The sequence below is a fragment of the Coloeus monedula genome, assembly GCF_965178545.1.
Source record: "Coloeus monedula genome assembly, chromosome: 6".
Classification (NCBI taxonomy): domain Eukaryota; kingdom Metazoa; phylum Chordata; class Aves; order Passeriformes; family Corvidae; genus Coloeus; species Coloeus monedula.
In genome coordinates this window covers 18,223,058-18,284,878 of record NC_138786.1, presented here as the reverse complement: position 1 = coordinate 18,284,878, position 61,821 = coordinate 18,223,058, and the positions used below count along the sequence as shown (strand labels likewise).

The following is a 61,821-nucleotide window of genomic DNA, read 5'->3' as shown; positions in this document are numbered from 1 at the left end:
AGGTTAGTTGAGGATGAGGGTGGCAAAAGTAGGAAATGCAGGTGGTCAGAGGCCTCAGATTTAGGATATAAGCAAAACCAGCAGTGCTGTGCTGCACGGAGTATTCCTGGGAAAAAGAGACTCTGGTTGCTGTCTAAAGCTGTCTGGTTACTCTCATACAAAGGGAGGAAATGGATACAGTAGCTTCCTACAGGACAGATCCCACTACCTGTTCTTGGAAGAGGACCCTGTCTGGATATGCATGTGTCCCTTCATGGAACACTAGACCTTAAGGACAGTCCCCTCTGAGGCTAGCAGCTCAGGCTACAAGGGAGAGATGAGTACCCCAGAGCTCTAACAAAGTAAGGCCATAGCAATGTGCCAATGCAGAAAGCAGAGGGAGTGAGGAGCAAAAACTAAAACTACTCTGCAAGCAGCCTGTGTGGCAGGAAAGGAAGAAGGGAAAAGAGAGAGCAGGCAGAAGCACCAGGATGTCTAGGACGGAACCTTACCAGGCTGTGAGGAGCTGAGCCATGTTGAGGACACAGTTGAGAAGGGAGAAGAAGCAGGAGATGGCAGCGTGCTGGTTTTGGCTGTGGTGGGTGCAGAGGACTCTGTTACAGGAGACTCCTTTGGAGCACTGGTGGTAGGGGAAGAGGGCTTGGGCCTCAGGGTTGTAGGTGTAGGCCTGGGGCTGGTGCCTGGAGCTGCTGTGGAGGGGACTGTGGAAGTGGTGGCAGTGGATGGCAGCCGGGTGCTGAGGAGGCTGCTGGGGGCAGGTGGAGAGCTGGGATGAGGAGATGCTGTTTCCAGAGGCACTTCTATGGAGACAGAGGTCTTGGAGGTGCTGCTAATGGAGGTGGTGGCCGTGGTCTTGTGTGTGGTCAGAGGTGGCACAATGTGGGGCACAGTGGACCGTTCATGGGTGAAGGTTGCTGGAAGAAAAGCACAGGTTAGTTGAGGATGAGGGTGGCAAAAGTAGGAAATGCAGGTGGTCAGAGGCCTCAGATTCAGGATATAAGCAAAACCAGCAGTGCTGTGCTGCACGGAGTATTTCTGGGAAAAAGGGAACACTTGTACTGTGGGTCCTGTCTACAAGCTGCTGTCTGGATTGTCTCCTAGAAAGGGAGGAAATGGATACAGTAGCTTCCTACAGGACAGATCCCACTGCCTGTTCTTGGAAGAGCACCCTGTCTGGATGTGCATGTCTCCCTTCAAGGAATAGGCAGAGCATTAAGGTCTGGCCAATCTGGGCCTGACAGGCTGGGCAGTGTGGGGGTGACAGAGCCCCAGGGCCATACCAAATGACAACCACATCACACTGCTGATGCAAAAAGAAGTGGGAATGGAGAGCAAATTTAAAGGAAATGTGCAAGCGGTCTGCACTGCTAGAAATGAGGAAGGGAAAAGAGAGAGCAGGGGGAAGCAGCAGGATGGATAAGAGAGATCCTTACCAGGCTGTGAGGAGCTGAGCCATGTTGAGGACACAGTTGAGAAGGGAGAAGAAGCAGGAGATGGCAGCGTGCTGGTTTTGGCTGTGGTGGGTGCAGAGGACTCTGTTACAGGAGACTCCTTTGGAGCACTGGTGGTAGGGGAAGAGGGCTTGGGCCTCAGGGTTGTAGGTGTAGGCCTGGGGCTGGTGCCTGGAGCTGCTGTGGAGGAGACTGTGGAAGTGGTGGCAGTGGATGGCAGCCGGGTGCTGAGGGGGCTGCTGGGGGCAGGTGGAGAGCTGGGATGTGGAGATGCTGTTTCCAGAGGCACTTCTGTGGAGACAGAGGTCTTGGAGGTGCTGCTGATGGAGGTGGTGGCCGTGGTCTTGTGTGTGGTCAGAGGTGGCCCAATGTGGGGCACAGTGGACTGTTCATGGGTGAATGCTGATGGAAGGAAAGCACAGGTCAGCTGAGGATGGGGGTCGGAGGGGAAAGCAAAGAAGGTTGGGACAAGCACCATACTGGGGGAATAAGCCCAACTAGAATTTCTGTACTGCACTGTGTATTTGCAGGAAATAGGGATGACTAGGACTGTGGGTCTTGTCCAAAAGCTTCTGCCTAGTTGCTCCCCTAAAAAGGCAGGAAGCAGAGAGGGTGCCTTCCTAGGGGCAAAATCTCTCTGCTTCTTCCTGGAACAAGGCCCTGTCTGAATGTCCAGGTCCTTCAAGGAATAGGCAATGTGTAAGGACTGCCCTACAAGACTGGAAGGCCAGTCTACATGGGAGAGACCTTTTGGGCATGGCCATACCAAGAAACAGCCATACTACTGTGCTGATGTGAAAAGAAATCGGAATGGAGAGCAAAACCTAAAACTGTATAAGTAACCTGCTCTGCTAGGAAAGAAGATGGGGAAAGGGAGAGCAGGGGGAAGCAGCAGGATGGATAAGAGATCCTTACCAGGCTGTGAGGAGCTGAGCCATGTTGAGGACACAGTTGAGAAGGGAGAAGAAGCAGGAGATGGCAGCGTGCTGGTTTTGGCTGTGGTGGGTGCAGAGGACTCTGTTACAGGAGACTCCTTTGGAGCACTGGTGGTAGGGGAAGAGGGCTTGGGCCTCAGGGTTGTAGGTGTAGGCCTGGGGCTGGTGCCTGGAGCTGCTGTGGAGGAGACTGTGGAAGTGGTGGCAGTGGATGGCAGCTGGGTGCTGAGGGGGCTGCTGGGGGCAGGTGGAGAGCTGGGATGAGGAGATGCTGTTTCCAGAGGCACTTCTGTGGAGACAGAGGTCCTGGAGGTGCTGCTGATGGAGGTGGTGGCCGTGGTCTTGTGTGTGGTCAGAGGTGGCCCAATGTGGGGCACAGTGGACTGTTCATGGGTGAAGGCTGCTGGGAGGAAAGCACACATTAGTTGTATGTTGTTGGCTAATGGGAAGTTGGGTAATACTGACTTCTGTTTTGGAGGCTTTGTGCTCGCCAGTCATGGGCCAGGATGGGAGGCATAGGTCCCACTAAATTGGGTTGATAGTGGGTTTTTTTTTTCAGTTAATAAAAGCATCCATTATGCTAAATACGTTCCATTCTGTCCTGCTTCTCTTTTGTACGTGCTTGCTGTTGACCGTTTTGAAGATTGACCTCTGGAACTTTATCTCATCTCCCTCTTCCTGGAACAGGTATCACTTGTTTACCAGTAGTTTAAAACTGGCTGGCTACAGAGTCTGCTGCAAGGGATCTATTCGAGAGCTGTGGCTACTGAAGAGATATGGATATATTGGCCAGGTATGACTCTTATCTCTTTCATGACCAGAGCACTCACCTGTTACTACTTTAGTAGTTGGTGTCTTAGCTCTGGTTGGCTCCCTTGCTACAAAGAAAGGGATGAGAGAAAAGAATGGTTGAGTCTTGGGAAGGATTCTTGGCAAAGCATGTTGTGGCATCTCCCCAAAGAAGGATCAACACTACGACAACTCTGGCATGTGGGTCTAATTGAGAGAACTTTAGCAGGGAGTTGGGTGGACACTTTCTTGCCCACCGGTCATTCTTGCACTCGGGGTCAGCACTGGTCAGTGAGGTCATATTTGTTGAACTGCACTTTTCATGGGTGTGCCAGCACCTGCGCTGCCTTTGGCTGGAGATGATGCCTTGGGTTATGCCTCTCACTCAAAACTGTCCTGAGCTGTGGAGATGTGTTTCCAGTTTCCCTGCCTTTTCTTCCCCCCTGCCCCACTGTGCATTCTCAGGGCAGCACTGTAAGAAGAGAGAGGTGTGTTAGGTTGTGTCTGATCGGTAGCTGTAGGGCAGGAACTCATGGGTGCCTGTACCCTGACAGAGGCCTGTGCCCCAGAGACAAGCTCTGAAGCTGCAGGGAGGAGGCTGCAGACATGGTCGCGTGTGGGTCAGTCCCAGGACCTGCCTGCGTCCCATGGCAGTGGCAGGGGGAATTAAGAATGAGTACCAAAACTGAGGCCTTTGTGGGACGTGCTGATTAGGAGAGAAGGGTGGGAGGTAGAAGAAGCAGGCAGAGCAGCAGGAAGGGCAGGAAGGAGCCTTACCAGGATATGATGTTCGCAGTTGGGTTGAGGAGAGAGAAGCAGCAGATGAGGCTAAGGTGACAGGCAAAGAGCTGGAGCTTGGAAATGTCCTTGTCAGTGGAACTCCTGGGCTGGTGGCAGGGCTGGTCTCTCTTGGGACAGAAGTGCTGCTGGTGGATGTGGCAGGAGTTGCCTGTGTCTGTGTGACAAGGTGCTGCACAGGCTGTGTCAACGTTGTTCTTATGTGGGTGACAACTGCAGAGAGAAAAGCACAAGTTGATTGAGGGTGGCAGGGCAAGAGGGGCAGGCAAAGGAGGCAGGCAATTCCCACGCAGAAGCCCCAGGGAATCACCCTAGGGCTTAGAAAGGCATAAGTAGACCCAACTGACTCTTGCTGGTTTGAAGCTGGCTAGGCACCAAGCCCCAGGAGATCTGTTATTTTTCATAAGGGGAAATAAAGATTATTGAGGAAAATGGGAAAAGAATAATGCTAAATAATAAAACCTCTCACTGTGGAGAGAAACCAAGCACCATTGTCTTAGCAGCTTGTCCATCAACTATGTTTCAACCTACTACACTTGACAGGAGGAAGAAGTGGGCCAGTGGCTCCCCCTCAAAAAATATGGAGCAAAAACTGCATCTGAAGGCTACCCTCTGACAATTTAACACTCCCTGTCTTTTTCTGAAGCTCCCAAGGAAAGAAGAGCCTTGTTGGACGCACGTGTTTCCCCTCTCAGGTATTCCAGACTGGGCAAGAGTGTCATCTGGAAAAGCTGGGGTAAAGTGAAGCAGAGTCTTAGGCCAAGGGCTTCTCTCTACTCTCTTTTACTCACCTTCTGGATAGTGCCGAGTTGTTGCTTGAGTTCCCTCACTCTCTGTGAAGTAAGAATGAATATTAGTAATGGCTGGAAGCTGGTAAGGTTCCTAGAGGAAGCTGTAATTGCTTGCACAAGAAGACCCAGACGTATGCACTCCAACAGTTCTTTGTGGGAGAGACCTGGATTTGGGAAAGAGTATACAGCTGCCCTCCCACTACAGTAGACTTCCCACCACACACTGTCCCAGCCTATGCTGTCAGTTGCTAACCTAGTAATTCATGCTGCCCCACAGCCTCAGAGGAGACCATCCTTGTATACTGAGTGTCAGACATTCAAAAAGGTTAAATTTTTTGGGGGGAGTATTTGTTACAATGGCTAGGGGAAATATATCTTCTGTGGTCTGTGAGTTTTCAAGAACCTGCTTTGCAGCATAGAGAGATTTTGTCTAAATTTGGAGGAAATGTTTGAAAAGAAATGTTAGCTTTAACATCATATTTGGATGTCAGATGCTTGCTCTGTTGGCAATACAAATTTCCATTTTAATCACATTTCTTATCCATGTCCTTTCCTGTCTATTTGCAATGTTAAGACCACTAGTAAGAATGTTTGAGTTTTTTATAAGGATTATATTGATATATGTCTTGAGCGATGGCTTCACCTAACAGATACAAAAAAGTGCTCTTTACCTGCTGTTGTTAGTTTGGGCTGGCTGAAAACTGTGGTTTGAGTAGGTATTGAGGAGGTTGCCATTTCCTTTTTGGTGGTGGTCTTGAAGGGTGATGAGGTGACCCCTACTTGTTCTGTCTCTGTTGAAGCAGCAGTTGATGAAGCAGCAGGTGATGAGGGAACAGACTTTGGTGTAGTGCCCATGGTTCTTTTCATTGAGGTAGTTATGGAAGGGGCAGTGATGGTTGTAGTCATGTTTGGTGTGGTAAAAATTGATGTTGTATGTTCTTTTGGAGTAAAGGTAAAAAATATAATGTAACCAATTCACAGAAAAATTAAACCCAGATAAATTATAAAAATATACTCATATTTTAGAGACAATTTTTCACCTTATTTCTTGAATATTTTCAGTATGACTGTTGTGTTCATGTTCTCATAAGCTTACCAAATATTTCTGTACTTATATTTGTTTTCTATTGCCTCATGTCTGTCTTTGTTCTCATTTCCTGTATTTTCCTGTATTAGATTTGTTTAATATAATTTTTCCTAAGAAGTTAGCTTTGTTGTGACTTTGGCTAAAGTCTATATGGGCTTTGTCCACTGGCTTTTATTGTGTTCCAAATCAGCCACGGTTGCAGCTTTCTGTAATATGTATTGAAAAGCTAAATAACATCATACTATAGACTTTCCTTGTCCCAGTGCACAAACCATGTCACAATGTCAGCTTTCGCATGTTTTGACTCCTTTGGGACCTATTTTTAACTCTGCTTTCCCTGACAGCCAAGGTCCAAGACAGTTTATTAGTTGAAGTGCATGTTGGTGTGAGGCTAAATGAGGCTCCACAAGCCATAGAATCAGAAAGTAGTATTTGTTGGCAGAGTCACCCTCCAGAGAGCAAGACTTTAGAAGCCTAGACAAAGCTGCTACACTGATACCTGTGTGACTGCTTTGGGGCTTGCTTACATGATTCGGAGTCAATAGATTGGGTGCTTCTTGAACTCCATAAATGAACCAGTGGAAAAGAGACTGAACCTGAGCTAACAAACCCAACTGGAGCTGGGCTGGCTCACTGCTTATAGAACTTCTAATTGCATTTCTCAGATGAATCACACAAGTGACTTTTGGTTGTGTTTTTAACCTAATACCTACCTACCTTTATCTTTTCATGCACTTTCGATCTACACTTCTGAACATGTCTAGTTTACAAACTCCTTTCTGGAAGCCTGCTTTGCCTGCTTCATGATTTGGAGTCTAATGCTTGGATGTTGTATGAATTTAAAATGCATTCCCAGGAGTGGTATCTCAAATATGTACAGAGGTATAGAGCAAGTTTATCATAATTTATTTTAGACAATAACACTAAAAACCTACCAGTTGTTGACTTTATTGTGACAAGAGGTTGTGAGGGTGAAGTTCTTGGAACTGTAATTTTTGCAGTTATTGTTGGATTTGTAGTCTCAGTTGCTACAGTTGTTGTGGAAGAAGTACTAGGTACTGTTGGTAGGGTGCTTGTGGTAGAGCTCCTTGTTACTTCAGGCTGCACTGTTGTTACTAAGAGAAAAAATCAAAACCAAAGGATAAGAAATAGTTCTCAATAATTTGATAATAGCATACCTATATAAATTGAAATTATTTTAAAGTAAAGACACTGTTTTTATAGCTATTATCAGTAGCTACTATTAAAACCCATTACCTTTTAGATTAAACCTTTAAAAGCAGTTGTCCATTGCTTCCTCTGCTATTATGTGCAGTGAATACATTAAACAGGTATTCTTGGAGATGCTTTATACCTATTTCTTCACTTTAAAGTGAATTTGGCACAAATACTTGTGCATATCAGCAGAGATGGAACACTATTCCATTCTGGAATACTATTTCCAATAGTATCCATAATTTTATTATTCACACAACTCACAGTGTAAAATTTTCCAATACCATCTGTCTTCAGGGAAATTAATGACATTTCTAACAAATTTAAGATCAGCATATATAGATTCCTTTCCTGTATCAGGTTATAGGGATTTGGTATAGTCAGCCACACATTTCCATCAAGACTTTCTTCAGTTGTTGAAATGTTTTATGGTCAGTCACTACTAAGACTGGGATAAAATATTTGTGGGATCTTTTTCATCATAGAATGGCTTGGGTTGGCAGAGACCATTAAAGATAATCAAGACTGCTCCCTCTGCAATGAGCAGGGATATCTTCAGCTAGATCAGGTTGCTCAAAGGCCTATCCAGCCTGACTTGAATGCTTCCAAGTAAGGGGATTCAACAGCCTCTCTGGGCAACATTTTCCAGTGTTTTACCACCCTCATCATAAACAATTTCTTCCTTATATCTAGTCTGAATCTACTCTCTTCTGCTTTAAAAGCATTTACCTTGTCTCATCAAAATAAGCCCTACTAAAAAGTCTGTTCCCATCTTTCTTATAAACCTCATTCAAGTATTGAAAGGCCACAATGAGGTCTCCATGGAGCCCTTTCCTCCCCAGGGTGAAGAACCCCAGATCTCAGCCTTTCATCACAGGAGAATTGTTCCAGCCCTCTGGTCATTTTGGTGACCCTCCTCTGTCTTTCTTGAACTGAGGACTACAGAGCTGGACACAGCATTCCCTGTGGGCTTTCATCAGAGTAGAGGGTACAGTTCCCTCCCTTGACCTGCTGGCCACGCAGCTTTTGATGCAGCCCAGGCTATTATGGTACCAGGGTATTTTTCATCATTTCATCTTATGCATGGGAAACTGCTAATGCTACTCTATTACACAGAAAAGGATATTACTGACCTTATAAACGCTTATCAGGACATAGTATCAGTGTGTAAGTACCAGTTTGGTCAACTGTGTACACTAACCTGGTGAAGATGGTTCAGGTGTGGTGGTAATGTTTGCTTGTCCTATTACATAAAGGCAAAACAGGTTAAATTTGTGAATAAAAGCATACTAAAATATCCCCAAAAAGGCAAATCTCAGATTGGAATTGTGTTAATTACTGAGGTATTCCTGAAAATGTTTAATGTTACATATTTCAGTGGTAAAATTCACATCGAAGGACTTAATTACAAAGAAATCCATACATGTCATTATAATAATGAACACTAGTAAGTTTTTGCTATCATTCTTATGACTTTTATGCTTAAAGACACCTCAGTTTTCAGGGATAGTAGAATATGGTTTCATATGTAAAGGAGATCACTAGCTGAGATCCTGGTTACACAAGTCAGAATTTTGTAATATGAGAAAAATTGTTCTTAAGGTTTTTTTTACATCTGCATGAAAATCCAAACTGTCCAGCTAGAGTCTATCCAAAACATTATTTTTCATGGTTTTAGTGGAAATAAACCATATGGTAATAAACCACCAGTTAATAAAAAAAAAAAAAAAATCTCTAAAAAGATATTTACTGAGTCCAGTAGCTACATCTGCTCTTCTTCTACACATTCTCTTTTTCTGTGAAATGTGTTGAATACCTCAGAGACTCACAGCTCTGCTGGGCCTGTGTCTCCCACAGATTAGAACACCAATACACTTTCAGGAAGACCCACCTTTTGAGAAGTACTCACATTTATAATGAACATAACTTCTCATGTTGCTAACAAAAACCAGTCAGGTTCATCCAGGTTCTGTATTATAGCACTGACTACCCTAATCCTACTTTTAATTATTTTTTTTTTTTATTCCTTTATTTTACAAGCAGTATAGCAATGGGATTATTTTGAAAGGAATTTATGTTTAGATGAGCACTCATTTATGGAGAGGTACTAGAAAAATATCTTCGTGAGTCTCTGCAGTATGTAGTATGGATTTCAAGTTACTGTGGAGAAAGAAATACTGCTTACCACATGGCATGCACCTTTCCTCCTCATGGTCAAAGTATTCATCATGAGAGCAGTTGTAACAACCTGAAGAAAGGAGAAGTTTGTTTTACATTTCTCAGAGAAAGGCAATTAATTTTTACTATTTATAATTGAATATATTATATTTCTGTTACTAAAAAATCATATCGATTGCAACACCATCTATTCAGGTAAGTACTTCTGACATCATTCTCAGAAGAAGGTTTTATCTATGTAGGAATTTATTTGGTTTCTCCAACTATATCGATTTGTTTAATAAAAATATTAATTGCTCTCTCCACAGGTTTTCTTTGCTAAGTACAGTGTTATCAGTTAATACCAATTTTGATTTGGTGCAAGTATTTCTCTTCCAGATAGGATGAGACTGACATAAAGCTAAATGTAGTACAGCTACTGAGTTGATTATGTATTTAAAACACTACTGGTAAAGGAAAGCTCAGCAAAATTTCTTCAAATATGACATCAATTAGATTACCATTATTCAACTGTGGTATGACATTTAAAAAAACCAACATTGAAAATAATTATTATGTTCCTGTTTCCTGGTTTAGGGTAGTAGAAGTTATTACCTTCAATATTGACATATTTGTAGTTTTGATTTGGACAGTTACAAGGCCTGTAGTGCCAGGTGCATTTGTCATCATTGTAGCCATGGGAGAAAGCATCATCAATTCCTGTTCTTGTATGAGAATTGTAATACTCACAATAGACAGCTAAAAAAGGGAAAAACAAGAGACAGGTCAGATTAGTTTCTTTCAAATTAATGGCATGCTATTTTCGAAGTACTAGAAGGAGGTCATAATAATTAACAGTTGGAATTAAAAAAAACTTCACTGAAGTGATTAACGTAAATTTATATTTTAACTCTAGGAAGTCAGTTTCTTTTTTGCAAATACAGTATGCAGGCATTTCCACAGCTTTTAATGCACTATATTGAAATGTGGAAACAAAACCATCAAAGATGACAACTCTAATATTGATTTATAGCATGTTGATCCTCTTTGTTTCCTCTATATGTGCTGTTCTGGAACACCTTGATGTCTTTTTCCTGTTTTACAGTGTTCCAGCCAACACAGCTGTCTTCATTCCCTTGACATCCACACAGAAGGTGATTTCATCATAGCTCAAATGAAACATTTTTTTACAATTTCATACTTTCTCTGCTGCCAAACTCACAGTGTATTATACAATGATAGCAGAAGAAACAGTCTGCTTTCTGTGACCACATTATTTTCTCTCTCATTACTCCATGGTAAAAAGAGTTAAACTGTTTTGGTTAATTAGCAGAAAAGTACAGATTTCAAAACCCAGCTGACCGAGGTCAACTCTTTGCCCACAGAGAAAATGCAAACTTTGAGGTGGTTATTAATAAGTTATCTATGTTTCCATATGAATATGCTGACAATAAAAATCTCTTAAACCTGTTTAAGGAGCGCTTAAAGGAACTTACGACAGAACTCAGGGGTCCTCCAGTCAATGCAGACGCCTTTTTCCAAGCACACCATGGCATAGACTGCGATGGCGTCACACATGCACTGACAGTCCCCTCCAATGTCACACCCACAGGAGTCTCGGACACAGGCCTCATAGTAGGGCATCCGATTCACCTGCAGGGCAAAAGGAACGGATTCATTTCCAAGATGATTTTGTGCCTATTATACTCTAGGTGTATGCATAACCACTGCAACATTATCCACATTTCTCACTGGTTTTCACCACCTGAAAATGCATGGATCAGTATCAGGCATTACCAACAGACTGACTAATTCCTGATTCTTAAGTCTTCATTCGTTTTTCACTCTTGTAGTTTTAACTAATCAGTTAATACCATACCTAGTTTTTGTATTTATTTGCTGGTGAAGAGCAAGTTAAAAAAAAAAAATTAATATAAATGTGAGCCACAGAAAATTTTAAATGTATTTTATTGAAACATTTTGACGAACAGTAAACCACCTGGAGTGTGAACATTTGGAAGAATAGAGATTATGCCTATAAATAAGAAGAAGAGCAAATAAATTCTTACCTTATTGTGACAGGCAGAAAAAACGTGGCTGTTGATGATGGAACATGTCTTTTCTGCCCATGCTTTACGGTAAGGGTTCTTGCTACAGGGGTCCACTACAAAGTACACATCCCCACAGAGAGGATTCTCTTTCCAAGAGTTGACAAATTCCAACTCGTTTGATGCCACATACTTGCTTCGAGTTTCAAAGTCATCCTTCATGTTGCCATTATAGTTCCCACACAAACCACAGATCGTTTCCTAGATTCAATGAAAGCACCAGTATCAGTTCAGCAAGTTGCAATTCTCACCTTTCCTTTTGATTACTGATGATTTCCTGTGCTTTAGGAGTGAATGTCATCTACAAATACTCTCTTGTACATTCTTAGTGTCTTGTGCATGGGTTTCTCCTCTAAACTGTATAAACTGTTGTCATTTAGATCAAATTCAAACATGCAGTTGCATAAATTACAAACACTTAGCTCAAAAATTTCCTGAATTTAGTACAGAAATCCCTTAAAAGTCAGCCTCTTGTGAAGGTCTCTGCTGTTTTGGAAATAATGATAAAAATGAATTGCTAGTAGCATTTCTGGAAAACCTTTGCCATCATAGAGATTTAAGGCAACTGTGATCAAATGTGCAGTTCAATCTGAATTGAAGGACACTTTACTGAGGAAGTTATTCTGCAATACCTGTGTTTCTCTGGAGATCTTGATGAAGAAGTTCATATGCTTATTCCAAATAAGGGTCATGTTGTATCTTCCTGGGATAATAACATCAAACATCAGGTGAAGGGCGTTCTTTTTCACTTTGTACTGTACACCAGGATTTTCCCCAGAAATAGCGAAGGTTTCATCTCTCAGTATGATTGTCAGATTCTGGAAGAAAATTTATGTGAAAGTTATAACTTACCAAGTTTCAGTATTTTCCTTGCTGAAGTTCAGATGCTGTGATACTACAGCAGGAAATCAGTATCTTTTGACTGAGCAATTCACTGCAGAGTAAGCTTCAAAATTTCCTGGCTTTGACACAGGCAAGAGTCTTGGAGAACAAAACACGAGAATTAAAAAAACTCAAGCAAACAACTATGGCATTTCCTACTAAAACCAAGGCTCTAGTTTTAGGACATAATTTCACTTAGAAGACCATCTCTTCTAAGATACAGCCAAAGCTTCAAAAAATTAAGAAAACCTGGTCTTAAAATCTATTCAGCTGGATAATGGCAGAAAGAAGAGCTTACCCCAAGGTAAATGCTGATGGATCTGGAGCATGTAACTCCTGATTTCCCACAGATGACATTCTCAGTAACAATTTTGAAAGAGGAAACAGGTCTGTTAACACTGCAGCCATCCTAAAAAAAACCCAAAACAAACAAGAAGCACAAAAGCCCAGTAGACTCTCTGCCTGAAGTCTTCCAAGTTAAAACATAAAACTATAAGAAAATACAGGATGCTTAAAATGTCATGACTAATTCTGTTTGTTTTGGGAGGTGATGACCTCTGCTTTGCTGGTCAAACTGACATAACTTCCCTAAAAGTCATATTTGTTTAGTACAGAATACAATGACTATTTAAATATATTATTAAAAAATCTAAAATTGGTTATAATTGCATGAAAAGTATGGTTTTTTAGAAGTAAAATATTTTTATTCTAAGTGTTGAAATAAACGTAATATATAGAAACTCAGTAAGGGGTTATAAAAATTCAAAATGCTGTATTGTTTATTGATGGATCCTAGCATATTTTCATTAGTCATTTAAATCCAGCTATTTCTTGATGCTGAGATGCTGCTGAAATAACCAGGAAGAAGTGGGTTACCATAGCTAATATGTATTCACAGTTGCCATCAAACACAAAACGCTGTCCATCAAAGGTGGTGATGTGGCCCTCTCCATACAGATTACAGGTGGAGGAACACCTTGTTTTCTGAACACATTTCCATTTGCCTTTCATGCAAGTGCTGGGAGTGAGAAGAGAAATCACACTCAGATTTCAAAGAAATGCCATCTTAACCTAGTTCTTTTTATATACATCCACTTTTATTGATAACATGTTCTATTAATTAACTAATGTACACTGAGACCAAGTAACAGTTAATATAAGAACCTCATTAAAATTTGTGGACTGCTTAGAAAATGAATTCATAATAAAGAAGAAACCTTAAATAATTTTTGTGCTTTTTTTCATGAAAGAAATAGTATATAAAACCCATTTACTTTTTGCTCTTAATGAGATCAGAAGTCATTGTTCTGTGTAGTTTGGGGAGTGGTGGTATTTTTTTAATAATAGATTAGTAACTGGAAAGGGAATAAAGTACTTTGAGAATGCTGCTAAACAGATGGGAATCGTTTTGGGGGTGGCTGTTTTTGTCTACAGAAAAGAAGAAAGATTGTGCCCGCATCTTTATTTAAGTAGAGTTGTTAATAATACTTGACTTTATATAATTTACAGTCACGGGCCCTACTGGCTGCCTTTATTCCTGAATATACATAAGACAGAAATTATCCTTGAAGCTGGTACAATGACTCTTATCTACACATATATTGTCAAATCCTTGCACTCTGTCATGGTATTTCTTCTTTACAGCTGTTGCCATTTCCTACTCTCCTGTCAGTTAAACACTTCTTTTTATGTGGTTGTACACTCTAGTGAAACAGAGGATCTGCAATGAACAACTCCGTGATTCTTACCAGATCTCACATTCAGTCTGGATTTGTTCACCTCTTCCATAAGCAAGGCCGCCATATTCACACGGACACTCCTCAGCTGGCACACACCCACCATCAAGATTTTCATAGAGGCCATCAGCACAGACACAGCCTGACTCACACTTTGTGGGTATCTGGGAAAGGTCAACAGATTGCAAAACAAAAAGAAAAGAATGTGAGATACATTTTATCCTAGATGTGAATGGTGTCAGGAGCGAACCTGTGCTAAGTTCTGTTTTGGCTTGATTTTAGTTTTGTGATGTTCCTTGTACTAACATGCTGTCAATTGAACTAATTTCACTGAAGCTGTAACATATACTTGTGGTGTGAGATACTAAACATACCTGAAGACTGAAAAATTTATCTTCCAATCACTACCAGTCTTCCAGAAAGAGCACAACAGAATATTCTTCATATCAAGGAAGAATATCTTATGCTTCATATCTTATTGCAATTGTTCCAATTAGTCTGTTTCCTTAATATAGGCAAACCCTATCAAGACAGCCCAGATGTTCACCTAGCCCAGGTCTCCTGCATTCTGTGATCAACAGCAGCAGAGAGTTGAGCAAAAATAGAACAGGAAGCATAAACCCTTGTATTTCCATTGACATGGAGTCACAGCTTATGGAGTACCTGAGCCAGACATGATAGCCATGTAGTTAAGAATCCTTAATGGATTTTTATTCTATTTGTTTAATAGAATTTAATTCATGTAATTAATTTCTTTAATCACTTCTTAAATATATGTACAAATTGTGCGTGCACAGCCTGATATTTAACTGTATCATGTTAGATAAAATAATTCCTTTAATTACACTAGAAGGAATGTCGTCTAGTTCTAAGTAACAACTAGAACATTCCACCTCTCTCAAAAGGATAAATATCACAAAGCTGTGAAACTCACACATTCAATTCCAGTAGCCAGCATCTGACAGGTAGGGGCACATGCAGCTCCATACTTGTTTTCTAAACTGTCAGAACATGATATGTATTTCTTAGGAGCTTTGCAGCTTTCTAGAAAAAAGGAAGAAAAATGAACATTGAAGAGAAATTAACATAGAAGAGAACAGTGAAGTAGTAATTTTACAACACAGAGGACAAAAAAAAGTTTCTAAGTAAACAATATCAGACCCATACCTGCAGGATTTTGAGGTTTGCCTGTGCAACTTAGCCTCCCATTAACACAATAGCTAGGGAGGAAAAAAAAAAAAAATCAATGAAAATCTCTTCTGAGAAAGAAATTTTGATGTTTTGCAAAATTGTTTGATTAGAAATGTTTCGCTCATGTTACTACCTCCTTCCCATCCTCTGAAGTGGAATATGAGTCAATTTATCTCTTCACTTTTTGTATTATACAGTAACATCAGACTGGAAAGTGAATAGTAGGCTATTATCACTATTACCACTAGTAGGCAATTGTCACTGTGAGGATGGCCTACCAAGTCATTCCAGAAGTTTGTATATAGCTAAATGCTGTTGACAAAGTCTCCCAGTAGGAATAATCAGATCTTAACTATTATTTTCTATTTTTCTCTGTAACATTTTCAAGCTTAAGGTAAGTCAAATGCTTTCTGTTCAGTTAAGAGTATTTGTAGTCTAGAAAAGGGTAAAAAAAAAGTCTTGAAAAATAAACTTAAGCTATTAAAAATAAAGGAGACTATACTGGTTTGGGCTGGAATGGAGTTAATTTTCTTTGTAGCAGCTCAGTGGTGTTATGTTTTGGATTTGTGACCAGGACAGTGTTGATAACACAATGTTGTTTTAGCTGGTGCTGAACAGTGTCCCAGCATTCTTGCTCCTCATGTTGTCCTGGCAGGGAGGAGGCTGAGAGTGTGAAAGCTGGGATGGGACACAGCCAGGACAGCTGACCCCACTGACCAAAGAGAGATTCCATACTATACCACATCAAGCTCAGCAGTAAAAGCTCAGGTAAAGAAGAAAGAAGGAGGGATGTTCAGAGTTACAGCACTTGTCTTCCCAACAAACCATTATGCATGGCAAATTCATGCTTTCCTGGAAATGTCTGAATGGCTGCCTACTGACGGGAAGTTCTGAATCAGTTCCTTACTTAGCTTTGATTGTGCATGCTGCTTTGCTTATTAAATAAGCTTTTTGCTTATTATGAGTAAAGAAATTTAGTAAACTGTCTGTATCTCTACCCATAAAGCTTCTTGCTGCTGTCCTTCTGATTCTCTTCCAGATCCAGCTGGAGTAAGTGGCTGCGTGGTGCTTGCCTGCTTACTGCAGTTAACCCTCGACAGACACAGGAAGACCCCTCACCTCTGTTTTCAATTTGTTCACCTTTAAACTTGACACACTTACCAGGTGATCCCACCAGTTATTGTTGACTGGTCAGGCAGAATGTACTTCCTGTCTTCTAAGTAGCAAGGACAATGAGATTTACGAACACACTCACTCTTGTGGTTCAGGTACGTTCCTTTAGGACACTGGCAGCCTTCAACAGGAATATCAGTTGGATGGCATTCCAGGGCTCGATTGGAGAGTGACAAGCATGTCCTGTCACATGCCTGAGTGTTGTAGCTAAATGTTTGATTGCCAGTACAAGTAATAGCTATAAAACAAGACAAGAGTGTATGTTAAACTTCATTTACTGGTCCTCTTCCTTGTGAAAGATAATGTTCTTGTGCTCATAATGTACTGCTTCTTTTGTGTCAACAGCTTCAATGCTTAAAGCTTCCCATTGCTTCTCTTCCTGTGGATGTGGAGCTCTAGCAAAACATATTGCAGACCAAGGCTTAACACCAAACTATGCAGGTGTTTGGAGGTTTCATGCAGGTAAAATATCTTACTGCTTCTTTGTGTATCTTGGAATTTAATAATGCAAAGGGAAGCTTAGCAGAAATATCAGTGTATTTTTGAGTAACTGTGAAACCTGTGCCTATGTCTGAATTGCAAAATAGTAAGATAAAATCTGCAGTCAGTTTTCCCTAGTTCTTTCTCTTTTTACAGGATAGCTATTTTTCTGTCTGTTCTGTACATTACTTATCAAGTCCTGGAAGCATCCACATGCTCACCTTAAAGCATATGAATAATGTTTTTCATATAGTCTTGAAATAACAATCCTGTTCTGACAGACACCAGAAGGGTAGACAAAAGTTGGATATTTGTTACCCACTTTCTGCTCTTCTTTCTGATCACTATTTCCTCATTCCTCATCTGATGGCAGACCAGTTAGAGTTGGTTCAGGTACTTACTGCAATTGTCCATACTGCTTCTCCAGTTCTCAAGGACTAAGCCCATGGAACTGCACACTCGTGCATACGATCCCAGAGCAGAACAAATATAGGGAAAGGTCTCTTCATAATTACAGGCCTGGTAGACACATCTCTGAAACCCAACACATGGCGAGTACTTTGTTACTGGGGAACAGACATTTAAAAGTGCTAAACCCTAGGGGTATTTAAAAAAAACATGTGGACGTGACTTTTAGGGATGTGATTTAGCAGTGGATGTGGCATTGTTATATTTATGGTTGGACTTAATGATCTCAAAGATGTTTTCCAACCAATATTATTCTATGCTGAATTGCAGAACTAAGTCATACAAGATACATATTATTGCATAACTAAAACTGATGGAAAATATCTGAGTAACTGCACTGCTGATGTAAATAAAATATACTTAGTACCTAAAAAATGCCTTTGTTTATTCGCTGCTTCTCATTTTTATTTTTCAAAATGTTCTGTGTAGATTGGCAAATATATTGAGCTCAATTATGCACATGGTAAAATCAATACTTTGCACAGTTAAAGTTGTTGTCATGGACAACTGCAGCATGAGCAAAAATATTTTCTGATTCACAGGGATGGTACTGGTGCCTGTGACCAAAGACACTTTCAGTGTGGTGGAGACATTATTTTTCAAAACCACACCTGTTCCTAAGCTTCTCAGCATTGCTGATTCAATGCGTGGGACACCGTATATGAGTCCAATCCAGTTTATATTTGGACTCCCTCTGTACAACATCCATCATAACTTCCTACCTTGTAGAAAGGAATAGGGTTCACCACAGCATGGCATTTCTCGAACACTGTACCCTTCTTGGTAAGAATGGAGCAGTGAGTCTCAGCAGATATTTCTAATGAAAGTAAATAATAAACATTAAAAAGGGAAAGTTAGGGGGAAAATTTCAAAAAGAAATGTTTAAAATATTTGATATTTTAGGTGAACTTTTGGCAATGATGCATTGAAGAATAGGACAACTTCCTAGCTTGTTAGTTTTTAGACTCTATTCTTGTACCAGCAGTTCAGTAGAGCTTTTTTTTTTCTTTTTCACTATTTTTTTTTTTTAAGGCCAATAGCAATAGAGACTTGGGAAGGCAAAGCCTGGATTTCAGTCACGGTACTGCTGAGCAAGCCTAAGACAACCGTGGACATTGCAGTTTCACTAGACAAATCACCAAACCCCTCTCATTCATCATCTCAATCCCAGATCTCTAGAATGAGACCTGATGAGCTTTCACTTGATATGTATTCTAGAAAACAGAAAAGTCTTTTTGGTGACAATTTGCGATGCTCAATCCTCTCAGTCTCTGCTTCTGTCCAGCTCTCTTATTTCCCTGGTAGGGGCTTATGAAAGTGTCAGACAAAGCCAGCTGGAGAATTCATTTACCACAGCATCATCTACTTACTGTTTAGTTGGCTCAAAGCACAAGGGTCTGTCTCTCTCTCTAAGGCAGGATGGCAATTTCCTGCCCTCCAGGAATCTACAAACAGGGAGGCTGTCCCTTCAGTGATATCCATGCTGGTCATGAAGTCATCTGTAGTGTCTCCATTGTAATTGCCACACAAACCTGATAACATCAGAAATGCAAGGGATGGCTGAAAATTTAAAAATGTGTGCACAATGCCTATGTTTCACTCTATAACAGTGAGAAAATTGATTCAAAAGCTCTACATGGAGTGTCAATGAATACTCGGGTCAAGCAGCCAGAGAATCTTGATTATGTACACATTCAGTCACTGAGTCTCTGCCTCCTCAAGTAAAGAGTGTCAGCTTCTATTCAATGACAAATTCATAAAGAGGTTGTTGTCTTGTTTTTAGAAAAAAGTAGTTTTAAACAATTTAAAAGAGAAAGACCATGAAACACTTTTGCAGTTGCACGTTTTCTTATCTATATTAAATGCATAATATCAAAGAATATGCATTTAAGCTTTCGTAAAAGCTAAAGCCTCTCTGTAATTCCCCATAACCAGAATGCAAAATATGCCTGTGTGGCTAATGTTGCTGTTCAATAAACATAAACATCTCCATCTGGTGATTACCAGCTGAGAAGCTCTTAGATTCTTAGGCTCATTGTATTTACAGTGGTCGTGCACTACATTCAAAGAACCGTGTGCTCCAAGATGCAGAGACCACAGAGACTTATTTGTTGCTCCTTCATTGTGTAGTAAAGCACATACTGAAAAAGGCACACATGAACAGAACAGAATTGTATTATGCATGAAAAATGTGACCCATCTCATTTCTTCAATTTGTTTTTAAGTTATTAGCAGAAAACCAATTCTTAGCACATCAGTTTTCCATGCATGATCTGTTGGGTTTTTTTGAGAAAAAAATTTATTTCCTAAAAGATGAATACTAATTTCAAATACAAACTTTCAAAATTATACTCCCTACATTTTCTCCTTTGCATGGGGACTAGATTACTTACCTAGTGTTCTGCCTTTGAATTGTGATCCAACTTTCACATAGGCCTGGAACACAGGTGATGTTTGAACTGCAAGTTCCAGCCCGAAGTTTGTATGCATTTGAACATACATGGAGGACTGTCTGAAAACAGTGATGTCTCCTGAAGGAACAAGCATGTTTAAAAATAGAGATGTTGGTGATACTGCAAGGTAACAATTTTAACACATATATAAGTGTTCTAGCACTCTGTCTACAACTCTTCTCCCACACACAACTCTCCACAGAGGAACAGATGCAGCAGGAAAGACTGTAACCTTCCTCTAAAACTCCTGGTATTAGCAATTGAGAAATTGCAAAAGATGCTGGGTTGTGTAAAACAGACATTTAATTTAATTTGGATATAACCTATATTCCCTTTTTTTACCTGATCTGTAAGGCAGCCGCTTAAGTTCATCATCATCAGTAAGGAGATCATTCTGAGAAATCACAATTTTGTCCTGTAAGAAGAGGACATGGAACCAGGAGTAATTATATTTACAGATTGTATTTATATGTTGAGCAACTATATTGTTAATGATCTATGTAAAAGAAAAAAATTAATTCAAGCATTTTCTCACGTTATAACACGCTGCTTTTAGTTTTCACTTTGAAAATACCTTCCTGAGTCGATGTAACAACTGAGGTCTTTACTGTGTATGCATGAGCAGAAACATATCTTCAGTATTTATCACCCATAACTTTCAAGTTCAGGCTACTAGAAATTACTTTGAACACTTATTTTGTGAATATAGTGATGAAATGCTGGATGGAACCTGTGGAGGGAATACCTACTTTTGTAGATTGGTAAATTATAGCACTAAGTGATGTCTCAGAATGAGAATAACCAGTCTTTTCATAAACAGCCATTAGGGTTCCATTGTGTGGCAGGCTGGAACTCTGGAGGGAAACAGGAAAGAGAAGTAAAAAGAGAAGCCTATGTCAGTATAACAATGATTTGTAGAATAAATGTGTATCTTATGAATATTTGAATACTCAGCTTGTGTTCCAATAGGAAACCAAAGACAGACTAAAATATATGTATTTGTTATTTTCTGTTTCTAGACTGCAGGAAATTACCTTCATAAGAACATAAGTGCAAACCCCATGGAATCTATATGGCCTTGAATCAAACGTGGTAACAAAGGAGCCTCCTTCCAGTGAACACCTTCCAGGGCAGGGCAAGTCTTTGCAGTTCCACTGACCCATCACACATTTACTGCAGAAACCAAAAAATTCTGTGTAAGGTTATTCTTTTCTTCACGCTCTAAAAACTCAGCTACTTCCTAGTAATGGAATATGTCATTTTTTTCACTTCTCTCCTTGTGCTTTCTATGCTTTGATTTTCTTTGTCTATGTATATCAGTTGAAGTTGCTCATCTTAATTCCAAGTTGCAGAACTCTTGTATGGATTGTCAGTAAACTTTCCTGAATTATGAAAGGTGCTGCCCTTCAAAAGTTTAGGCAGAATTTTCCAGTTTTTTGGTGAAGGTACTCTTCATTCTCTCATGGAAGTACCTGTTGGTACTCACCAGGTCCTACAAGCTGCTTTCATTGTCTCACCAGGAGCATATGTTTTCCCATTCAGTGTACATGGACACTGGCTAATGTGAACACATGTCCGATTCTTCGAGATATCATCAAGAACAGTTCCTGCCAAAGAAGATAAACAAAATATTTTTCCTCATCCTCACTTAGCATTACAGTTATTATGGCTTGAATGCTTTCTGAAATTAGCTTGAGAATGCTATTCTTGCATAGCCAGTGCCCATACTTGGAGATGTAACATGCAGGAAATTTTCTCCTAATTAAATAAAACTGAGTCTTCCAAGTGACAAAGGCTTTTGGCTACTTTGTCATATGAAAGTGCAGCCAATTGTCCTATTTTGACATGCAAATGATTGTAATAATCACAATTTCTGTAGCAAGTTCATCTTGAACTATTTTAAAGGCAGTTTACAAAATGCCCGTAATATTGCAGAAATCCTCTGAGGGAGGCATGCTACCTCTTCCTGGTGCCTGATCAATGTATATTTTAATGAAGAACTTTAAGCAGATGGCATATCATTATCCCATCACAAATCATGGTCTTGTGAGGAAAATGTTTTCATAGCTCTGTTCTTGCAAAGAGTGACCAACCATCTTTGGAGGACCGTGATTACTCAAGACTCCAGTTACATTATGTTACCTGAGAAAGCAGTACAATGCCTTGAAATGCACAGCTAGTTCATTATTAAGCAGTCTATTCCACTTGACTGGGTATGTGCAAAAAACATTCGTGTGATCCATTAAGGATATGATGAAATGATACCTTCTGGACAAAAGCAACCATAGGTACAGTGACTGGAACAGCTGTACTCTGGGTTGGAACAGGTTTTAATACATGGAGAACCACATTCCTCATAGATTTGGTTCGAAGAACATTTTCCCACAGCTGCAACAAACAGTGGGAGTGTTAAGATTTTTAAAGTGTAAACACAGAAGAATGTTTCATCTGCTACCTAGCAAGGAAAAGACCTTCTGATTTCTGACACTAACATTCTTTTACCCTGCCTCAATACTCATTTCATCATCTGAGTATTCACAGTTACCATCATATTCACTCTGGCTTTTTTTCATTTTTCATGCTGTACTTAGTGGAAACATTTTTCAGAAGCTTGAAGAATGGCAAACAGGCCATACTGCAGCCTAATGAAGTACCACAAATCATATTTTCTGTAGTACTTCAAGGTTTTACTTCTAATCAGTCATTGTAAATAAAAAGGCCGAGCATCTGAAAAAGGACTACTGAAAATCATCTGTGAATAAAAGGAGCGATGGCAATTGTTAGCAAAAAGGTTCAAAGACCTCAGGGGCTCTTTAAAAGTGCTCTCTCTTCACTTGATAATTTGCTAGATACAATAATAAGAAAACGGTGCTATGAGCAAACAGCCTCCTGCTAGAAGTGTGAAAAATTAAAGTTTTCACTTGGTGGATGTTTCTGTTTTATTGTCACTGATCTAGACATAGGACCTATGTTTTGAGCTTTCTTCTCCTTTGAGGTTTCCCTGCTCTCCTTCTTACAACTTTACCAAAGACCACTGTTTTCTGTAGAAAATTGTTTGATTAAAGACAGTAGGAACTTCTTTTTATCAGTTGTTTTATATCCCAGTTATTTATCATTATCCCTCTATTTAAGACATAGAAAAGTTAAGCACAGCCTCTCATGAATAAAGCATTTGAACTTACAGCAGAAGTTTTCAGTTCTCCAGTTGAACACCATTTGGTGGGACATAGCACATTGCCTGGAATACTCAGACAGTGTAGAGCAAGTGCAGTTGTTTTGTCCTGGCTCACTGCAGTCCTGCATATTGAGCTGGCAACGAATGACAAACCCATCTTTTGGTACACTGCAGGTTGGTGACACCAAATTAAGTAGCTGAGAGCAGATTATGGCCTAAATAAAAAGAGGAAGAAAATTGTTCCTAGTGGTGTTTCCTTCATATGAAAACCACAATGGAATAACATTGCTAGTTACGATTTTCTTGTTGGTTTGTTTGTTTTTCCCCCTACAGTTTAATAATTGTATTTGACTTAAAATGTGTGAGAAATTCACTGGTAGAAGGGTATATAAATCCATTGTACAATAGGAGGAACTTGATACGTTGAAATAATTCTGCTTCTTATTATGTTGAAAATTAAGTCACTTTCTATGCCATCGACCCCCCTAAAAATGGCTGAGAACATTATACACAGGAAATGTGTTGTCTCATGGAAATTCAGTTCCAGGACAAACATCCCAGATGTGAAGATCACAAAATTCATTCCTCTTTGAGCACACACTTGGTGCATTTCTCTTGCCTGCATGTTTGTGTTGCCTATCATGCTGCCTACTGCAGTATAAGGTCTCAGAGGTTCTCAGGCACACTGATTTTCTTTTCATTTAGAACTGTAAATGCTAACAATTGACAGTGGTTGTCCCTGTTATCAGTGCTGTTATCTGGCAATATGTTTTAGGCATTGTGAATATCTTCAAGTCTGTACAGTTTATAGTATCAGCTGTTAGAAAAAAAGTTCTTAATGCTTCACTGTTTCCATCAATTTCCTGTGATGACCTGGATGGAATTCCAGAAAGCTGTGAGCTAAATGCTGGTTGATTTTTATGAGTGATTTAAATCTAGCCTTAAAACGCCTGGGGGCTTTCATTAAAATGTATTTTAATGCAAAGAACTCCTTTTCTTTCTCATATCATGCTATACAAATGTTGACTTTACCTGTTTTCATGGAAGACAGTTTTATGAAACCACTGCCTCTCTGTTGTTGATTTCTATCTATCTATCTATCTTGCCCCCCCCACCCCCCTGCTAAGAATCCTGCTGCAGAGAAGCCAAGAAGATCTTTCTTACATATTTTTTGTGAGGAACACTGGAAATTGGTATCTCCTCAGACAGGCAAATCTCTGACGGATCATCCATTTTTTGTAAAGCAGCAAATTTAAATGTATCGAGCAATTTACCTGAAAATTGAAGGGTTAAAATTTGTCAGGAAAAAACCTGCATTGGTTTGTTTACTTGTTGCTGTGATGTAGCAAAACTCAGATTTTACTCTTTGACTGTTAAATGGCCTACTAGTTAATCTTCCCAATGACAACTGTCTCTTGTGAAAATTAGGAGGGTGTGATCCTTACCACCTGTTCATAAAAGATAAGAGTCCTTATCACTTGTGTGAGGAACCCACTATATTATGCTCATAGCAGATAACAGAGTGTAGCATAACCATAGGAGAAGTATGTTGGTGCCCCATGGGACTGCTTTATTCAATTCTGAAACCCAGCAATGCTATCACAGTATTCAGTTTTCACCTTGACTCACTTTACTTCATTCCCCTTCTGTCTGAAATGTCCTTGTTTCTTACCTTCACGCACAAATTCATTCAATTCATAACCATCATAGTTCCCACACATTCCACAGGTTTTCCCCATGTATTTTTTTTCAGCCAAAACCTAAAATAAGATAGAACAAAACATTTAAAAGAATCACCTTAAGTAAAATTACCTGCACAGCATTACCTTTCTCAACCAAATTCAGTTCAAGCACCCAAAAGTGATTCTTCTCATTAATTTCAGTGACTTTTTTGAAGGAAGAGTTTTGTAAGCAGTGACATCTTTTCCCAACAGGCAAATAGTGACTTTTTTTTAATTAGCATTTAAAGAAGAGTAAGATTTGAAGACGCTTACAGAGAACTGAAAGTAGATAATATTCTAAGGAGCCAAAAAAAAAAGGAAATTAATGCTGAATGCTTGCTAATATCTTTATTGACAGACCATGAATTTCAGGTTTCTTCTCTTAAGAAACTTAGGGTTACAGGAAGAAAATGTGTTTCAGAAGAAGGTTATTCAGTTCTCTGTTGCTCTGGAGATTAAAATGGTAGTATTACTGGCTACAAACAATGAATTATTATGAAAATATTAGATCAGGGGAAATAAAACTATATTCTTTGTATAGTCAGATTAACCCATCACAGTAGCATTTTCTCTTATATGTCTTATTAATGCTGATAAATCTCCCAGAAAATTTATTATATATGACTCTCCTCGTTTTAGCAAACTTATCAATTTAGAATTCAGTGTCTTTTGTGGCAATAATATCACAGGTCACACTGAGAAAATGTATTGGGGATTTTGGAGGGAAAACCTGAAAAGATTCAGAAAAAGGAAGGAAACAAAAAAACTGGTAGAAGCACTTAATGTTTGAAACCAAAAGAGATCCCAGGGAAGCACAGTAGAAAAGACTAAACTATGGCATACAGTATTAAATTCTACACAACTTTAAACAGCATCTCTTCAGCAAAACATTGCAGCTGCTGGAATACCCTGAGGAAAGATTAAAATGTGTGAAAGTGTCCACAAATCTCACCACTGGTGGCTTTAGTGCTGCAAGTGAAAGTAACATGCAAAGTTGTTTATTTCAAGAGGAATGGATAAAACAGGAAAAGATAAATATCAAAATAGTAAATACATGCAAAAGCACCCATTAAGTTCAAAGAGTTCTTGTCATTCCAGTGAATCAGTGAGAATTTTCTTCTCTGCTCTATGAGAGCATTTTACTAACCATGAGGTAGTCATCATTGTTCCACATGACAACCAGCTCCATCTCCATCAGCTTGGCCACCAGGCGGATGTTGCATCCATAAGGCGCTATTTGGATTCCATTGCTGGTGTAAGGCAGCTGAATGACACTGCAATAAGGTGAGAAGAGAAACCAACCTCATAGCAAGATTATGCAGGTATTAGTTCTTTATTTTGGGTATGATACATGCACAGTCTGATTACTTGCAGCAACATGAAACAGCATTTTTTTCCTTTTTAGCTGTGACATTTCAAAACACATGAAAGTTTCTATTGATTGAAAATCCATGTCAGCAGTTTCATAGAAGAATCACCAGAAAATGGGGTGCATAGTGATTCTACTACTGACAATGTTCGCACAGGACTTGGCATCTTTACTTGGTTTGGATTTATTAGAGCATAGTTATATGTTCCAAGAACTTGTGACAATAAAGTTTTTGTGGTAGAACTAATGTTGATTATCCTGAAGAGATTCTATGGCCTGTTAATGTAAGAATTATTGTTATGACAGAAAACTGACAAGATTAGAGAAACCCATAAAGGGAATGTTGTAGAGTGTGAGTGCGTGGTGGGAAGCAATGGGAGTAGAGTCCAGTTAGGCATGTTAACTGCAGTAATTTGTGAATTCATTTTTGACACAAAGCAGTCTTTAGTGCACCTGCTATATAACTCCCTGCCTTCTCTGAACACATCATTCCCCATTCATGGCAGAATCTTACCCAACACTCCTGACAGAAATGCTGCCTTTCTCAACAATGACAACAGAAGGTCCAAGCTCAATAATGATCCTTGCAATTTTTTTGTCCAGCCCACGACGGAACTGAATGTTGAAGTCTGGGCTGGTCTCATCACATACAGTTGCAAAGATGTAGTTGCAAGTCCCAGTGAAGTCATACTGGTATTTATCAAAGGTTGAAAAATGCCCTCCACCCCATGTAGAACAGGAATCCTTGCTCAAAACTATAAAACAGAAAGAAAAATGGATTTAGGTCTCTTAAAAACATATTTGCTCATTCTGATTAGCATTTCAAATAAAAATACTATGACAAGCTATTAAGTTTCTACTCAGATTAATTCTGTAAACAACATTCTAGCCCTCTATTTTTTTTCTTTGTAATCTCAAAATTTCATCTCAAGTCATGAAGTGAAACAATATTAGGAGTGAAAGCAATATTCTCATTTACTGTAAGCAGACAAGGATTCCCTAGATTCCTAGCTTGGGAAAAACCCTTCCAACTCCTTCATGGGTAACATAAAGATTTACCTTCTTATTTCAGTCTGCTAGATCTGTTTGCAAGGGTGACAGCTTGCTTCTGGACAGAGCTTTAACATCTCAAGCACAGCATTTGCCAAGCTCCCTATGGCATTACTGTATCATGATTAACTGCACAGTCAAATCACAAGATATCCAAGGACAGTCTTCAAAGCCCAACATGTAATTCCCCACTCTTTTGGCTCTGTGTTTGTGTGACAAAGTTCCAACCAGTTTTATAAATATATGGAATGTTTTAATCAGTTTTCATTTTTAAGAAGTAATCTGAAATATTCATCTGAAGAGACAGATTTTCAGATGTGGAAATGAATCATAAAAAAAGAGAGATACAACTCCAGCACTTGCTGTTAGATAGTTCTGCACCTACTTACAGCATTTGAACAGGCCTTCTGAAGCAGATAATTTTCCTGAAGTAACAAAAATCATGTCCTCAGTTCTGTATTTGTAGACTTAGATTGTTTCTTTTAATTTTTTAATTATTTTTGCTTATGGTGTCATATGAAACTCAGGTATCTTAGAATATACCTTAGAGTCACAAAGTATCGGATAAGTTTATCAAAGTCTACATGCAATTTATATTTATTGTTTTAAAGCCAAAACATTTTTTTTTTAACTCTGAAGGAGTGATAAAATGACTACAGAATGCTACTGGTTTTATCCAGGTCATGTAGAAAATACTGTTTCCCAATAAACTGTTACCTGTTGGCAAAAAGTACTCCTCTTCCACACTTCTGTTCTGTCCTGAAGGTCTGACTGGAAAACAGGAATTGGCTAATTGTTATCATTGATCCTTCATGCCCAAGTCCAACTAGTTTAATACATTGTGCTTGAGTGATACTGACCACCAAACCTCAGAGTGTGCCAAGGAAAGATTACCTGGGGCTTCACAATGGTCAGAGTGCAAGAGGTGCCCCTTTCAATAAATATAGGAGCATGGTCACTGTATTTGTTTTTATTTAAATCTTATCAAAGAAAAATAACAAATGGGAATGTCAATAACTCAAGGAAGTTTAAATCTAGATTATGTGTTTGTCTTTTGAATTCAGCTTTTATTAAATAATATCTAGGGATTTTCTTTTAATTTGTCCTTATCCATGCTCTACTGTTTCTCTTGGTATAAGAATAGACAGAAGACAGAGATGAGTTCCTAAATATTTGGGAATTTTTTGTCTGATCACAAGTCTTCAGCTATTTTTACTTTTAGGATGAACTTCATATAGCTTTTCCATGCTTATACTGAATGAGAAATCACCTAATTCAAACCACTCTCAGTTTCTTCTGCCTAAAGAAATACTCCTCATTATAATAAACTTGCATTTTATATAATTCTTTTTGTTCTACACTTCCACATTTTCCCCGAACTGGATAAAGAATTTCATTCAACCACTGCGATGCAACAAGCTTTGGAGTACATAGAATTGCTTTTTAACAGTATGCAGAAGTAAAGCATGATACTTTAGTGTAAAACATTAAAATTGTGAATTACTAGGAAGATTGTCTGTGAATAGAGGATAGAAAAAAAAATCAGAATATTAGGACTGATATCCATACTTATCTAGAAAGGATCTTGTGAAAATTTTGTGTTTTCAGAAGGCCTACAGCCTTCTGTATCCCGTAGCAGAGGAACATCATGTCCTGTAAAATGTATCATGTTAGCATGATGACATTTATGCATTCTTGCCATGGACACAAAAACCAAAATGTTTATTGAATGAACTTCAAATTTAGAAGTCAGTGCCTCACATTTCTTCAGAAAAGGACATGTGAAAAATTGTGTTGTTTCTGCCCAAGGGTTGATGTAGCTCTGTATTTTATTTCCAGCAGAGACCATTAACAGACTGCCCAAGGGAAGACCACCATCAGGTCAGGCATATATACTTCCACAGATATTCTCTCAGTCTCCAACTATTTTCAGTTCAGGGAATTTTGTGAGGCTATTGGGATTTTTCTGCTTACCCCTCCCTTGTACTCTGGCTTCCAAGTCCTTGTCCACCATCCTTTTGAACAGAACCAAAATTTCTTTGTAGCAGAAAATGTCACAGTAACTACAGTCAAAATTTGCCATTAAATTTTAATTATGAGTTAACATTTTAATGATACCTGCCTTTCTAACAGTACTTCTGGTAGCTAATATTTTTAGTACTTTAAAGCTATAATATGCTATTTTTTTTTTTTTTTTTGCTTTGGCATTGCACATTGTTTTACACAAGTAACATAGTAGTACCTTACTATTTGTATTTCTCAGGCTCAGAAGGACTAGCACAAATTCACAGTAAGTAGGTGGCTGCAGTTAATTTTGCATATATATCTGGATGGATGCACACAAGCCATTCTTTGGATTTAAGGGAAAACTGCTGGTAAACTACCGAAGTGTGGCAGCAGCTGGCACAGCTGAATGTTGACGCACAGATCTGTCCTCACACTGACTCCCCCCTGGCTGCTGGCTATAAAGGTGAGGAAGAAGTATTCCATACTCTGTTCCTTTGCATATATGTTTGTTTTAACCTGAAATCTTTAAAATCATTTTCACAGACCTAATCTATATGGAGAATGAGCTTTATTTACTTTCCTGGATTTTGCAATATCAAACGAATCCATATCCTAGATTTTTAGGTAATATTAGGCAGTAATATGTAGGAACGAAAATCAAACATACCACACAAATTACCCCAGTAGCATATTTCTAAATGTGGAAGGCTACTAAACTGCTCACAGTTTCTATTCTTAGGCATAAAAACCTCAGCATGGCACAATAAAGCACTTTCCATTTAGTTTAAAACTTACCACAGTGAGACAACACATTATATAATCTTTTTACATGTGAAGTCTTCATTCAGAATTTCTAAAATTAATGCTTCAAAACATATGCTCCTTGAGGCAAAGATTTATTTTTATTATGTGCTTTGTACAGTGCCTTCTGCAATATGGACTTGATGCTGAATAGAGTTGTCACTCACACTTGAATGCAAACATTAAATACCAGGTCAGACACTTACTTCTTTGCAGAGATTCTTTCTGGTTTTGGAGAAAAACATGAGACCAATAATTTCCTTCAAAAGCTGTGAAAGGAAAAAGAAAACATAATGAAGTTATCCTCTGAGCAAAAGGAAGTCGAATATTTGTATATTTATTTATTTATTTTTAACCATTTCACAAAGCAGGGTCAGCACGTATGAGTTGTGTCCTGCCACACAAATCTGAATGGAAATTATCATGGAAAATCATGTAATTCATATTACATAATTAAAGGTAGAGAAAACTCTTCTGTACTGGTCAAATGTTATCAAAATTTGCCAAAAATCCTATGCAATATGAAAACTCCTGTACTTCATACTAAAATCCTACGTTCCTTTAAAAAAAGTGAGATAAATCTTTCCTCATGTTTCTGAATTCTTGTTTCCCTGTCTGGGTAGAAGTAGTGAAGGGAATAGCCAAAAGTGTGAAAATATGGGAACAGTATTGTCCTGTGTGTTCTTCACAAGAACCATGGGATCTGGAGCTGAAGAGCAGGAAATCCTCAGGTGTAGTTGTTGCTTTTGCTGCTCACATTAAGGCAGAATGATGAAAGCTGTAACCTGCTCCCTTCTGCACACCTCTTCACAAAGCCTGGTTTTGTTAGGAGAAGCCAAGGAATGCTTAACAAATGCTGAGTGCAGTGTGGTTCCCCTTCCACCTCAAACCCAGACCTACTGCATGAGCACAACTGCTCCACGTCCTCACACATACCCAAAAGCTCTTTCACCCAGCCGTTCGCTCCAGCACTGCTGGAGGGAGTTCTCAGAGTCAATAGCTGGGTGGTAACAACCAAAGCAAGATGCAGGAATAAAGACCTGGGGTGCTTCAGAAACGTGCTGCTCATTTTTAAATTTTCTCATGCCTGGTATTTCTTAGATAGCAGAAGCAAATATTCTGTAGAACCCATGTAATTCTCTGTTACATGTTTAGGATCTTTTGCAACATAGAAAATGTTGTGGCAGAAGGTTTCTTTCATCAGATAAACCAGGCCCAATCTACATACATATCTATTATACACTACAGCTCTGCAGGGTGCTGTTGCTCCCTTGGATACTGCAGTGAGGGGAAGCCTCCAGGGAGCTCACCAGCTGTAGCAGACTCTCAGCCAATTCCATGCTGTGCTGCTGAAGGTAAGGTAATATTTGCCAGGTGGTACCTCAGGTGAGGCTCTGCCTTTTATGTAAGGCTAGGTTAAAGCACAAGAGGGAATTTTGGAACTGAGTGTTTCAGCACATGCTTCTGCTTTGGATCTCAGGTCCAGACATCTCCAACATTCCTATCAATGCCTCAATTTTACTCTGAAACAACACTTACTGAAAAAATATGTTATCTGGATAAACTAATCTACATTTTTAAGAGCTAAAACACTACACTGGTAGAATAGCAGACAATAAATATTTAGGCATAAGGGAAATAAATCAAGGATATAAATTCAGTTACAGAGGTACTCCCACCCTAAACGTTCTAATAGCTTAAGATGGCATTTATCTCAGCCACTCCCAAACTGTCTGACACACTCATCACAAAATCATTGTAGATCCTACTCATGCTGCCTTGTTGTCTAGAATTGGTCAGCACTGGCCAATAATTGTTTGAAATTTTGCCAGTGTTTTAAAAAACCTCCACGGCTGGCCTGCAACTCAACAGGCATTTCCAAAATCCAGCATGCTCCTTCCAAGTTCCTAGTGAACCATGCATCACAGTAAGTACACCACAAAAAGGAACGGTCAGTTTGTGGCTTTCAAGCTAACATTCTTCATGCCAAGAGTTGCTGCTGCCTTTTTTGAACCCCTGCATTTTGACACCTCCATTTGTTCAATAATCTATTATTGTTGGTTTTACAGTTTTCTGTTTGTTGCAGTTTAATCCTAAACTTCAAACACTACATTAATGGGATTTAGGAGTGTGTAACAGCTGCCTTCCAAGGATATTTGATTTTCAGGAATTGAATATATGCCTAAAGCATTATTTAAGTCAGATCTATCTAGAGAGCTTGCTGTAAAGCAAAATGTCTAATAATTAATGGACAAATATTTTAGATTAGAACAGACAGGTCAGTTTACAAAGCTTATTTGTCAGCTTTTCAAACTCAAACATCTAAGCACGGCAAACAAAACTTAACACATACTTCAGGTTTGGTATTTAGATTAAATCTGAACATAATAATCATCCTGGATTACAGGGAGGTATACAAGAGTTATATTGAAAATAACTAAGGATATGAAATCCACTTTAACTTTTTGCCCAAGGAATAGATAGTAAAACAAATACAGAGCCATTTTGCTGACTATCTTCCAATCAGTCTGTATCCTGTTAGATCAAACTATTATACTTATTACAGTACAGTAATTATTCGCAGCATTTATGTTCTTTTTCTCACACTTAACTCTGAAGAGATCAGTTAAATCTTCCCGGCAATGTTATCAACCATTCACAAGCACACAAAATGGCAGATTGTACAGATGCATCAAGCACTATGGCCCCATGCAGAAGCTGTATTTTGCAATCATTTATGAATTTTTCATTTAAAAGGCTGTCCTAGTGTTAAATGAGATTTCTAAAGTACTGAAATCTTCCTTACTGACATTTTACTATTACTGCAAGTATTCTGTTTTCCTTTGAGAAATGTAATGAAAGACTTATTTTGAATTATCTCAATAGAACTTTAACCAGAGTTTCACTTCTCTTGGACAAAGGAAGGTTTTATTTTCAATTCCTACTCTACTTCAGCTGGCCAACTTCCTTGAGAATTATACCTGTTGAAGTGCAGTTTCTGTGTGGTCAGCCTTTCTAGCTCATGGCAGCAATACAACCCAGTCAAGGAATGTGACTTACTATGAAGAAAGAATGAATTTTATTCCTATACTATGAAACATCCCTATGGGAAAACACAATTTTATGTTGTAATGACTTCAATCAAAGTATTTCACATCAGATAAAAAAAATCAAATAAAACATTGAAATGAAATTGTGGTACTTCCAACTTGCAGAAATAAGATCTCTGTTTTGTAAAGGGTTCAGTTTTTCTCTTCTAATTTGAGACAAACAGAAATGTTGAAATGTCAGATGTTCTGGAAAGGACAAGAACTTTAAAATAAATGACAGAAGCCTAAAATTAAATTTAACACTGAGGGTACTGGTAGAGCTGTAGCTGTAAGATGAATTATCAGTTGCACATGTTCATGATGATTTCTCTTCAATATGAAATTATTAACTCCCTTTGTTTCTTGCAAACACAGATATATGAACAGCATAAATCAAGGTGACTTCCTAGTTACATACTTCATAAGAAAAAGTATGACTGTACATAAACCTCTCAAAAGGATCCATGCAGTTTTGATTACTGAAATAGCTAAAGGGTTGAAGCTTCAGTTTAATCAATGAATCAGCATCTCTTATTAAGTAAAAGCTAGAACTAACAGTTTTAATCAGGTTTTAAGCTTTTGCAGATTTTTTTTTTTACTCAAGCTAATGCATGTTTACTGATTTTCTTGAGTTATCACTTTTCATCAGACTTCACATCAAATAATCAAATATATGTCCTTACAATCAATATTTACATTTCCAGCTAGAGACGGACTTAAGGTACAGAATTTGGATGCAGATCCATGAAGGAGAGAATTGAAGTCCTGGCTTTTATCTGACTCATTCTAAGGAGACAACACTTTGATCTAGAGTCCAAAACAATGAGCACCCTGCATGTCGTCCAATTTAAGAACATACAGATCAACATCCAAAAATTGCCCGATTTCAAATCTTTCCTTGTGAAAACAAACAGATTTCATTCTGTCAATCTCCAACCTTGTGTGGCATTCCAAGGCCCTGATATTGTTGACACATCCCAAAGGAGAAAACTGCTGTGTAAGGATTTTCTACATCCCACTTCCAGGGTTTTTATCTTCAAATTCAACTTGGTCCTTTGTAGAAAAAGGTCCTATTTGTGATTGCCAAGTTTATATATAAAGCTTGTGGTTGTGTAAGTGTCTACAGCAATTTTCTATTTGATTGCAAGTATTAGTATTTATAATAACACATCTATTATCTAAAAAGGAAGTCATGTAAATTAAGATGTTGCAGGCAGCAAAACTTGGGGTTAGGACCCATGTCCAGGTACTTGACTTGATACTGGTTACAATGGTCCTAATACAGTGAATGGAGTTACACCTGATTTATAACCATACAGCTGAGGTTAGAAATTGGCTCTGAGAGTCTACTAAAGGGTTGAGTTGCTTTTATTTTAATTATTTTTGTGCTATAGTTTAAGTCAGTGATTTAAGAGTAATAAATGTCCCCATGCAATTTGAACTATATGGTTCATTAAATGTAGCAAACACAATACAGAAGAAACAAATTTAACTTTGTTTAAACTAAAGCAAGTGAACTATGCTTTTTAGCAGCTTGAAACCTGTTCTTAACATTCTAACTGTAATAATTGGTAATAAAAGAGAATATACAGAAGAGATAAAAAAGAAACCATCTCAAGCGATGTCAAACCACGGCAAAAAAAGGCTCATTCTCAAAAAATCTACTGAAAACACCACAGGAGGAGTAATGGGTAAGAAGGCAGAGTAGCTACAGAGTCAATGAACTTACCTATCAAGTCTTTTTTAGAAATTACACATTCATCAGGTATTCAGGTGGGTTGAATCAAAAAAGTAAGAGTCCTTTAAAAGACTGAAGAATTGAATAATATATGGAGAAATATATTAAGAGTTATGTGAAATTTTTGGATCGGAACCATTAGCCTGTTTTCCAGCACAGGATTCTTTCGATCACATCATTCTTCACCAAAGAAATGCCATCACATAGCTCATAATTAATGCTTTTTGCAGTTCGTACCAAAGAAAAACGATTTTGATTATCACTTTACACAGAAGATACACAATATATATCCACAATGACATTGCTAGGACACTGTATCTTGAACATCTGAAAGATGAAGGCACTTGGCAACTTGGAAACACAACAAAAGTCCATTAAAAATTTTCCCTGTATCTAGGGAATGAGTTTTAGGGAAGGATCCAACAAATCAGTAATCAACTTTCTGACGAACTTAAGAGCAAATCGTTTTATTTCAGCCACGTATTTATTTAATAATCTGTAGAAAACATGTAAACTGAATTCTGCAGGCTGTGGGAAAGGAGAGCAAAACCTGAACCTCATGTGATGTAATGCTACAATGGAGTCACCCCCTTTTTTCTAATATTGTTTCAGTGGTTTCCTTCAAGCTATGTACCAAGAGGAACCCAGGCACCTTGGACTTACCGGCAGATTGAAGGAAACTGCAGAAGATGAGCAGTACCAGTGTTGGGAGCATGATGCATGCCCTGCCTGGGGAGTGCTCTCAGTGCTCTCCCCCCGTTCCAAGCGGGCAGTGCCAATGCTGCCACTTTCTAGGCTGCCCTCTTCAAGCTTGGATGCTTTATATATAGAATTGCAATGCCCTCCCTCATTCCCACAGCTCACAGAAATTGCAACAGCAGAGTACCCGCCAAACAGGATCTCCTCTTTATCAAGTTCAACACACCTAAAAGCCACTTAGAAAAAGAAGAAAAAAGAAAATGCAAACCTCCTCCAGTTCATTATCATTCTTACAAGGTTTTTATAATGGCTTCTATTTGTAACACCTCAAATGCTTTTACCTGCATTTACTGAACAAATTTGGTACCATACCCAAAAGCAAAAAGACAAATAGTACACAAATTATGATCACTAGCTGATAAGGAATAATACTGGACCAGTACACAAAGTGGAAGAATGAAGTGCAGGAGTTTTGGAACTGCTGAAAAGACTGTGTGGATAAAAGATGGTAAGACATGAGCGAACAGAGATACAGATATCAGATTTTTTTATTAACTCTTCTTTCATTAACGTCTATTCACTCTCCTGGGTGACTGTGTTCATCTCTCCCTTGTGTGACTTTTTAAGCAAACTGATAAACTTTGCCTTGGTAAAGAGGTCTGTTCGTGGTACAACTGATTGCCTGACTATGCAAGGGAGCTAAGTAAACCCTTGTCCACCACTCTGCCAAGGGCAGAGGGCAAACTGTTCCAAAATGGGGCACACTGTTGCACTATGGTACTTTGGCAACTTTCACAAGTTAATCTCCACCTTCCCACCAACACCATAGAAGATCAATTCCACTTCTGTTACGCTTGGATCTCTCCACATTAGAGGTGAAATGTTGAATGCACTGGATATGTTCAAAGTGTCACTGCCACCACTGATTTGACAATAAAAGGAGGACTTGCTGGATCCTGTCATTTTTTATTAGCACGATAATTACTAATGGAAAAAATAGTCTCGATACGTGGAAACTTTCCCTATAAAATATAAAATCCGTGGGTTATGTCTCCATATGAATCTCTTCAGCCTTTTCTGTTTCACCTATGCAATACCTAAGTGAGCTTCTGAAGGAAGTGGGAATAGATGGGGCTTTTTCCTTGGCAATCTCCCTGCACAACAGGTGCCTCCTCTGTCATCCCCACCTATATCACAACAATGGGATCACAAGCCACGCCCGTAGCTGCCAACATTGGGTGTGCCCTGGTGCTTCCCTGTGCTTCTGGCATCCAGGAGCAGTGCATTAAGGGTTAGAAAAGGCAAGGTGAGGGCAGGTCAGGCCAGGGGAGTGAAGGGGAAGAGAAATTCTCAGAGCTGCCCCTTCTAAGTGGTGGGAAGAAGCACAGGAGAGACAGTGACTTAACATAATCTCAGCCCTGGCTCAACCTGGTTGTAATTAAAATGAAGACATTAAATTTTAATTGACATGAAGGTCTGCCTTTTTCTTTTTTGGGATTTTTTTTTTTTTTTTTTGCCTTTACTACTTTCCATTCCTCTTTCCAGGAACAGAAGGTGGATAAAGTATATGGCCATTTATAATATAACTGTGACCCTAAATTAAAAAATTTCTGTTGAAAATTTTCTGCATCTGCCTTACAAAAACCCCAAAGTAAATGAACAAAATCACTTGCCACTTCTGAAAATCATGCTCAAAGTGAAAAAATATTGTCCTCAAAACAGCCTGTAACCAGACTGATACTACAATAAATATATAATTAAGATTTCACAACTGTACATATCACATTATTTCCGGCAAATCAGCTCTAAGTTCTTACTAATTAAATCCAAAGCAGAATTTCATTTTTTCCACTTCTAGGAAGTATCTTCTTTATGAAGATAAGGGACTACAGTGCTCCCTAGCAACTCAAACTTGATAACTGATAGTGTCAGACAGAAATTTGCCTTTCTCTGACAGGAGACAAAAGAATTTCATCACTTTTGTCAAATAGGATTTTTTTTATAATATATTTTCATAATATTTCTGTCAAGCAGTAATAAAGTAGCTGACATTAATGAGCATTTCATGACTTGCTCATTTGAAGAGCTGGGCACTTGAGAGCATCACTTTTACTATCAAAGGTACCAGACTGAGACATCATGAAATTAAGATCACGGGTAACAATTAATTTTCCATTACTGTGCCTTCAAGCTTTTCTCTGTAGCCTTTATGTTTACTGAAATCTTCTGTCTTTATTATATGAAGTTTACAAAATTCTCAAGAAATGCAAATACTGACAAAGTTATTAAAAGTATCTATCCAAAATATTGTTGTTTTCAGTTCCCTGTATTTGTAGCAACATTCTTAGCTGAACTCATTCTATCTGAGAAGTCAGGATAAAGATGTTACCTTCAGCTCTCCTGGAAGGAATTTCAATCAGTCTAAAAACTTATGGTTCAGCAAGTTATTATTTTATGGAGACGTCCAATGATGATGTGAACACAGTTAATCAAAAAGCATCCATCTACGACTGCATTTAAGTCAGGACTCCAAGAAAAAAACATTTGCTTGAGGACTATGAGAAGTGTCTGAGTTTGCAGTACACAGATAATTATTTTATGTGGAAGAGATTTGTGAAAAACTGTGTGCCCAGCTGTAGTGAGAGAACAATGCCTCTGATTAAAGTGGGGTTTTTCCCCATTTAATAATTATAATTGGTTTAGTACCAACATCAGTAGTCAGAAGCTGCTGTTTTATAGGAGAGCAGAGATTGTTGTGGCCATATATAGTACCAGTAACAGTTTCTCAGTATTGAAGGACAGTTTAGTTTCCAGCACCATGTACACTTCTGGAAGATTTTTGAAATGTCAAAGGAATTTATGTAAGCCAGATATTATGCAAATTGAGAACGTTATAACACTTTAACTATGTAATAGACTATCTTGTCTACAGTTTAATTACTCTAGGAATTTTTAGGTATATCAGTTACAGAATATCTTGGTGCTTTTATGCAGGTTGCTAAGAAAACATTCCACTTCCAGTAATATACTCATTGTATGTTATTTTTCATATTTTTTGGATAAATAGCTAAGTATCTTTATAAAGAGTCAGACCAAAATACTGCATTTGATTAGCCCTAGTTCCTGTGGGTGTAGAAGTAATTTCCAGCTTTGGAAGCTTGTGCCTGTAAGTTTCCATTGCTGTTAGTGGAATGCAAAGATCCAGGCAACAGCTTGCTAGCAATCTGACACAACAGCTGATTTGGTGGGTTTTGTCTTTGAGATCTGAAATTTGATTTTCTGTCTCATTCGAATTTTGAATAATTGTAAGATAAATTGTTTCAATATGACACTATTAAAATAATCCATACTTTAACTTACAAATTATTTTAGATGCCTGCCCTCAAGTAATTGTTTTAGAATATTCATTATTGAATCATTTATGTATAATGAAAATAACAATTATTATCTCATAAATGTTGTATCAGAGTGACATAAAATAAGGCTCTTGAAAACAAGTGGGTTATCTTCTCTTCTTTATGACTGAGACATTCACTACGACTAGCAGGGCAACCTCAGTTTCTACAATCCAATCAGCTGTAAAATTTCAGTAGGAAAGTTTGACCGTCCAGGTTTTTTTGGTATAGATTGTCTCAAGGTAACACTATTTATTTTCTATTAGTGGTGCTTCACCTTACACAAGGTAATTCCATTACCATTCCACTATTTAAAAATAAACCAAAAGCACAACGTAACTGGCATTAACGTGCTAAACAGAAGAAAACAAGCTCCCATTTTTCCTTCCTGTTTCTCATCCTTGTCTTTTAGGTAATGTAGCCAGGGAGAAGAGGATCACATACAGAGCAGATTCCCTGGGCTAAGCTTATGGCACACACCAGGGCCTCCTGTCTAGCTGTGTGAGTTGCTGGCAGGCACCACATGGCCAGCTGGTTGTCCCTGCTGCCAAGATGCTTTCCAAAGAAAGTGGCAGGAAAACAGATACATATTCTGAGAATGTTCCAATTGTGGTAAATAAGAAATTTTTGGCTGAGAAGTATTCACAAAGAAATCACGACCAGCTTATCCCTCATCGTATGTCCCACCTTTAGAATTTCCTGGTATTTAATTCTGTGTGCCTTTCCAGCTGCCTTTCATCATGCTTTTTGTACACTTAAACTCCTTCCCCAAACGGTACCTAAAAGAAGCCCAGGGTGATTTTGCTACCAGACACTAAATAATCCACCTTATGGTTTTAGTAGAAATCCACACTTTCTGCTTTCCTTTTGGTCACCAGAATAAAAAAAACTTTTTTTCTTCATATCTTTGAAGTAGATGAGATACCTCACACAGAACCAGAAAAAAATTGCTATTGGGTACTGTTAGGGCTGCCATTCAGTTGGAGCCATCTCTGCTGTCCTTGGGTAGCTGCCCAGAGATATTTAAATGTAAAATTTCATTTAATACTGTAAATTATGCTTGGTTGCAATATGCAGAGACACAGTGACCATGGGTGTCAGGTAGTATTTAATTTCTTGTTTTAACAGTGTGTATAGATGAAAGTGAACACAAACTAAGAAACACCTAACAGCACTCTTTCACTGCTCCAAAAGTAGCACTCCTACACTGTTCCAAAAGTACTTTTGTGTTTAAATGACTGTAGAGTCAAGCCTTTCCCATATACCTGTTAGAAAAAAATGTAGAAAATAATTTAAAACTCATGCCTCTAAAAGTGGTAAAGACTTCATTGATTGGTACTTAACTTTTAATTATAATTTGTTGGGGACAATGGCCTGAGACCTCCTCGCGTTGGCTTCATGCCTCTGGCACTCACTGTGGTGAATATCTCAGGTACTGTAGCTGTGGGATCTGGGATGGTGTAGTTCACTCTTTAGGTCCTGCCAGCACGAGAGGCTGACAAAGCCACCACTCCCACAGTTCCCTGAAGCGTATCCACTGCCCTGAGAACAAACTGGGACAAAATATTTGCAGTGTTTCTGGAGTAAAACCTTTCTGGAGAAAAAAATAACCACACAAAACAAAGCAAGGCCTGCTACTATGATACCGTGTTACCCTTCCTACACGGGAACCCTGAGAAGGCAAACTCTGCTTGCTCTCAGCTCCCACACTCTTCTGCTTCTGAATGCTGTGTTGTTGATGCTGGACTCAAACTGGTTTGCATTCTGGTCTCTGGAGTGGTCTGGGCTGCACAGTTTGTTCTATAAGAATCCTGAGTTCTGGTCATTTTAGCTACAGTGCTGACAGGAAAGAATGGAATAACAGGATTGTGGAAAGATAAACCATAGGGGGACTGCCACCTCTATTTGTATCTGTCTCCCTTTGACTTTTTAACTAAAATTTCTCTCAAACACTATGATCATGAACAAAATTCTGTGCAGATTCTCTTAAGGCCAAACTTACCTTCTAAAGATTAAGAATCTGCAGAGGAAGACTGATTCTCTCATTTTCATTTGCGTCTAGTAGAGAGAGAAAAGGTATTCATGATGACCTCATATAAAGTCTAGAGACAAATTAGACTTTATGCTGAACTAAATCCAAACTTGGAGTGCTCCTTTTTTCCCCCCCAAATAGAAAATGTTGAAACCAATTTGATTTTACTTTTTAAATTCCTAACGGATATTTTTCTTCTGAGTTACATTAACATGGATGACATCTATCTGATGGGTAAAAATTTGTGAAAGCGCAGGTCAGGGGTTTTTTTCACCCTTTAGGCTTTAACAGCTAATCAGTATTCCTATTCTAAGGGAAATCCAGGGAATATCCTGAATTATACATCAGCAGGTCTCCTGGGCAGCATGCCCTTTCACTCCATACGGTACAGAAAAGGAATGGAAAGTGTTACACATGAAAGCAGCTGTGGCTCAAATGTTTCTAGCTTAGTTAGAACTCAGCTCAGTAAATCATTTGAAACATCCCAAGTTCTCCTAACTGCTGTACTCACAATTGCGACACAACTGAGCTAAATCTGTAGCTTGTAATTAATGTTCAAACCGGACCTGGAAAAAATAAAATTATTTGCTTCTTGTTACATCACAGCTCTGTTAATTTAATAATCAGATAGATTTTTTTACCAGATACAGAATGAAAAGCAAATACATTGTGTGAACCAGGAATTCATTAATACAAGCTTTGACCTCTACTGGTAAGGAAATAAAATAGAACCTGTATTTACACAAATATTAAGAGCTGGGAACGGGAAGTCAGTGGCAATCCATGTTTAACTTGTTCTTTAATGGGTGTGCATTTTAGAACAGATAGTCTCCAACTGATGCTAATATAAAATATCTGCTAAGATAATAAAGTTAAGCATGAACTTTTGTTTACCTTTTACTTGATACATTCTGATCCTTTTTCTTTTTTTAATGCATTTTGGTTGACTTGGATTTTAAAAGAAAACCCAAACAAACATAAACAGTCACTGTAGTCACTTTGCCAGAGTTCTGAAGCTCACAGATGTCTGAATTGTGATAGAACAGATTTGAAAATCATGACTTATATCTTATTCTGAAATGTGGAAACCTCTTTCCATTTCTAAAGAAATTAAGTTATTGGAAGAATGAACCAAAGTTAAGGGTGTAAAAAGTGTGGAGGGATTGAGGGAGGCAGTTTCCATGCACACAGTTTCAAAACCAAAAGACAGTATAGCTATTTTCCCCATGGGCAGAGAGCACTCTGCAGGGAGAATCATAACAAGAATGCTTTGAGAGAAATCATACAAGAGCAAGAATGAACAACTTGCATCCCTTTTGCGTGTAATCCCTTTTGATTATTGAAACATGACAGAATTGCAGCTGCAACTTGCAACTCTTCTTTGCAGCTTCTTGGTCTCTGAGGGCAGACAGCTGTGTTTTTGTCACGTCTCTCTCTGTCAGCTGACTGTTTAATATATTACAACCTCACTGCATGGAGAGACTGGCAGCCAGTTTATGTTTATCTTCATGCAGAATAAAGATGTCAGCACTTATATTTTCTTGCAAAGATTTGAAATTTTTGGCTCTCACCTAAATAAATGCTACACATTCTGTCCTGAAAGCTCTTTGCTTCTGTGCATGACTAAATGTAATCAAATCTACTTGTTATTATCAGTCACACTGGTACAGTTTTTCCTCATGAGCGAATCCCCCACTATTTGAAAGATGTCTGTAATTAACATGCACTTTTAATACTGTGATGTTCCTAAGGAAAATTAAACATAATAAAGCATGAAGAATCAGTTGGAAAATGAGAACTAAATATTAAATTACCTTTATTTGGCAGTTTCAGTTGGGCAATTGCACTTCTTGGTTTTTAAACTGAGCACAATATAGCAGTGAATTGCCACACTGTGCCATGTAAGTTATATATTTATTATCTCAAGCTTGGATTTTCTTCCCTTGGGTCAGGTGGTAGGTGTCTCATATGCAAAGGTACAGGACAAATACAAAGGACTATTTCACAGAGCTTAGGTAGGATCCAGACTTAACTTTAGTCCTTACACTTGTGAGTAGGGCTACTCCCTTGTGCCCTTCTTCAAAGTAATACCTAAATTAGTAGTAGATAGTCTCTATGAGTTGTTCTCCACCTTTTTTTCATTTTAGACTCTCTTTCCTTTCAGGTAAATGTTCCACTACATTAATAACTGACTTGAAATCTCTAGTTTCTCATTGTTCAGTTTAAGAACAAGCAGAGGGACTAATCTCAAAACATGCACATATGTTACCAATCTACAATCCAATATAAGCAAGATATTTGCCAAAATATGTTTTCTAAGGTGCAATGTGCTGAGACTTTCTAAGAAATCAGACTATACATTGCTAGATGCATCTAAGATCTTATCCAAATAAGTTAGATGACTTAAATGCTATAAGAATTCCAGTGTTTCCACCTGCTAATATTTACTATGTGTATAAATGTACATATGTATGGTATGCATATATACATATGTATTTATATACCTATACATACTGTTCTTTTTACTTGTTCTTTAGTGGGTCCAGATAACTGTGCTGCTGTCAGGCTGACAACTCTAAACAGAACTGAAAACTTTGACCAATCAAAATGCCTAATGTGGCCCAAAGCATGGGAAAAAAATGGCAGGGGCTGGTTTTGTTTCTGGTATGTAATTCTGGTATGATGTAATTCTGGTATGATGTCAGTAATTTCATTTGAGTTAACATTACAGTAGTTCCAAGGCCTGAGGCTGCTGAGCTGTATATTGTGTACTTACCTTAATTTCTTAACTAAGTATCAGCAGAGTACTTGGTTGCTTGTTGAGAATACAAGAACTTGAAATTTCCTGTGGGGAATCTGGCAAGTTGAACTACTTACATGTTTTCAATTCAATAAAAAACTAATACACCCATGAATGCTGGCTGTTGCTGAAGTCTATGATAAAACTCTCATGTACTTTTAAGGTAGTATTTTCCAAGCCTCAAAAGCAGTGGAATATTCATATCTGAGAAGTACCAGAATGTAAAGACAAGAAAGAAAATAAATAAATAAATAAAGTGGAACTTTAGCTATTCTTTTATCATATTTATCTATCTTCCACACATTTCCAGATAGAATTTAATTTACTTGTGTTTCATTGATCTTGCCTGAAAAGTTAGAGCTTACATATGCTCTCACCAATTGCTATAACCCCTCATGATGTGGTGGAGTGCTGCCTATATAAATGTCCCGGAAATGTCACGTATTCCTTGACCTCACTGATAAGCATATGTCTCTGGTTACTCTGGGGTTTGGCAGCCTCTGGATTTTTCAATAAGAAGCAGACATCACAATGTGAGATGTTTCATCCAGAGTCAGAAAAGAATGGGAGAACCCTCTCTGTGTTATCCCTTCTTCTCCTGCAAGAACTGCAAATACAGGTGTTGTATTTTTTAGTTTAATTCCTAGAGCATCCTTATTGACTTCTGGTAAGCTTCAAATAAAAAAGTGGGCTTCCCACACACCTTTATTTGGAGAACTGGGTTTCAAACAGCATATTGAATTCCTACTGATTGCTACTGCTACAGCATTTCCTGCTGTATCACACTTATGACCTTACTTTCTTCAGTAATACACTGCAAAACAAGACTACACACCTGCCAGATTGGTTCAATCTCTTATTCTTCACCAAGGTGAGAAAGATGTAGCAGTGGGGCTTTTGCTCAAAGAGCTGGTGTTTTAATGAACACCACTAAATGTACTAGGAAAGCTGAGGTCAATGCTGGTACACAATGTGTGACAAGCAGTGAGCATTACGGCAGTCCTCTCTTGCTCTCAGGTAAGCTCATTGAGGTGTAAAGTCAGCTTATCGAAAAGACTGCCAGTTTGGCAGAAGAGCATTGCTGAGGACTACAGCCTTTTACCAGAGCTTTCAACAGACTTTTAAGAATAGTGAATTCAGACAAGAGAATCTGCTGAAAGGCTGGTTCTGGATTTGAAACTGTATGGGAAGGCAGCACAGGTAACAAGGGGTATATGATATACTCACACTGGACTGCAGAGAAAGTGCTCTACAGCATTTTTCATTGGCTATCATTTCCCATAAAATGAAAACTTCATGTCCAGTTTATTACCCTCTATTTCACTCAAGCAATGAAAAAACCATGTCATTTTTTTTTGGAAGGATATTTATTAGCCTTATATCCAGTGGGAGACAATAGAAAGAATTGTTTGTAGCCACTTCTTGCTATCTGAGAATACCCATTTATTACAGCCTATAGTGACAAACAGAGGCAGGTTTCCTGCAGAGGGTTGCAAGCTACAAAGTGTTATACTCAGCTAAAGTACATTAATAACTGTGAAAACACTTCTGCTGATTTTGTCAGAGCTAATTGTATCTTATTCTATTTTGTTCTGTTTGCAATGATGATGAATGCAGGTAAGAGAGAAAATTGTGTTTTCCAGCAGTTTTTATAATGGCTGAACCTGAAAGACCTTTCTCCTCACATCTAAGAGCAGTGGAGCAGCTGCTGTTAGGAGATGGAGGCTTTCTACTGTTTTCTACAACTGCATGTGGCAATTCCACGATACACCAAGAAACTCAGCTAAGGCAACCTGCATCATGGGTTTGGCTGGGATACAGCTAGTTTTCTCCTTAGTAGCTGGTACAGTGCTGTGTTTTGGAGTTAGTATGAGAACAACGTTGATTACAGACCGATGTTTTGGATGTTGCTAAGTAGTGCTTACCCTCAGTCAAGGACTTTTCAATTTCTCACACTGTGCCAGTGAGGAGGTGCACAAGAAGCTGGAGGACAGCTGACCTGAACTGGCCAAAGGGATGTTCCACACCATAGAACATCATACTCAGAATATAAACTGAAGTGAGTTATATGGAAGAGTACAATTGTTGTTTGAGGATAGGGTGGGCATTGGATAGTGAGCAATTGTATTGTGCATCACTTATTTGGTTGGGTTTTTCCCCAGAGTTTTATTATTAATCATTAATGTAATGTAACATCAGTATTCACTTTTTATAATTAGTACTATTTTTTTTTTCATTTATTATTGTTATCTCAACCCATGTGTTTGTGGGTCTTTTTTTTCCCTCCCTGACTCTCCTACCCATCCCATGGCACAGAAGAGGCAGGGGGAAGTGGGTGAGCAGCTTTGTGGCACTTGGTTAGAAGCTGGGGATAAACCCTGACAATGGATTCTTACTTGCAAGGAACTTTGTCTTGGAGCATACAAGATAACAATCTCCATTTCTCTTGACAATCTGGGTTGAGGACACTAATAATTTATATGATCATTCTTCCACAATTTGTTTCCTAACAGTAAGTCCTATAGGGGATCTACTGGACTGCTGAAGGCACACTTATTGTTATAAACCTATCCCTGCATGAAAGTTTTTTCCAGTTTTACAGACAAAAGTAGCAAAACGCTTCAGACACCGCTGTCTCTACTGCAACACTGAGTTGTATCACTAAGGTTATAATTCTCAACATTTTTTTTAACTAGATGTGAACATAATATTGCGTGTGTTGTTCAAGATTTAGCACTTTAATAGTGTCTACTTGCTAAATTAAATCCTAAAGGATCAGCAGAAGGTAGTTAAATGAACATGCTTAAAATTCTCATCAGCAAGCACTAAACTCAACAGATATCTCAACAATGACATAAGCATGATTCACCACATCAGAATATCCTTGAGCATTTGAGGTTTTGAAATATTTACAACCATGTTCTTTAGTGGATTCAAATATAAGAATACACAAGTGGAAGTTGACTCTGGCTTTTGGATTGCTTATTTTTAGTGAAGATGCAACATCTGTTCTTTTCATGCTGCCTTTTCAAGTATCTGGCCCATTTTGAATCATCTGGATTGAGAGAAGTCAGGCTATTGGTTCTGCCAAAGGAAATGTTCATTTATGGCTAGTGGCGAGGAGGGAAGGATAAGAAACTCTCATCATTACTAAAGCATGTCCTGTTAAGTACTCTCATCATTACTAAAGCATGTACTGCTAAGTACCAGCATCTAAAATGTCCATATTATTAAAGAAAATAGACTAAAAAAAGAAACACAATGGTTTCCCCAGCTGTCTTCTGCAGACTTGGGAGACATAAAAGATCATCAGGGTAACTTGTTCTGGATCTGACAGCAGTGATGATCCACATAAAGACCAGTAATATACCATGAGACTTGCAGCTAAAGACTGCTACTGAGTGGAAGATCTCACTGAACCAGGGAACTTTTGTCTGATTCCCCCACACAAATGGTACTGTTCTCACTGTATCTAGTGTAGCAACACAAAAACAGAGTAACAGCATAAGAATTAGTGGAAATTAAAAGGCAGTTATGAAGCATCTGTGACTTGTGATCTTACATATGGCACCATACTTTGTTGATAACCTTACTTTAGGATCATCTAAGAAAAAAACTTCTGAGCAACTTTAAGAAGTTTTGAGCTATATGTCATTCACCTGAGAGTAGATCAGGTAAACTCAACTCCCAGTGCCCTAGAGTCAAAATCCAAGCATTAGGCTTGTACACATTTTTGATTCCTCAATTATTAACAGGCTTCTACTTTCATTTTTCAAAAAACGCTGAAATTCTTCCCTACCTCTCTGACACTGAAGTTCTGTGAATACCCATCCATAATTAGGAAGAAGCATACAAAATTAGTAAGCTACTGAGATGTGATTCTATCCTTTCTAATGTGACAAACCAGGACTTTTGGTTGGTCATATCTGCAATATTTTCACGTGTGACATTACCCTAGCTAGATGGGCCTGAAGCATTAAAGCCTGATACTCAGTAGCATTATCTCTAACTCAAAAAAATATGCATATGCAGACACAGAACAATTCCTCAGTGGAATGAAAAAAAACAAACCAAAATACAACCCCACCTCAACCCCCCAAACCAAACCCAGCCCTGTAATTACAGCTGTAGTAGCTTGTTTGTGGTTGGTATGAAGTGAAATACAGTGCTAAAGAACATCTCTCTCTCTCGCCAATTGCTAGTTAACTCTTCCTTTTGGAACCCCCAACCCCATGCTATTGAACATTATACTAAACACTGATCATTCATTAACCATGAAAATCTATAATGACTATGCTCTTCTGGCATATTCAGACAAACTCAAATCTTGAAGATGACTCTCAAAGTCCCAACAGCAATACAGGTTTATGTAGGCATTAAGGGGATGCCTGATTAAGAAACCATCTGGTGAGCTCAAACTATTTTAACGCATTAATTGAAAATGAAATGCCTTCAGGGCAGGCTCTCCTGAAAGAGAATAGCTGATCACTTCAGCTGTGCAGAATGCAGCAGACCCAGCTACCACACAAAGCAGAACTGTTAGCCAAAAGCTGCATCCAGCAACTCAGAACTACTGCAAACACACAGAAAAGGATAAACCATAGAATTGGATCCCAAGGTGCAGTGACTCACATAATTTTTCAGCATTTCTCTGAAAAATTATGCAAACACTCTAGCTATTCTAGACAATTCATAGGCTCCTTTGAGAAGAAAAAAGCCCTAGCTTCCTGATAGTGTAGTCTTACTTGAAAGAACTTACGAATTTAGTGTCATTGCAAACATGAGCTGTAACATTTCCCATCCTACAGCAATTGCTTGTGACTCACAGGATTGTTAAGGAAGCTTTCCTGTCCAACCATTCAGGAGCTACTCCAGCAGTATCACACTCTCACCACATGAGCTGGGACAGTGGCAAGAGCTCCAGTGACCCCACGGGTGCCCCTCTTGGCTCCCTGCTCACCCCACACTCACACAGCCAGACAGGGTTTCCTTACCGGCTCAGGCCTGGGCTTCCCACAGCAGAGTCCCGGATGTCTGGATCCTTAGAAGGACTTAATCGTCCCACAGCAACACAACTACCAGCTCAAGCTGGTGCCCAATAAAAGGTTTCCGGGGCTTTTACCCTCACAGTCCGTGCACCCAGACAGTCTGGGGTCTTCCAGCAGAGTCATCAGCTCCTGCTGTGTCTCCGAGTGTCCTCGCCTGGGCCGCAAGTCCCCGGGCCCTTTGTTGTGCAAAGGCTCGGCACTTCACAGCCCCTTGCCCGGCGCTCTCGCCACAGAGCTCAGCCCTCACTGCAGCTGCTCACCGAGCTACCTGCACTGAATGTACTCCTCAATAGAGGGGTATATTTGGCAACTGGAGTGTTTTTACCTCCTGGCCTCAGGATTTAACCAAAATCAGCTGCACCTAAGCCTTCAACACTGCGCTGAGGAAAGTGGACCCAGACTTTGTGAAGGACTTAAAGCGACCTTCTCAATAAAGGTGAGTTTTCCTGAAAAGCAGACTAGAAAAATTACCATTTTAAACGATAAGATTCAGAATGGTTTTCATTTAGAAACAACAGGGAAAAAATGGGAGAAGACTGTAAACACAAACCCACAACATCCTCACAGCACAGCCTTTGAACCTGGGGCACATTTTCCCCTCAGCAAACCTCCATGGCCTGTGCACAGCTCCCTGTGAGTTCTCAGGACTCTAACCTCATTCGTCTCCCTCACTTTCCATTGAGCACAGCTAAAACCCTCTTCCCATCTACTTCCAAACCCTTCCCTTCCATGCGCATGCCCAGCTGCTTGCAGGGAAGTGCCTTCATGCAAGAGGCAGCTGGTGAAGGGGAGAAGGCGGCAGCTTTCTCCTCTGCTACTCAGCTGCTCTTTTTTGAGCATTTATGAAATAAATGTTAAATTGCAGGCAAATCGACAGACTGTGTAGTGTCTCTTGTACTTTGAAAAAACTGAGTACGGAGGTGGGCTGATGTGGTTTGTCAGGTACTATGTTTTGTGACCTGTCACTTGTGCAAATACCAGAGTGAGCCTGAACGAGCTGGGATATTAGTGCTAAAATCCTGTTCTAGTACATCAGGAGAATTTATGTTTTGTCAGAAGATAGCTGCCTAAACATGAGTTTCCTTCTCCAGTCACTGGAGGAAGTTGCTGACTACTGAAGGTGAGCGTGGCTCTCTGCTGTCAGCAGGCCAAGGAAGCCGTGCTCTGGAACCCCCCTGCAGCCACAGCCTGCTGGAGTATCCCCCAGACACCTCTTTTGGAGTCAGTGATCTCCTGTGATCCACAATGCCTGTGCTCAGTCCGTCAGAGCTCCCTGAACCCTCACTCTCAGGGGGCACTTACTGGAAGTGGTTCAAGGAATGTGTGGTGGGACTGGGTACGCTCTGGTTGTGTCTGCAGCAAAGTGGGAATGGCACCTGTTGGGCAGTGCCAAAATATTTTTTAATACCAAAGTATAGATGTCGATCAGTGATGCTGGCCTGTGTAGACTTAATGGAGTTTGTTTCAGACCTGGGTCTGTTTTCTGTCTCAGTACTAATAAAACACAAAGGTCTTCTATATACATGCAGTGTATTAAACTGAACTCAGCTTTGGAATTGATTTAGTCTGTTTTGATTGTCAAAACTTTAGTCTTCATGTTCTTTGATTTTTTTGGATGTAATTTATTCAAATAAAAATCCAGTTACCACTGAGGTATCAAAACCACAATCTTTTTGATGCAATTTAAATTTAACATGCTAAGAGGATTAGTTCATGAGTTCTAGGCCATAAGCAGGAAATAAAATAAAGGGATTTTTAAAAAAACTTTAAAATTATTATTATTTTGTTGTGGGGGAAGAGTACTTGTTTGTTTATTTTTAATTTTTGCTAGCTATAAGAATTATTATTTTAAATCTAAGAGAGTCAACGGGGACTTTGGTACCTCTGAAAACCAGGTTTCTGAGTAGGTCAATAATCTCCAGAATAATTTTTATATCAAGAAGTCCAGTAAAATTTAAAATGTTTACTCTTAACTGAGTTTCCAGGACTTTAACTACGCAATCAACAGATACAGTATGTTTACATATTGGTAGCAGTCAGTGAGTCACTATTTAGTATTTACATTCAGTGATGATGTTGATACCAGATTGTGGTATCTCTGCAAGTTCCATATGGGGGTTTTTTTGCACTGTTGGTCTAACAGCCAAGTTTATCTCATCTTGTACCTACAGTATCTAAAGGATATTTCTATAGATTTTGTTTGAAGGACAAAATTGAATCCTCTGAAGCAAAGCATATGTGGGGAAAATGGTTGCATGACATCTTTTGGCAGTATTTCTTTGTGGCAAATGCTGAAATTATTGAAGAGTTTTCAGAGAGAAGTGTTGCCTATCTGAAATAAGAACTTGTGGTGGGTTGACCTTGGCTGGAGGTCAGGTGCTCTATCACTCCCCTCCTCAACTTGACAGGGTAGAGAAAACAAAACAAAAGGCTCATGGGTTGAGATAAGGACAGCGAGAGATCACTCACCAATTGCTGTCACAGGCAAAAGAGACTTGAGTTGGATCTGTTACCCAAGATTTACCCACTGGTAAATCAGTGCTGGCTGCTCCTGATGAACTTCCTTGTCCTTCATGTCCCTTAAAATGTGTTCCAGGATTGAGTGCTCCATCACCTTCCCTGGTATTGAGGTGAGACTGACCAGCCTCTAGTTCCCTGTGACCTTCCCTTAGAGGAAGTACGAGGATCTCACTTTGTCTATCAATTGTTCCAAATAGTTTGAAACAATTACTTGCAAAGAAATCTTGCTAAAAGTCAGTTTGATACTGAAGAAACGTAACCCCTAAAAATCTCTTCCTGTGGCTTAGCAGACTATTTTGATTTATTAAGTATTGCTTAAAATACCAGCATCTCCAAAATTCAAAAAATGTCAGGAATTATATGAAGTTGCTCTGAATTGTTTGCATGCCTCCTGTCAATTATGTCTGTATTCTCCCGTAAGTATAACAAAAGCAGTTCCTTAAATAGAATCATTACTCTTAGTAACCATTAGTTATTGAAAGAGCCAAAGCTAATTGCTTTGTATTCTACTGATCTTTCCTTCCTGCTGTCTGAGGACATGACTTCTGGCCAAGATCCCAGCAATCCTCCCCCAGATGTCTCCTCTCCTCATTGCTTTCCTGTGCCAAGGCCTCCCTTAGTTCTGGACTATGCTCTCTGCTACCGCCTGCTGTGCAATCTCCAGGCAGAAGGACTGGAATCACTGGGAGGCGATGAGGAGAAACATTGGTGTCTCTAGCCCAAGGCAGAGATTTTTTCAAGGCACTCTGAAATGGTAAACAGCATTCTGTAGAAGGTTCAGACCTACAGGTCTCCTACAGACCCTAGCTGGATTCCATGACTGAAATCATGGGATGCAGAGGCTGTTTCTGTTTTAAGGTGAGCTTTTCCTGCAAGGCCTAAAATGCAATCACTAATTTGCAAGATCTGGTTTCCCAGCCTTTCCCTGAGCTGCAGAGCAAGGCTTCTGCTTTAGGGTAGGGAGCTATCGTTCAATCTCTACTGCTCCCCACTTCCATTATTAACACCTACTATCACTGGTACTGATCCTTCATACTTCCTAAACAGAGTGTGGTAAACACTGTTCTGCCAGGCAGGAAAAAAATTATTTGTGCCAATCTAAAGATGAGGATACTGTGAGAGACAGAGATAGCACTGGAACTGGATCTGCCTTTACTGATCATTTGGCTGACAAGGGTTTATAGCAGGACCTGTGTCTCTCAGGGTACCCTTAACAACCATTCACCAGCACAGACTGACACATCCTTTGTACCAGTCTGTGCTACAGAAAATTAGATATGGGTTTATGGCTGTTTTATTCACCTTTAAAAGCTGTCACTCTGAGTGACTAGCTGCTTTATCCATGTCAAAGACAAACCTTGATCAGGAAGCCATCTTCTCTGAGTGCTCTGTTTCTGTCACCTACTCCATTTGGCTTTGCAGTGTTGGCTGTGGGGGCCTTTGTGCAGACTGAGTAGGTACCACAGAACTGCAGCCATTTCTCCTGAGAACAACTTTGTGGTGCTGGAAGGTAATTCCTACATCTTCCTCTGGGGTAAAAACTTTGAGGAAGTGCTGGCCATGTTGAGCTTTGGCCCCTTTGAAAGTAAGGAGGATGACAGTCATTCTGAACAACATTTATGAATGGTTATCATGTTTCTTTGGGGCTGGTTTATGACAAAAAGTTGGCATCATTAGAGCAGTACACAACTTATAAACCCGTACAGTATATGAAGGGTGGAAAGAAACTGATTTGGTGTGCACTGCCCCCTCTGAAAAGCATCCCCTCTGAGGAGTATGTAATATTGTATAGTTGCTTCCCCTCTGTGAAAGGAAACTCCTAAAACTGCAGGTATAGGAAGTCTGATATGACAAACAAGATATTTAGAAAGAAAATTCTTGCATTAAGCATAGCAAGTACATAAAATGTGGGCAAGATGTATTTGTACTCTACTGGTCTATTTGGTACTAGATAAATAGGTAATTAAAACGGTATCAGTGACTCTTCAGATTCACTTTAGCTTGTGTGTGTGTGGGTCTTCATTTCTGCTTGAGAGACTTGGACAGGACTCTCCCTTCCCAAGCAGCCTGGGAGAGGGATATCACTCCATGTCATGATATTTCATATGAAAATGCTACCTTCAGAAATTCAAAGTGGAAATGTGTAGATGATCTCCCTCATATCTAATCACAGAAATCTATCTATTTAAGCAGAAGTAAAAAGATTTGGTAAATGGTATAGTAGCATATAATAGATGAATGGTGTACCAGCAAAATTTACTCTTGTCTGTCCATGGGCAAAAGTCTTTGGGTTTCCCTCAGCGTGTGACCGGAAATCCGCTTTATCATACAGAGAATCCGTGTGCCTTGGCAGTTCTGCAGTTTAAACTTGATTGCCCACCCAGAACTCCCTATTGTAATCCTCAGGTTGACTTGGCTGCTTCTGCATGCACTCTACTGTCCCTTAATTGATTAATATTGCTTCATTTATAAAGTTCCACTGACAAGAGGTGACATTTGTATGGTTGCATTTGGATGGTGTTTGATATATTGCTGAGTACAGAATGGCTGTCAGATTTGACAGCACAGTAACAGCACTGCCCATATTTTATATGCAATTGTGCAAAGTGATTTGGGCATTTCTGAGTTTGAAAGCCGAAAAATTCTTCTTTGATCTGCACACAAATTAATTATTTAGAAAAAAGGTTCACAGGTTTTCCCTTTTGGCTTTACACATAACAGGAAAAAAATTGGACCTGAGAAACATAGGCAAAATCTGCTGCTTCATAGGAATCATTCCCTGGATTTACACAGGTGACACACAGTAACATTTATCTATTTGTAAAAATACATCTATTAATATAGATATTTATATTTGTTGATGTGAAAACTGCACAAACATGACTGGTACAGTCCTGATAAGTAGTAAGCAAGAGGTTTTGTGTATGCTGTTGGCAGGAGCAGGTGTGCCTAGTGATAGGTGCTTGGATTTTTCTGAATGCCTGCTTATACATTAGCAGGTAAGTTAGTTGTAGAAATCTCAACACCAAAAAATTGAATTTGCCTCAATTAATTTAAAATTATCTATTGTTAATCATGTGGAAAAGGAAACAAAGAGCTGTGAGGGACAGGAACTTTTTTTTTTTCTTTTTGCTGTAATTATTTTTAAGAAAAGCAAATACACAATTTCAGTGAAAGGCTCTATTTTCCTTCTCTTTTTGTAAGATTTTTGATATTTAGTGTGATCTTTAATGATGATTTTACCAAATGCCTTCTTAATATCCTTGTGTTTCTTTATCTGGCATTTTTAAAAGAAAACTTAAGAGCAATGACTCAAGGCCTGGTTTACATCCAAATTCGAGTTTTGGAGTAACTGTCTCTTTGCTATTGGACTTTTGGACCCAGACAGAACTTCCAAAGGAGGATGCAGCTTCTCAAGTCTGAGGCAGCCTGGAGTGCCTGGGCCTGGGGCGCTTAGTCTTCTGGCCTGCCCAGAGCTGTGAAATCATTGAGGAGCTGTGCCTCCAGGTGAAAGAGCTGTGGGAGAAGGTCCACGAGCTGTGAAGAATCTGAAAGGACGAGGAAGGCATCAAATGGCAATTCTCTGACACCCCAGCCAAAAATACTGCCAGAGCAAGGGCAACCTGAGAAGTCTCAGGCGTGGCTGAAGGGCAATGGGGCAGTGATTAAGTCTTTGGGGAAGGAGGTGGTGTTCTCCTTGCTTCTGTCACTGAGGGGAAGGGTCTGAGGATGACTCAGATCCCTGAGGTTAACAACTAGTTGTACAGCTGGTGTTGGGAGCAGGGCTTCAGTGTGTATGACCATGGGACCCTCTTTGAGGGTCCAGAGCTACTTGTAAGAGACAGGATCCAGCTGACTGAATGAAATTTAAACTAGAAACAATGGAGAGGGATTTATTCCTCAGAAATCAACTAAGTCAGGGAGAGGGTTGGCAAGCCAAAACCCCAAGTGGTGGAAATTGAACAATCAACAAAGCAGAGCTGCTGTGGAACCTCGAGCTTGGACATGTGAAGAAGAAAGTGCCTGCAGAGCAGTTGTAGCATAGCAGCTGTCTTGCCTATTCTGAGGAATCAGCATTCCTGGGTGCTGCTCTGGAAGGCCTGGACACTGAATGCAGCGAGGGGAACAAGCAGAAGTTAAAAGTCTTAGAGTAGTTACAGAGCTGTCACCTCATTGGCATCATGAAGACACAGTAGGATAGGTCACATGGTTGGAGTGCACCAGAGGAGGGACTCACCAAGACAAAATCCAGCTGCGCACAATTTTCTCTCCCAAATCCAATACCTTCTCAAAGTGAGCATAATCCAGTGTGATTTCCCACTGCTGTAAAAGGAGAACTAAGGTTATAGCAAAGATGAGACAGTGGTGATCATAAAGGAGGAAGTGGCAAATATAAGAAACAAAGGATCCAAATTTGCCGAAGGTGTTGGTAAGAGAATGACCTTACTTAATAAACTTTTTCCTCTGTTTAAATCTTAGAAATTTCTGTTTTTGAAATGTTTAGCAAACATCTTTAGAATACTGTAGTGAATGAGACAGGTAACTTTAAAAAGTAATGAAAAATCTTCCAACCATACAGAAAAAAACCCAATCAATATCAAGCCAAAATTATAAACCACCACAAATACAAGATGCTGAGGCTAGAATGCCAATAAACGATAAGAAAATACTTCAGAATATAAGTATAAATTGTGTACTTTGATATCTACTTATGCTAAAAAGATACACAGGAGTGGGATGCCTATTTCACTACCAACATCTGATTGAATTTAGAAAAAATATCTTTATATATTTTTATCATAAAAATAATATTGTCATATTTATTGAGGAGCTGCCTGTTCATAAATTAAGGGGTTTGTTACAAGATGTAGGCTGCGTGAAGCATGTCAGCTAGAAATACTGCTTGGGTTTTTTTTTTTTAATATGCTAGTAGTCTCATGGGTAATTTCTATTTGACATTTCAAGAGCTTAAGAACAACACTAGGTATCTGGAGCTGATATTGAGACAGGATTTTAACCTCGTCCTCATGTGTTTATTTCTGTTGCTTTAACAGATAGTAAACATTCAGTAATCTTGGAGTCCAGTGTGATAAGGTTCTTTAATTTTCCCTCATCAGCCAGGCCATCTAGCCCACAAAGTCTGATTTAATGTACAGAAAAAATTAAAAAGAAAAATACAGGAACTGGATTTGTTTTCATAGCGATAAAGTTTTATGGACAAACTCTTGCTGTGTGTAGAGTTTGAGTGAGCACACTCTATGTAGCACGCTTTTGTGGAAAAAGGGAACAGGCTCTCCCCTGCCAAGCAGTACAGCAGATCAACAAATAACCTGCTCATTTATCAGAGCTGGGAATGCAGGGGAAGGCACTCACAGCAAGGAACTCCCAAACTCAGGTTAATGAGCAGTCTTACTGCACCTAGAAGACAGATCACAGATGGGTGTTAACACTTCTCAGTCTGTAGCATGTGCATGGAATAAATGGAGGACGTTTAGTTTGAATCAAGCAAGATACTCTGCATTTTTAGCATATTTTTAAAAGGTAGTTTACAGTATCTGGAAAATGTAGACTGTATATTTCTGTCAGCTACTAAGAACTGTGCTATTACCTATTGACTAGAAACCATTTTGGTGTTAACTTCAGCTCAGCCAAACAAGATTTTAATTCCAAATAATAGAAGTAACAATATTCTGTTATTCTTGTTTGCTCCTTAATACAGTCAGTAATCCACATCGTATGTTATTTTCTATGTGATAGAAATTTAGGAATAATGAAAAGAATGCAGGAACAGACAGAAAAGATAATTTTCTCCAGTCACTGTAACTATCTCTAATAGATGAGCAGAATGACTGTTCATAGTGTCAAGCAATACCAGGCAATCTGTTCTGGGGCATGGAATAACTGTTGGTTTTTTTATTGATGGGAACATTTGTCATTTGCAATTGCCAGACTGTACATATGTTGGCATTAGATAAATTCTCAGTATGCTTCTTGAATATTTTCTGCCTACCAAATGATTTTTGGCTGAAAACAAATCTGAGGAACTCCTGTCTTCTCTAATAAGCTAATCAGAGAGTTCTGTTCCCTCCTCAGTCTGTGGGAGTACAAACCTATATCTCTTTATGTTTCAGCAGGGTGCAATGATTGCCATTAAACTGCCTTCTAGTCTGTGCAGAAATTCTCCTTTTTACAGTCTTATTGATGCTGGGACACAGTGCAGCAAGATTCATGGAAGGGAAATGAAGCAAATGAGAAGGATCACGGCCCTCTAGCTTCTGGGATAGGGCATTCATCTGGGAGGTTGAAATAGATTTCTGTTAAGGCCCTGCAAAAACCATAGCTCAGAAATTTTATGTTATGCTGTCATTTAAACCCAGGAGTAATTCTGTAATTACCTGTGTTACACTGTCACTAGCATTATTATAATTTCACACATACTTGGGTGCAGCTTAAAAAGAATTAAATTGTCTGTCCTAATGGACTTGGCATAACACTAGACTAGGGAGGTTCATTAGCAGGGTTCAAGGGAGGTTCATGGCTGTAATGCTGTGTTCATTACAGACCTTTGCAAAAACAGAAGTACTAAATGCTTACAGATCTCAGTGCTGAAAACCTGAAGCCAATCACTTGGAATATGTGTTTACACACATTTTTTTCCACTATGAACTAATCTAAATGGAGGCAATGTTTACTTCCATGTGCATTCCCCCCCCCTCCCCCCCCCCCCCCAATCCTAACCTCAGAAAACTGAAATGTCAGGTTTCTCAGGGCTATATTTTAAGAAATTGCTTGTGTAATCAAGTCAGTGCAGTTATCTTGCTGGTTTTTCTGTCATGGCAGATTTTACTGGCTGACAAAAAGAAAGGGAAAACTGATTCCAGATAGGTGTGTGTAATAGATTATCTTGTTCTGTGTTATTTAAATAGTCCTGGTATCTGTGACTTCAGCCTGTTACATGCCAGGGAAAGCAGCACATGCAGAAGTGTGGTAGAAAATTGTCTTTATGTCATTTTCTTTCCATCTTCATTCAAGATCAGCTGTATGGCTGCCTTCTACACTGACTCTCTGAGCCAGTTTTGTGTGCTCACATTGCTTCTAATTTTCTGATGGGTATTAATTATAACTTCATTGGCTGGAAGTAGAGTTCCTGCCCTTTTGGAATTGTCATTGTATTGCTGTTACAGGCATGTCATGATTCCAGAGACCAAACACTATGCTCACTTCCCTCTGGGAGTAGCACTTCTTTCCTGTTTTGGAGCAAAGTCAGTCTCACCTTTAACCACTATGGTAGCATCGCAAGATTTTCACAACCAGGTTTATTATCTTTAAGTTTGATGTCTCCTTTTTTGTCTTCCTGAGATGTATTTGCCACTCCAGGGAAACCATTATTCTGTATTTCTGCCCACTGTATCAGGTAGAAGGAGAAATTTTAAATCTTCCAGTCGTCATTATTCTTCCATATATCGAGGGCAAAAATGCACTGGATTGACTTAAATACTATAGTTTAAAGAAAACAAATTATATCATGAATTCTCAAGGAACACCAATGAGGTGTCTCATGGCACTGAATATGAAAGATAAATTATTATATGGGAAGTGTCTGCAAAGCTTAATTTTGGATCAGTAGTAGGCCATATTTGAACCCATACTGTAATTTCAAAGAACTCTGCATAAATCAGCTTTCCCTCTTGGTAATACCCATGAGTAACTTCCTGAGATAGGCTGGTTGCTGGGGATTGCAACAGGCTCCTGGCAGTTCTGTGGCTGTAGAACTGTGAACAATGCCAGGACAGAAAGTTGGTTAATAAGTTACAGTGCCCTCAGGTTGGTTTATTGTGAGTGACCTGGATCATGGTGCATGCTTCACAATGAAGTGGTTCGCAGGGTCTTGTTCGGAGTTGCCCACTTTGAAGTGTGTTAGAATATATGCAGTGAAAAGCCAATGGCAAACCAGCATCTCGTGTAGAAGAGCACATTAATGCAGAAAAGTAAATAGCAAATTTTCAGAGGTCACAGACTGGTCTATTGCCCTTTCTTTTTTCTATATTCTGGAATTTGGACAGCACAGTTGGCTGACAGAGGATCTAATTAGAGGTCACACAGGGCATGAGACTGGTAGCTGTCACCCTCATATGGGAACAAGTTTGGGTCTGTATTCTTTGGGCTTGCCCAGGAATAAAGGGAGCAAAGATGATAATGAAGACAGACTGGTATTACTGTTTGCAGGCTTCCTGTCCTTTCCCCCTTTCTTTGGTCAACAAATTCCTACCAGGGAAAGGTCCTTCTTATTTTCCATTTCCTGTGCAATGTCTCTATTTTTTCAGCCCCACCGTATGTTGCCAGTGATTTTTAACAGAATACTACTGCTTGATGTTTATTCAAATAGTTTCATCTTTGGAACACAGTATAAAGGCGGTCTGCTGCTTGCAATTTGTCACAAGGCAAATGGTGTTAGTTTTGCTGCAGCAGAAAATGGAGAAGTGACTCATCCCTGATTGCAAAGTTTGTTGGCATTACTGCTAGAGAGGGAGAGAGAGCTCTGTACTAAACTGCCTCTAGAAATGGTTCCTAGGAAAGGAATTTCCCTTTTCTTTAGAAAAATTGAGGTATTCTAATCAGAGTCACTTAGAATAACCATTTCAAGCTCCTCCTCTTCCCAATACCCAACTTCATCCCAGATGGCTGACATAGCTAATCCTCTGCTGTGACAGAGGCTTCTGTCCACAGTGATGCTTTTGCTATTTGTCTTCTTCCAGTCAACCTTTTAATCCATCTTCATTCACTCCATGTGCTCACTTTCTTCATATCTGTTGAGATAGAAATGTGCAAAACAAAGTAGGTAGCTGCCTGATCGGAGTCCTGATGTGCATTAGGTGACACTGGTGCTTGACCTGTGTTCTTGGAGACTGGGTGCCAAGCTGAGAAGAACAACTACCGTCTTCTTAATTTTACAGTGTAGAAATAAGATCATAATTTTAGCAATTCAGTGCACTTGCCAACATCAGCTGATCTTTGAAAATCATGTTCCTAGGCAATGCAATATAAACCAGATTAGCATAAAATAACACATAAATTGTAGGATTTACTGTATAAATTACAATACTGTATAAATTACTTTTTACCTGCCCTTTCCATCATTCAATTACTGCAGCTTCACTAACTCAATTTATCCTGCCGTCTAGCATTTGTACTTTGCCAATGGCGTGGGGGGGAGAAGTGAGAGAGCACAATGGAGAAGTCGTGACTGAAAAGCTGCGGAGCGATCCCTGTCGCAGAGGGAGCTGGAAGCGGCTGCTGCAGCAGAGCCGGTGCCGCAGTGAGTCAGGGAGCCGAGCACAGCCCGTCCCAGTGAATCACCCTGGGTATGGGCTGCGCCTGGAGATCTCCGCACCCGGCGCCGCCGCTGAGAGACTTCGAGTTCCTATTCAGCAGGGCTGGAAGCCCCAGCTCCCGTCCCCACCTGCACAGCGGGTCCTCTCCGTTTGCCGAGGGAAACCAGGGTTGGCTGCGGGAGAGCTCAGGCTGGGAGTCTGGGAGGGTCTCTGCAGCCGGGAGTCTGTGAGAGAGCTGCAGATCTCCCCTTCTGGTATGCGGAGACGGAGCTGATTGCTCGAGCACCTTTGGCCTGGGATGTCTTTAAACATCACAAATAACATGTTTTATCTCTGAGTGTTAAATTCGTGCCCCACTGTAGTGATTAAAAAAAAAAAAAAAGCCTGATAGGGTTCCATCTTCTGGGGCATTATATTCTCCAGTCAGGCTAATTTTCTGCAGATGACTGTACATTTTCATGTTATTGCCAGAATCGTTTTGTATTGTTGCTTAAATAGCTTCTACACTTCATACCGGGTCTAACTGTGCTTCAGTAGTGGGTAAATAATAATTTTAGAATACAAGAATTATTCCTAGAGAGAAATATACTTTCTAATATTTTCTGTCTCGATAGTTATCCTGATACGCCAAAATGAAAGTAGTGGATGTAGTACTGTTGGACAAATTCCAGATATATGGATAAAAGTATGTAAGTGGGTTTTGTTGAACACCTCTGCAGGAATATGTGTGTATATTCATATACATACCCACTTTTAAAGGAAAAAAAAAGGTAATTAAGGAGCTAATTAAAAAAAAAGTATAATTTCCCTGGTATTAGCTTAATTTATTGGCCCCACCCAATGTTGAGACATAGTAAACAAAAAGCTTCATTGCAGCTGTGTGCACCCAGCTGTGGAAGCACAGTACTTCAGCTGCAATGCATGAATGTGACTTTTTCTGTATGGTACAGTTGGGAAATTATTTCAGTGCTGAAAAACAGAGCTCTCTGTTAGTTTGTATCAGATCAAATTAGATTTGATACAAGCATTATTATAAAATGCTTTTCTGAAGAGTGTGGCATAAAATCATAGTTCTCCCATGTCCATTTTGTTGGCTTAGTAGTTTGCTCTTATTCTGTCTTTCAGAGAATTTTTAAGGCCGAGACCTTAACACCTCTTAACCAAGCATTTGAACAAACTCAGTGTTGTTAATCAGTCATTTTAGGATGTCTTTGAGTATTTTCACAGTCTTGTTTCCAGTAATTTCTCTCATCAGTCTATGACAGAGAAAAAATAAGCACAAGGTAGTAAAAGGGGTGTTGATCTCCACTGCATTCTGTTCTTGGAAATGG

General features: G+C 39.2%; 1 protein-coding gene across 1 annotated transcript; it reads right to left on the bottom strand.

Annotated features, from left to right (window-relative positions):
- Positions 1-3,109: 3,109 nt before the first annotated feature.
- On the bottom strand, positions 3,110-29,043 carry MUC6 (mucin 6, oligomeric mucus/gel-forming; the record flags this gene model as incomplete). Its single annotated transcript, XM_082283446.1, has 29 exons — positions 3,110-3,264; positions 3,953-4,186; positions 4,765-4,806; positions 5,436-5,702; positions 6,787-6,966; positions 8,268-8,309; positions 9,252-9,314; positions 9,839-9,982; positions 10,720-10,876; positions 11,293-11,532; positions 11,964-12,149; positions 12,512-12,622; positions 13,090-13,231; positions 13,962-14,113; positions 14,884-14,993; positions 15,117-15,169; positions 16,302-16,551; positions 17,195-17,390; positions 17,984-18,078; positions 19,655-19,792; positions 20,057-20,129; positions 20,464-20,568; positions 21,980-22,102; positions 24,054-24,163; positions 24,562-24,649; positions 25,758-25,884; positions 26,494-26,734; positions 27,747-27,800; positions 29,004-29,043. The coding sequence occupies 29 exons, from the start codon at positions 29,041-29,043 to the stop codon at positions 3,110-3,112; spliced, it is 3,918 nt and encodes a 1,305-aa protein (XP_082139572.1).
- Positions 29,044-61,821: the final 32,778 nt, after the last annotated feature.